Source organism: Aristolochia californica, unplaced genomic scaffold (genome assembly GCF_029961685.1).
Source record: "Aristolochia californica isolate CCGP_79_NKW_82.1479 unplaced genomic scaffold, dmAriCali1.0.hap1 SCAF_10, whole genome shotgun sequence".
Taxonomy (NCBI): Eukaryota; Viridiplantae; Streptophyta; class Magnoliopsida; order Piperales; family Aristolochiaceae; genus Aristolochia; species Aristolochia californica.
Genome location: NW_027181771.1, coordinates 27,259,366 through 27,331,454, shown reverse-complemented (window position 1 = coordinate 27,331,454; position 72,089 = coordinate 27,259,366). Strand labels below are relative to the sequence as shown.

Here is a 72,089-nt window from a genome sequence, read left to right as displayed (position 1 = left end):
GACTATAAACCGTAACCCTAAATCCCAAAATAATGCACAAATAACTCCCAATTATGCACTGAAAATAAATTTAAATCAAATAAAATACTAATTTAATGAAAAAATAGGGTTTAGGCATACCTTCTGAAATTTGGGGAAATCCGAAGCCAAAGGGTGAAATCGATGCTTAATCGAAGTAGATATTAAGCAATCGATGCCCAAATGTCCAAAATCGAAGAAAATCGAAATGGAAATGGGGAAATCGAACGAAATCGGAAGGTATTTTCGGGGAAAAGGAGACTACCCAGAGAGAAAAGGGAGTGGGAGGCCGAAAGGGAGAAGAGAGGGAGAAGACAGAGAAGAAAGGGAGGTCGGGAGGGAATAGAGAGAGAGAGAAGCGAGAGAGAGTCACGCAGACGAGAGAGGGGGTGCGAGAGAGAGGGCGAGGCCGAGAGAAGACTGAGAGATGAGGCCGGAGACGAGGGGGAATTGAGACGGTGGCCGGAGACGAAGGACGAGATCGATTTTGGCAGAAACGACGTCGGGAGCGTAGGGAGAAGAGAGAGGGAATGCAGGAGAGAGGAAGAAAAAATGAGAAATGACGACGCGCGATTGGGGGGGTGCGAGGAGAGAGAGGGGAAAAATCGAGCGTCGCCTGTCCTTCAATTCAAAGAAGATCAAACAAGGCCTTCTTCCACATGATCAAAATTAAACTGTGGAGATGAAGGACCCCTTCATCCCCTGCATCGAGATGAAGCTTCATCTGCGCTCCACTAATGACTTCAAGTGTTGAAGGGCGTTATGCGGTTGAAGATCATCTCGTCCTTCAAGTTGACTAACCCCCCACCCACCTCCCCTAGCGGTGAATACATGTCTAATGAGTTTCAAGACTTTCTTCAAAGCAAAGGGAACATCTTTCAGCGTTCTTGTCCTTCGACACCGTAACAAAATAATGTTGTTGAGAGGAAAAGTCATCACCTTCTTGATGTGGTCACAACTCTTTTACTTGAATCATCTATTCCTCCGCATTTTTTGTGTGAAGCGCTTTCTACTTTGGTTCATTTGATCAATCACATACCCTCTCCTACGTTACATCATGTTTCTCCTTGTTTTTTTAAAGTTATTTGGCCATTCTCCTTCATATTCTGATCTTTAGACATTTGGTTGTGTTTGTTTTGTGCATCTCCCTACTCATGAACGACATAAACTCACAACTCAATCTGTTAAGTGTACTTTTCTTGGTTATGCTATACCTCAAAAGGGTTATGTTTGTTATGATCCATATGCTCGTCGTATACGTGTTTCTAGGAATGTTGTTTTCTTTGAAAATAAATATTTATTTCCATCTCATGTTGAGCTGCCATCTGCATCATTATCTCTTCTGCCTAGCTTTGATCATTCCCCACAATTGTGGAAAGGTTCAAACCTGGTTTTGTGTATGAAAGACATAGTCAACATGAGTCTGGTTCCACTTCCTCTGTGCCCCCTCACAATCTTGACCTGGCGCCTACTCCTACTCCTACTCCTACTCCTGCTTCCACCACTCTTCGCCGGTCTACTCGCCTTTCTCGGTTCCCTCATTGGTATGGTTTCTCCTCCACTATCTTTCATGTGGCTACCTTATTCTCTATTTCCTTTTCCACTTGTTACAAATAGGCCATGGAACATAAGAGTTGACAGAATGCAATGCAAACAGAACTTCGAGCTCTTGAGGAGAATCACACTTGGGATATTGTTCCTTGCCCCCCTACAATTAAGCCTCTTGGGAGTAAATGGGTTTTCTCTGTAAAACTTCGCTTTGATGGCTCTTTGGGTCGGTACAAAGCGCACCTAGTAGCTCTGGGCAACAAACATAAATATGGGATAAATTATGAAGATACATTTGCTCTTGTTGCCAAAATGACCACAATTCAAACTATCTTAGCTATTGCTGCATCCTAGTCGTGACAACTGCATCAGATGGATGTGAAGAACGCCTTTCTTCATGGTGACCTTCAAGAAGAGATCGACATGAAGCTTCCCTATGGTATGACTACTTCTTCTCCTCATGAAGTTTGTAAGCTAAGGCAATCTCTTATGGACCCAAGCAAGCTCCCCGGGCTTGGTTTGAGAAGTTTCACAATACACTTCTTACCTTCAGGTTTACACAAAGTCAGTATGATTCTTCTCTCTTATTCCACAAGTCTGCATTGGGTATAGTCTTTCTCTTGGTTTATGTGGATGATATTATAATTACTGGCACTGACTGTGGTTTGATTACTAAGGTTCACCAGTTATTGCATGCCACTTTTCATATGAAAGATCTTGGCCAACTCACCTACTTCTTAGGACTGGAAGTACATCATCGGGCCAATGGTATTTTCTTAAACCAACATAAGTATATTCAATATATTATTACCTGGTTGGTTTGGAGGACACTTCTTCGGTTGATACTCCTATGGAGGTCAATGTCAAATACATGAAAGATGAAGGGAACCGTCTAGATGACCCTACTCTCTATCGGAGCTTGGTTGGGAGTTTCATCTACTTGACCACTACCTGCCTTGATATCTCATTGTAGTTCATCAGGTCAGTCAGTTTATGTCCTCTCATTGGCATCTCCATATTGCTGCAGTTCAACGCATCATCTGCTATCTTCGATGTTCTACTACTCATGGGTTATTCTTTCCTACCGTCTCATCCCTTCAACTTGTTGCTAATTGTGATACTGATTGGGCTGGGTGTCCAGATACAAGTCGATCTACTACGGTTTGGTGTAAGTTTTTAGGTGATGCTTTAATTTCTTGGAGATGTAAGAAACAAGATCGTGTTTCTAAATCCTCTATTGAGGCCGAGTATCATGCCATGTCTACTGCTTGTTCTGAAATTGTATAGCTGCATGGTCTTCTTGCGGAGCTTGAGTTTCTTCAGACTACTTCTACCCCTCTACATGTTGATAACACTAATGCTATTTAGATTGCCACCAATTCCGTTTTTCATGAACGCACCAAGCACATTGAGGTTGATTGTCATTGTATCCGAGATACCTTGGAGAGTCGGGTGATATCTCTTCCTTACATTTCTTCGGATCTCCAAGTGGCCGATCTCTTCACCAAAGCAATGACTCGACAACAACATTAATTTTTGGTTGGCAAATTGTTGTTGGTTGACTTACCAACATCCATTTGAGGGGGGATGTTATCGTATATATAAAATAGCTTAAGTGGAGGGTATTATTGTAATTTCTGATCTTTATATATTACGGGACTATATGAGAGAGGGAAAATCGGGAGGGCACTGTGGGGTGTAATATCATTGCTCGAAAGAATATTTTGACAGATAGTTTGTTATGGTCCCATATCAACACGGAGATTCACAGGGGAAGATGAAGAAGATAACGAAGAAGAAGAGAACGAAGAGGAAGAAGAATGGCGATGGATAACCCGGCTCTAAAGGAGATCGTAACTTACGGCTCTGAGGGAGTCCGCAACCTAGGTCGTTGGAGGAGAACCTTGACATGTTTTGTTTCAAATTCTGCTTCCTCATTTCATTCCATAACGTCCCTTAAATAGGACTCATGATCTAAGGTTCCAGAGAGAATTACAATTTTGCCCCTCTAGGCATTTTAACTTGAAAATAAACTAAATGGCTACATTGCTAACTCAGTCAGAGTAATTGACTCGGCCACGGTGTCTTAGCCTGACTAGGCTCACATTGGGTCTATAACATCACACCCCTCCTAGAGAACGAGCTTGTCCGCGAGCTCGAAGGTAGGGTAGGCTTGCCGACCTTGATCTACATCAACCCAAGTAGCACCCACCTGAACTGTGTCCATCATAAATTTTGTGGGGTGCGAAACGGTCCTGCTGGTTCCACCTGCAAAAGAAACATTTATTTTTTTTTTTTTGCAAAATTTCGGTATTGGAACAATTTATTTAAGCTCTAGGAAAGAGCAGTAGATCAGATCTCCGCAAGTGCAAAGGATTCATCAGAAGTCTAAACAAATCAATTCTGAGTATGTAAGCAGCTCACACACCTCCTACCTCCCTTCCATTTATGCAGCTTGTTTCACTGTGGCAGACTTTATGATATCCACAAATTCAGGCTTAAGAGAAGCTCCACCAACCAGGAACCCATCAACATCAGGCTGTCCTGCTAGTTCCTCACTGTTTGCGCCATTAACAGAACCTCCATAATTAATCCTGGTTGTTGCTGCTACATCTGAACTAACATTTTCATGAAGCCATTTCCTTAATTCATAATGCACTTCCTGAGCTTGAGCAGGAGATGCAACCTTGCCAGTTCCAATCGCCCAAACAGGCTCATAAGCTATAACAACATTCGTCCAGTCCTTCACACGATCTGCCATGGCCTTTGTTTGTGCAGCTACCACCTCCATGGTGCGTCCTGATTCTCGCTGCTCAAGTGTCTCACCAACACAAGCAATCACCTTTAAACCTTGAGAAAGGGCATAAACAATCTTGTCTCCAACAAATTCATGGGATTCATTCAGTAGACATCTTCTCTCTGAATGGCAAATAATAACCCATGGAATTCCCAAATTGACAAGCATCTCAGCACTAACTTCTCCTGTGAATGCACCCCCTTTCCTCACCCAACAGTTTTGTGCAGCAACATGAAAATCAGAACGCAGTAGACTTTTTACAAGGGTAAGGAACACAAACGGAGGGCGTACCACCACCTCCACAACATCTTTCGAAGGGACTTGAGCCTCATTCAGAGTAGTGACAATCTTCTGCACGGCCTCTGTAGTCCCATTGCATTTCCAGTTGCCGCCGACGGCAAATGTCCTGACAATTGTATCTCCAACATTGTCACCAACATTGTCCGCAATCACAGCAGGGTTTCTTGGGTCATCCTCGGGAATTTTTCTCTCAACTTTCCCAACAAGAACGGCACCAACATCTGCAGCTTTCGTGTAGATTCCTCCCCCAACTCTCCCAAATAGAGCCATGGATGACCCACCAAGGCCATAACCAGTAATTGGTTCAAAAAGGCCTTCTCAGTCATCTCCATAATACAGCTTGAAGAGGTTTATGGCAATGAAAAGCACCAAAAGACCATTAGCAACAAGCAGAAAGCCCATAATTGCCCCAGATCTGAATGCTGTCTTGAGCATGTAGCCTGCTTCTGATAACATGAGTTGGGAGAAAGCTTGTATATCTCGCGGTTTTGTGTACGATTTCAAGTCAATGGGGCTTCTGACATAAGTGACACCAACTGGTCGGAATGGCAGTACCAAATCAACAGGTAAGATGCTAGAGATACCTTCTGACAGGATTAGTAACTGAACATCTGCAGGCATCTCCATTTTATAGTAATCAAACTCAGTTTCAACCTGGTGACATTCCATAAGATTGTTGAGCAGTCTCACATTAGCAACTCCAACAGAGTTGAGGGTTCCTGAAATTATCCTTCGTCTCATCAAATGTGAAGTGGGACCCTCTCACCAGTTGCAAAGCTCCAGTTAGCAGCCTGTTATTGTGATAATCTGTGCGGGGTGTAAGGGTGGCTATGTGTAGGTGCTCCACAGTGAGGGGTATACTTTGTGAGAATGGCAGAATACTCGGGAGCACAAGATGAAGTTGGCTAACAAAAATTGCAACACTCTCAGCATTAAGAGCACATAGGTTCAATGACAACTTCCCCACTGCAACAGAATCAACTCTAGCATGGACCTTGGACAGAAGATGCAATACCATGCATTGAGCTGCTACACCATCATTGCTAAGAACAGAAGTAAGATGTCTAAGCAATGTTGCTCGAATCCCTCTTATCAAACTGGGTTTTGGCTCAGTGACAGGGGAGCCAATAAGGAATTCCAGAACAGCAAGCTTTCAATGTATTAAACAATGCAGCCTTGGAATCTTACTAGAAGGCAATTGAGCCAAAGCATCATCACAAATGCCATCCATGAGCTCATCTGAATCAGTCTTAGGAACAACAAGTGCTGGGTCACAAGTGAATACTCCAACGAACTCAACAACATCATTTTGGTTGAGATCACTTTCCAAAGAATCATAAGTACCTAGCCAATACTACCCAAAAGACCGGCCTGTTAGGAGCGGAAGACATAAGTATTTAACCCAGGACCATAACATCACACCCACCTTCACGAGTCGACTACCACGATGGCCACACTCTAGCGGCGGCCCACTCTAGTTTCTGCTAGGTCCCCCCCCTTCGCTCAGGACTCTCGCCGCGGGGAATCGAACTCGCGACTTAGCGCCTGTTCTGATACCAAATTGTTATGGTCCCAGATCAACACGGAGATTCACAGGGGAAGATGAAGAAGATAACGAAGAAGAAGAGAACGAAGAGGAGGAAGAACGACGATGGATAACCTGGCTCTAAGGGAGACCGTAACCTATGGCTCTGAGGGACTCCGCAACCTAGGTTCGTCGAAGGAAAACCTTGTCCTATTTTGTTTCAAATTCTACTTCCTCATTTCATTCCATAACGTCCCTTAAATAGGACTCATGATCTATGGTTCCAGAGAGAATTACAATTTTGCCCTTCTAGGCATTTAACATGAAAATAAACTAAATGGCTACATAGCTAACTCAGTTAGAGTAATTAACTCGGCCACGGTGTCTCAGCCTGACTTGGCTCACTATTGGGTCTATAACATAGTTCTTGCCCCAGGCATCTTGACAAGCTCATATAGTTGTACTTGAGCTGAGATTGAGCTCATATATAGCCTCAACCAGGAGCTCAAGCTTGGTGGTTACAATTTGAGGAAAGCTAACTTTCTAGAATTTGAGCTTGGCTCAACTAGTTGCCACCCCCGAAACCTTCAGTTCGTCAGTGAAGATTGTTCCATTTCTCATTATTTAGTATTACATTGACATTCAATTGGCCTTTAAACAAACATGTAAATTATGTTTTTTTAGATAAAGATTTATCTGAAACTGTGTTCAAGGAGCAACTGATGGGTCCTGTTAAATAAGATCGAGATCGTTATGTTTGTCATTTGAAGAAATCTATAAATGACTTGAAACAGGCATCTCAGTCTTGATTCCTTAAATTTCATAGAGCTTCAGCAGTTTGGTTTCTGATAAGTACCATTGTTTTGAGTTAGTTAATTGATACTTGGATTTTGACTGGATTGGTGATATTGAGACTCTGGTTTTTGAGCGGTCTATATGTAACTTGGTGTTAGTTTTATTTCTTGGAAGAGTCATAACTAAAAGATTGTTGCTCGTTCTACCACTGAGGCTGTGATCAGGTCTTAGTTACTGCTACTACTGTGATGATCTGGTTTCATCAATTGTTGAATTTTTTACTTAGTTGTTAGACTGTTCTATTATATTTCATAATAATCATAGTGCCTTGGCAAGCACTTTGATCCCATCCTACATGATTGCTCCTCATCTTCTCTTCCGTTCCTCCTCATGCCGATCGACTTGGCAAGTTTGCTTTCCAACATCTAGTACCAAAGTGAGGAGATCAAAGCACTCTGTTTCGTAAGTCAAATCCCACTAATGACTGATTTTCAGAAGAGATTTTCACTTTGGTACAGAAGAGATTTTCAGAGGTGACAGAAGGAAAATCGAAAACCTAATATGTGTTTAGAGGTTGATGACGAACACCTAGTCACCCGATTGTATATCAAGTGAACCCGATCATATTAGAAAGAAGAAGGGTTTTTGAAGGATCCAGTGGAGACAGCCTTTCTGTTTTTCGTCACCTTGATCATTTTTTTCAGGTCAACTAGAGACGGAAAAAATAATGAAAAACTCTTTTGTTTGTCTTCTTTTAAACGGTAATCTCATAAACTGCTAAAAAACAGTGTATGACTTGTTCTTAAATATCAGTGATTGGTTTTAAATTTCTCAAAATAAAGTAGTGATTTTCATAAAATAGGGATTTAAAACAACAATGATTTTGCAATAAAAAGCCATGTTTTTACAAAAAATAAGCACTGAAACAGAAGATTTACTTTGAGAAGTGATTTGCATTAGGAGAATCTATCATTTGACTAGAAAAATCGTTGTTTAGATATATGATTTCGACTCACTGGGATGCCTGGGTTAAGATGCTTTCCGCATCGACGATTATTCCAATGGTGGCGTCCAGGCGCACTTGGAGTTCGAAGGCAATACCGTACCAGAGACGGCAGTAACGCGAGCGTTTTCCCAGGTGATACAAGATGAAGGTTTTGAACTCATTAGTATCTGCTCTGAAGACGGAAGAAAAGAGATCACAGGGAAAGAAAACAGAAGTTGAAAAAGGAACTATAAAACTAGCTCAAATTTTCTAAGAAGTGCAACAGCACTCGAGAGTATACAATCTGTATTTGTGTAGCGAAGTATAAAATTTACAGTTTTCAACTGCGGAAACATGGCTCTGGGATTCATAACGAAAGATAGCGTTCAGCGGTGTCTGGTGCAGTGAAGTAGGAATCCCATTCATCGTCTTCCTCGATACCCATCAAGTCATTTTTCCACTTCCGTTGCTCTTCAGTAAAATCCTCGGTCGGTCCGCTTTTCCTCCTCCCCTTCCTCACCTTATTTACGTTTTCAATTACTCCTCTAACAGCTATATCAAACGCATCTTCAAGTTTCCCCAATCTAGATCTTGGGTCTGCATATATTAGCCTTGGAATTAAACCTATAACCGTCTCCCTCATCGTTCTCACTCTCTCTTCAGGAATCTCAAGCAGTGTCCTCTCTATGCTAGTCTTTCCTTGTCTCACCTCCCTCTCCGGTATAAACACGGAGTAATTAGAATGATTCTTCGGCAGATGCCACCTGTACTGAACATAAGCTGAGCCGGGATGGAAGAACACCGGTATACATCCCGCCAGCATCGAATCGAAGGTCGATCGGCGAGTATAGGAGTCCCCCGGAGGCTGTAAACAGAAAATGGACCTCTGAAACATCTTCATCACATTACTCGGTGTCCGGCACTCGTCTTTCCAGGTGTCGCAGTCAAGAAACCAGCACCTCCTGGAAGCCTGGCAGTGTCTGATAAGGTTATTGCGAATCGAGGCGGTCATGTTTGGCCGTGGAGCTCCGGCGAAGGAGAACAACCAAGGGCGATTCAGCTTTCTCATCCTACTCTGCCATGAGAATACCTCGCTGTCTTTGGATGGATGAAAATAAGTTGGGTATGGTATAGAGTAATCGTTGTTGCTCCAAGGGTTCGATTCTATAACTAATATAGTCATGTTCCTGGCTTCTGGCAGCAGCAAAAGCTTGCTGCCCCAATCCGATTCTTCGTCTGTTAATCTTCTAAAATCCCAAGCTATCCTCCCTGCTACGAGAAAATGGTCACGACCCCCCATCTTCTTCCACTCGGGCCTCGCCGCCAGCCAGTTCATGAGATCCAGAGCAGCAGAATCGCGCACTGAAACATTGTATCCCCACAGATAGCGAGCTACGTCTAAGCCAGCGAAAAATGGTACGAAGATCGCCGAAGCTTCAGAGGAATTGTCGGTCAAACACCGGTACTGTCTCATTCTCCTGTTGAAGATTACATCGAGGGAAAATTGGTCAGTCGCGTACCAGCCCTTTTTGGAGAAGACGCGGTCCTTGTCTCGAAGCATGGGACCAAGCCCGCCATTAGAGGTGAAGCGGCACATATCCGTCCATATGCTCAGTGTTTGACATTGCTTCAGCATGTCCATGTTGAACCGGTTCGGAAGGCGGTGAACATAGATGTATCGACCGGAGCAGGACTCCCTCCTCAGTTTCACGGACCGTTTTTCCGAAACGCGCAAGTCATCGACGGTTTGGTTTGTGACTGGGAGTTGATCGTGCGTTCTAACTCCCCCCGCGTCACCATTTGCACGAACCGGGTTTCTATCTTTTATGGGTTTTTTTGGACCGGAATTACTATTTTCAACCTCGTGGTCCTCTGCAGCTGATGCTCGGTTCATGGATTCCTGCAGGCAAACGTCGTTCTTCCCCAACTGAGCTGTCTGAGGCGTGCAAGATTCGGGACCTCCATTTGGAGCTGCTGACCGGAAGGATTTTTTCCCTGCGTCGTTTGGACTTCTGGCCAACGTCCGGGGCCCGATGGATTCCGGTGGCAGCGAGTCGACTCGGGAGGAAGCAATAACGTAACTGTAAGGGACGATGGATTGAATGCTTCTGGCCAAGGTTGAGGAATGGGAATAATAGAAGAAAAACCAGAAAAGGGAGACGGAGAGGACGACGAAACAGAAATGGCTTCGACACTTACCATTCAGTTTCTCCATCCTTTCTGGATGAATATTCCTCGTGGGGAGAAGGCGACGACTCATAGAATCCCGATCGGCTTAGCGGGATTTCATGCGGGAAGAGGTGTCATGTCTCCTGGTTTTGGAAATTGAGGCCTCCGAAAGGGTGAAAAGCTGGAGGTTTCCTTGTCAAAGGGATTTCAAAGCTGAAGACCGACGAGAGAAAGGGAACAAACTGAAATGAGAAAATACACCGTCGCTTCATTTACGGAGCGTAGAAGGAAGCTTTAAGGAAGAAGCGTGGACTTCGTCAAAGTCTTCGAATCTAACAAAGGAAACTACTATTAGGAGGGGACTCTGGGAGAATTGATGATCCTGTGAAACTTCTAATGAGGCAGCGAAGGCGAACACTATTTACAAAAATTAAAAATCCGCATGAGGAGCAACCAGAACCAGATAATGTTTTGCTAATTTCCAGCAAATACTCATTGTTATGATTAATAAACCCATTATTACTTTCGCAATATACAGCTTATGTTGGTAACGTATACAAGCACAGACTTAACCATGACTCGTTTTTAATGAGCCCAATCTATGTCATTAATAGCCTCAAAGTAAGGGTAACATCGAGCCGAGCCTGAACCTATCAATATTCGAGCAGAACTTGATTTAAATATTTCGAACTCGCGCTCGAGCTGAGCCCAACCTCGAGTGTAAAATTGTTATCGAGATCGAGCCCAATAATTTTAACTGAGTTCGATTCGAGTTCGAGCTTCAACATTCATTAAAACTTTTCAAAAAATACATGTCTGGAGTTCGAGCTCCAACATATATTTAAATTTTTTTCAAAAAATACATGTCAAATAAAATTTATATAAAATTATGCATACATTTTACATAAAATTGGGTATGACCTCTACATAAAATTGGGTATGACCTCTATTTAAAATTGGGCATAAGGGTGGCATCAAATCCAGCTGAGTCCGAACCTTCATATGTTCGAGCTGAACTTGATTTAAATATGTCGAACTCGAACTCGAGCCGACCCTAGCATCGAGCCTAAAATTGCAATCGAGATCGAGTCTAATAATTTTAACCGAGTTCGAGTTTAACCTATATTTAATACTCTACATAATATATATATATATATATATATATGTCAAATAAATTATATATAAAATTATGCATACATTTTAAAAAAATAATGATAGGGGAGGTTCGGGATTGAATCTCGATAATGGATTAGAATGCACAAATATTAATCTTTTTTACCCCAAATGTTGTCTAACTTATTTTGTAATTTTTAAATCTGGCCATAAATTTACTATGGCCTCCTTAGTGCCCCTAGTTGAAAATTTATATTCTAGGAAAAACTAGAAATGTTTTTCCTATGATACATATTTCCAAAAACACCTTTAAATAAAATCCTATTACTATTAGAGACTTACTAGAAAATTACAAGAAATATTTTAAAATTTTTTTAGGAAAATTAAATGGACCTCTTTTTGCCTCTTCTAGGGAAATAAATAAAAATTAATAATCAATCTAATATATTACTATACTTATCGATAAATTTTTATCAAATAAAATGTCAAACATAAAATTTCTATGAAAATTGCCTTATGCTAAAAATATTACAGCATCAACTGTCTAATACTTATTCAAAAAAATTCTATATGGTTTTCTAGTCCATCTTGGCAGGAAAATTTTACTTAGAAAATTATATGATTTTTTTAATAAGAATTTCCAATTAGAAAAATGTTTCCAAAAAACATGAGGAACTAATAGTCTCTAGAAACATATTTCTACTAAAAATGTCTATTCAATATTTCTTGAAAAAACCTCTAATAGTCCCTAGAAACGTATTTCTACTAAAATGTCTTTTCAATTTCTTTAAGAGCCATGAGGAAGGGATAGCCAGAGTTTAAGAAAGAGTATTTTTTTCACTTGCTTATGATTTCACACGTGCAAAATCGTCTTTGTGTGCCGGGGCTGCGGGGGGATGGAATTATTTTTGCCTCTAACTTAGGTCTCTATGGTTTTCTGCTGAGACTACACAAAGGGAAAGGGGGGGGGGGGGGGGGGGGGGGGGACGGGTCAACCGGTGCTGGGGATGACAGTTGCGATGGAGGCGGCGCCGATGACAGAAACAGAGTCGAAGATAGACGAGGGGAGGAAGAAATCGAACCAAGCAGTGGCGAAAGCGGTCAATGAGCAGCTATTGAAGGTGGCTGACGAGCAGTTGTCGACGGCGACAGAGGCGGCCACAACAGCGGATGGGAGGGGCTCGACGGTTATGAGGGGAGGAAGAATTTTCCCCCCTCGCTCTTGCTCCCCCGCTTCTGGTCCTGACTCTCGAGCTTGTTAATGAGCGGGCTTGCAAGCTTTCAAAGCTTGTTAACTCAAATGATCCAGATAATTGAATCGAACCGAATCGGAATCAATCTAAGCTCGAGCCGCTCGCGAATCGGCTCGGTTTGATGCCACCCCTACCTCGAAGATACTCCCTTTAGAACCTTCATCTAAACACTCCTACGACCTCTACTATCAAACAACAAAATCAGGGTCGACGAGCATGCAATTTGAGGGAGAACGAAGCTAGTGTGTGGGACATTACAAACATTGATCGATCGTACCTCATTGATTGATCAATTATGCTTTATAAAACTGCCTAAGCAGTGTTCTGTATGGTCGATCATGTTGGAGTGGGGCTTTATAAACTCTTCCTAGCATCATTATGCACAATTGATCAATCATATATTGATGATCAATCATGTTTTATAAGTTCATCCAGACTGCATTTCAGATGATCGATCAAGCATATACAGGTTGATTGATCATGTTTTATACTAGGATACCAATTTGAAATTTAAGCATGATATAGGCTAATCTAAAGGATTTTTTAAGAGATCCACGTGTGTAAGAGTGAGATGGCTAGTAAATAAGGAGAATTTTCATAGAGATGGTATAAAATTATAATTATGCAAGTTGTTGTATGTCCTCTTATGTCTTTTTTTTTTTAAGCATGTAGCCCTAAGTGCATTCTAGTCACTGTAAACACCTTTCGACAACTATAATTACAACCTCAGGGCATGGGGTAAAACATTCAAGCTCTCCCTCATTGGCTCAAATTCGTCCGAACACCTCTCTTTTCCTCTTCCTTCTCTCCTTTGGTTTTTTTCTCTCCTCTCTCCCAAGAGCTAGAGTTTCTATGTTCTCTCCTTCCCTTGAGATCTATTGGGTTTATGTGTAAGTCCTAGAAATCAACATGGTATCAGAGCGGGCAACAATTTGAGATGGAAAAGAGAAGAAGATGGAAAAGAAAGGGAGGAAGAAGAAGAAAAAAAAAGAAAAAAAAAGAGGAATTTCTCTTTTTTCCTTTGGTCTTCTTTCCCAATTCCTGTTTGTATTGGATGTTTTAATTTCCTACCATATTTTTCATATTAAAAATTATATACCATTGGAAATATCATTGAGTCTTGTTTCCAACTCAAAAAGAATGGTTGAAATCAGATTTTTCTAGAAAGAGAAATCGACACCTAAAGCAACATAGGTCAATCAACAAAAAAAATTCGTGTAGCAGCAGAAAACCTCAACTTTCTGAACGGTTTGTACCAACATAACTGAGAATTTATATTGAAAATTATATGTCAAAAGAAAAATATACAAGTACACTTTCTATCCTAATAAAGTGTTTCTCAATATGATCTTTACAAAGAGATATTCATATTGGAAGGATCAAAGGTCACATTGATAGAGAGTCACTAATGTTGGTAAAGTTTCCTATTTTCTTCAAAATGTAATCAAAATTTTACCAACTTGTGATTCTTTTCTTCATTAAAATTTTTTTTTTGTTATCTCGTCACATTAGTTTCCTTAAGAGAAGTTTTTCCCTACATGAGTTTAGTTTCCTTTTTAACAAATTCTAAAAATTTTGAATCAGAAAATCTTATTTCCTCATTCTAAATTCCTAATATTAGTGTCATACATCTCCCTTATTCCAAAATTTATCTCTTGATTATTTTCTTTCCATATTGGTCAAGTTATGCTAAAAAGTAATTGACTTATATGAGAAGTCTATGTTTAGAAAGTTTTCCTTATTATGTTCCATCTCGATACTTTCTCATTAGAATTTTTTTTAAAAGTTTCCTCAATCATCATGTTCATAGATGAATTAGTTTTTATCTCTCTCTTAGGTCATACTTGGTCAAATTTGTTAAGTTATTTCAATACTACCATTACAGTCTCTTTCTTATTATGGTGGTGGTTATTTCTCTTCTTTTAATCCCCCATTACCTTTTTACTTGGTTGCATTTCTCTTACCATTCTTTTTTGTCTCTCATTTACCTTCTTAGGCCAACCTCCTTGGTGTGTTGCTTTGGTTGGTCCTATTATATATCTATATATATATATATATGGGTGTTGTTAAGTCCATTGAGACTTGTTTATTGGTACCCTTTGGGTTTTTATCGCCATCTTTTAAGTGACATGCATTACCCTTGTTAGTGATTTTTTTCACTGTTTTGTTCGAAATCCTTTGACGTTGGTTTTGACTCTTGATTTTTCACCCTTGTTTTTAGTTTTTGAGAGTGTGTGTCCAATTGAGTGCTTATCCTTGGGACATCTTGATGGATGAGATAACTACAACTTTTTTTTTTTTTTTCAAGTTGGGATCATTGGCATTACCTCTCAATTTGAGGGGGATAATAGAAGGAGAAGTATGAGGATGAGATTAGAAGTTGACTACTACAGTGGTTGCACCTCCTTCCAAATTGAAATATGGATGTTTCTATCATTCAAGAAGAATAAGTATAATGTAGAACGAAGAATTCTACGTATTATGGTAATGAAATTTTATGTGACTAGAATATCCAAGTAAGGGGGAGACAAGATGAGGATTACAAGGAAGATGTGAACAAGAACAAGATGAGTCAAAACAATGTAAACAAAATTTCTTTTTCAAGCACACAAGTTTCTTGACCAAGATTATTTGCAAGTGAAGTTACAAGTACCAGCTTGAGGGAGAGTATTAAGAGACACCCACATGTGAATGGGAGACACGACTAGATAATAATGAGTACTTTCTTTCGTAGAGATGTCATAAAATTATAATCATACAAGCTGATGTATGTCCTCTTATATATTTTTCTTTTTGAAGCATGTAGGCTTAAAGGCATTGTAGTCATTGTAAACACCTTCCCACAACTATAAATACAACCTCAAAGCATGGGGTAGAGCATTTAAGCCCCTTCCTTTTGGCTCAAATTCATCCATACACTTCTTTTTTCCTCTTCTTTCTCTCCTCTCTCCCAAGAGCTAGAGTTCCTCTCTTCTCTCCTTCCTTCGAGGTCTCTTGGGTTTATGTGTTAGTCCTAAAAATCAATGGGAGTTAACAATTAAAAATAGCTTTTATGCATCGACAAAACATGACTTTGAAAGATTTTTTCATACCCTAAATCTCCAATACTCTTAAGTACCTTAGGATTGAAATTTGGTTGAGTGTCCTCTTGCATGGTAGTATTGAGATTTTTTTATGTAACTTGACTGTAAATCTTCAAGCTTCGTACAGGTTTCTTCAAGATGACTTAATACTTCATTTTTTGCATGAGGTCTTGTATTGAATTTGCTTATTCTTCTTCATAAACCTTGATTTTATGTCTCTTGAAGGAAATGCATATGAAATTATTGAATTTCAAATATTAGTTTATTTTGGTTTAGTTTTGTTATATCAAAATATGGATGAGGGTTAACCTAGGTCAACACCTTTAAGAAGATGGCCATAAAAGGTAATAACTTTTCATTTCTGCATCAAAACCATCTTTATTCCAGCCCCTGCAACATCAATCTCAACAACAAATAATTTGGAAAAAATCAGGTAGGGCAAGTAATGGATTCGAGATCATCTAGCGTTTCAACTCCTCAAAGGCTTGTTTTGCCCCTTTCATCCATGTAAATGAAAGTGATGAAAGTGGCTAAAATTGGTGGTGTATTTTTTAACAAAGTGCTGAGAGTAACCCATTAAGCCCAATAAACCCCTCAATTGCTTTGAAGTGGAAGGGTGGGCCAGGCTATGACACTTGGACGTTGCTACTTCTCCTTGTGACAAGATATGACCAAAATAATGCACAAGTGCAGTAGCAAAAACACATTTGGAATGCTTGATATTAAGGTGATGCTCATAGATTGTCTGAAATATAGCTTGCAAATGGTCCAAATGTTCTTCCAAATATTGATTAAGGGTATAAAAAAATTCGAACTTCCGTAAGTAGTAAAAAAAATGTCATTCATAATGCATTGAAAAACATAAAAAAACATAAAGGCGTTAGTCGAAAGGCATGACCAAAAACTCATAATGACCATCATGGCTTTGAAAGGCGATTTTTTCAATATCCTCAGCCACCCATATTTGATGGTACCCAAATCGATGATCCAACTTGAAAAAAATAACCGTACCATGTACTTCTTTCGCCAATTCATCGATATTGGGGATGGGGTACTTATCTTTTATGGTAGTAGCATTGAGAGCTTTGTCATCCACATAGAATTGCCAAGTGTCACCTTTTCATTTTTACAAAAAAAACTGGAGACGAGTATGGACTATTGCTAGGGCGAATGATACCTTCTTGCAACATCTATTGCACTGAATTTTCAATTTCCTCCTTGTGAATGTAGGGGTATCTATAAGGTCGAATGCTTGAAGGAGCTGCTCTTGACTGAACCGGAATTCAGTTATCTAGTGAGTGACATGGTGGCAGCCAGAGTATGGCTTGGAATTCACCGGCTGTCCTTGCATCCCACTTGACAATTTTTTATTCAAGTAAAAACTCAATGGTCATCTTGCTGAAATCCCATTTGACCACTCCACTGGTGTGCAACCATTGCATTCCTAGGACTATGTCGGCACCCTTGATGGTATAGAATAAGAATAATGAATAATTTCTCAACGCTTTTCATTCATCAATACAGGTATTTATAGGTTACAAAGAGATAAAATTTTACATGATAAACATTATCACTAAGAGAGTTTATATGACTTTAGAATTATAATTTGAGGCAATCTCAATTTCTCTCATCCTTATCTTCATCTCTATCAGACGTGTAGAACATAACAGTTAGTCACAACATTGGCCCCTTGAATTAAAATGGAGACATCCGCAACTTTAGAAGATCATGGTGTTTTAGTTTCTTCCCCCACCATAGCGGAAAAGACGATAATCTACAAAATAAGAAGTCCAAGATCTTTGGGACCTTGCTATAGATGAAATTATGGGTGTTGCCATTATCGATCAAAATTCATATCTAGTGCCCTTTTTTTCTCACCCTCCAACTGCATAGTTCGTGGTTGATAGACACCTAAGAGTGCATGGATAAATACTTCTGAACTCGAACCAAGGTCTTTGCTACCTTGCCACTTATGAAATTATGAGTGTTCAAAATTCGTATTTTGTGTCTTACTGTCTTACCCTCCAGCTGCATAGTTCATGGTTGATAGATACCTGAGAGTGCATGTAGAGATACTTCTGAACTTGAACCCACATCCTCAATAATCTCAAAGAGAGGCATGGCTCAGACTCATCATCTTCCTCCTCCATCAGGTTCATTTGAAACTGTTTGCACCAGTTACCCAGGATTTTTTATTTTTTTTTTGTCACAATTAAAACACAAGCCCTTCTATGTTTTCCATGTCCTCCAAGGTAAGCTTCTTAAGTGAGCGTAGAGAGATGGTTCCTTCCATCGGAGTGGATTTGGCCATAGTGGAATTAAAACTGTAGGCTAAGAAGTCAATGTGCTTCTAAACTGGGGTCAAAACAATGCGAGCTTCTCTTCTTGTACTAGAGCATGGTAAATGGCCTCCATTAGAGATTTTGGATGAAACACTTAAAACTCAGTGGCTAATTCAGGTTTGAGGCCCCTAATGAGACTCCCACCTGAATATGTTCGAGCCATTGAAAGTGACTTGTAATTCGTTCAAATTCTACCTGCTGCTTTTTTATGGGCAATGTGTGTTTCAACTTAGTAAAGAGTGAGTCAAAATCTTGATATTGTGTGGCTCCACAGACACAGAGGGCTAGAACAAAGCTCGACCAACAGAGGAAAGGATTGGTTTGGTTGTGCCATTGAAGTCATTTAGGGGCGTTGCCCTCCATATTAAAAGACACGAATATGACCTTCTGATGCTCCTCAGTTCCATGATAAGAGAGTAATTGCTTGGCCATATAGGAGCGTTCAACTGGGTCATCCTTATTTTTATATTGGGGAAGTCCAAGCAAGCTGTTTTTGAAAAGTTTTTCTACAAAAAAATTGTTGAGCCTACTCATTTGGACTTAGGTTTCTGTAGTACGGAGGCAATACGTTTTGAAGAAGCATTTGAACCCTACATGAACATCCTAGAGTGTCAAAAATCCTATTGACCCTTAAGATTATCAAACACCTTAAGATTTCCTCATACATGAAGAAGACGTTGATTACTCTATATTGTAGTGAATTCGATTCTTGTCACTTCATTCATGGCGCTCAAGAAATGCATGAAGGAGAGCTGGTCGCTAGATCTACCTAAAAAATTTCCTCAGAATATCTAATATGAAATTTCACTTCTGTTTGGCTAGACAGTCGGGAGTTACTATGAGATCAGGATCAAGGATCCCAGTATGGAACTGCGGTTTTTTATGGAATCATAACCCACATCCTCAATCCAAAGAAGGGCACCCTCTCCTCACTCACCACTGCTGACATTTTTTGGCTATGTAAAATGCATAGCTCAACTAGGGATACTTCATGGGTTGCCATTCGTGCGACAAATCACATCCATCCTTTACCACTTCGGAGTCGACCTCCTTGATGACGAATGTGTGGACCTCATGAAGAAAAGCATTGGAGACAAAAGTTGGTGAATTCAAATTTGCCAAATGGAGAGGACAGGGGTTCCCAAAGACATTTGGGAAACCCCCCACTGAGGTAGGCCTAGGAGGAGCCTAGCCTGGATCAGTCACAAAGCCATTCGTATGAGTTCTTGAAGAGGAAGCACAACAATGCCACCTCATCATCCACCGACCTAGTCCAGAGGGTTGAGGAAGTCATGGAAGAGTTGAAGACCAGACAAAGAGAGTTGAAGGAAGGACAGCTAGAACTCTGCTCCATCCTTTAGACAATCCTCAGCCATGTAACTCCACCTCCAACACCTGAGTGCTAGGCCTAGCTGACCCGACTAGCCTAGGTTGGCCGAAGTTGATCTCTTGTATGTGTGTCCATATTTGATGTAATCAACTCACTTTTGTGCTCCAATTGTAATTTAAGAAATGAAAGGCCTTAGAGCCACTTCTGTTTACAATTCACATTTTTTTTCGTTATGACAAAAATGGAGGAGAAAAAACAAATTAACCACAAACTCAAATTTGAAAATGGACCTTATTTCCAAAATGTGAATTCATTCAATTTTTTTATGCTCCTATAAAATGGGCTTATTACTTTTTATTTTCCATATTAGGTGTTGTTGTCATAAAAAAAAGGAGATTATTGACCAAGAGTTGACTCTCATTCATATTTTGATGATAACAAACTTAATTGAACTAACAATTGCAAATTTAGTATTCAGAGGCTTTTCCATCATGGGACACAAAACATAAGGTTTGTTCAAAAGAACCGACACATGCATCACAAGACTTCAAGCTTCATTAGTGTGTTAAGTCATTTTGAAGAAGCAACCACAAACAAAGAAACAAAGAATGGAAGAATAGAGACAATTTGTTTATAAAATCTCAAGAACTCTATCCATGTAAGTGAGTAGCACCAAATATTCAAAATTGAGGTACAAATAAAATTTTAGGAGCTATAAGATAATTTGCATTCATAATATGTTTTACCGATGCATACCCAACTTTCAATCATGTTAGAATTACTTATGATGAACTTTAATCATGTTTTGAAGCCTAGATTAGAAACATGGCTTTTGCATAAAGCATAATTGACCTATCCGTGTGGACTAATCGATCAATCTTGTCCAAGCATTAAAAAATTATAAAGCATGGTTAATGAGACCAATAGTATTGGTCGATCATACAAAAGTATGTCAATTGAGGGACACAATGAATGAGCGATCAGACACATTTCATTGATCAATCATACTAGTTTTGCACAACCAATAGGATTAATGCAGGATCAATCAACTTAAAATTAACTTAAAATTCTAATTTGCCAAACAGGCATTGATCGATCAATCAACCATACCTGCACATTGATTGTTCATCAAAAATATAGTCGTTACACACGATTGTTCGACCATACCTGCACATTGATAGATCATTGAGCTGTCAACTTTTTGCAGACAGCTAAATAACAGTTACTTTAGCTTGGGAAAACTATAGCTATCCCACCAAACATGCCTTAAAGAAGTTATTGAGCATTTATTGGCAAACCTACCCAAATCAAAGCATAATTACTTGATTTCTTTTCAAAGTCCTTTTTGAGAGAAAAATAGTCATTCACTTTGGAAAATCTTCATTCTTCTCAAATTTTCTCATTGCATTTTTTTGAAGAGAAGATATTGAAGAGTCTTACATGACTCTCATAGTAAGAAGTCTCATAGAGCGAGGATTAATATGGTGGAGTTTTACAGGAATCTCACAAGAGGAAGTCTCACAGAAGAGTCTCAATTAAATGTGTTTTAGTTATATTAGTCTTTTATTTATTTTTAGTTGTACAATTATTCTAGGACTTATCTTTAAGTATTTAACTTTGCGTGTAACTGGGACAAGGTTAGTTTATTGTAATTGGATTCTACTTGTTTCTTCTATTGTAAATAGAAACTCATTGTACTCAAATTACAACAAATTAGTGGTGTATTTCTCTTTTCCAACAATTCAGTATGGTATCAGAGCAGATTTTATGAGTTGACTCAGTCAACCCACAGTGATAATGTGATCATTTTCTAATATATGATCTTTAGTAGTTCAGGTTTGAATTCTATCTTTTTTCTTTCTCTCCAGTCCCAATACTTGTAATTTTCTTGGTGTTTTAACCTCCATATAGAGCTTTTAATATTTAAACTTATATATTTGTGGAAAGATTTTCGAGTCTACTTTCCAACAAGAATTAAGTTTTTGAAATTGGAGTTTTCTAAAAAAATAAATTGATATTTTAAGCAACAAAGATCAAACTGCAAAATTGGTTCCAGTAGAAGCAAAAAGCTTGAAAATTTGAGCCATTTTATACCATCAATAACGAGACTTTATAAGGAGAAATATATATCAAAATAAATGTATGTAAGTCTATTTTCTCACCGATTCTCAATATGAGTTTTCTAGAAGGAGAAATCAATCTCAGGAGAGTCAATGGTCGTGCTGGCCAAAGAAGAAAAAGTATTTTCTTCGGCCAGATTACGGAGTCTGAAATCCATTAATTCTTTTTCAGAAAATAAGAATATTTTAAAAAGAAAATTAGGTACTTATATGGAAGGTATTGAAGTCTAGGTTCATAAGGAGAAATATATATCAAAATAAATGTATGTAAGTCTATTTTCTCACCGATTCTCAATATGAGTTTTCTAGAAGGAGAAATCAATCTCAGGAGAGTCAATGGTCGTGCTGGCCAAAGAAGAAAAAGTATTTTCTTCGGCCAGATTACGGAGTCTGAAATCCATTAATTCTTTTTCAGAAAATAAGAATATTTTAAAAAGAAAATTAGGTACTTATATGGAAGGTATTGAAGTCTAGGTTCATAAGGAGAAAATTTCATGTTAACCTGATCTATATTTAGGGAGATATCCTCAATGGAGTCGTCAAGGGTAAAACTACAAAATGAAGAAAATAAATAGGTCATAAAACATCTAATAATGAAGATTTTTATGTCAAATTAGGTATCAATTAAAATCTCTTTGAGTCTAGTTTCTTTGGAAATAAACCATTTGTGATTCTGAGCTATATTTTAGGAAATATTGATATATGAAGTACTACAGGTCAGTTCTGTTGAAAATCTTTCATTTTTCCCTATTTCTCTCGTCTGTTTTGACATGAATTGAGTTTCCTTTTCTCCTAAAATTTGTATGTTTAGTCAAATTTCTCTTCTAATCAGAGATTTTTGGTCAAACTTAATCACTGAATGATGTATTCATTATAGGTATGCAATATCTTGCTTCTATGTTGCTTTCATGTTTTATACTTTTGTTACTTGGTTGTGTATCTTCTGCTTAGTTAACTCCAAAAAATTTTGGTCACCCCAAAAAAATTATACTTGGTTAAATTTATTAAGTTCTACCATTATAGTCTCCCCTATTTTTGAAAAAAAATGTCACTTTTGAAGTATTAGCTAGTCGCCTCCTTGCAATTAAAATTTTTTCCTCTAGTATTACTTCAGTTTATTATTTAGTGTTTTTATCACTTTAGAAAAATACATAGACCCGCTACCTATAAGTATAGAAGTGTGTCCAATATCCAGTTTGAGTTAAGTCTTTTGTTCTTCACCCAAGAGGTGATTTGTGTTTGAGTTACCCTTAAAAAGTGAGTAGTCTCTTTGTTAAGCCCTAAAATTGGACCATTTTTTTGCCTTTAAAATTAAGCAGAGTGTGTTTCAAACTATGACCATTTTGACTGGTGTATGGAGATTTGTCGTATGGCTAGGAATAATTTTCTTCTCCCATAATGTGTTTTGTCTAAGTTGGATCTCTATGTCATTTTTATCTCCAACTTGGAGGGGAGAAGTACAAGAAAGAGGTATTTTGATAATTGTATGTGACAAAAAATATTCAAGAAAGAGGGAACACAAAATATGAAGTTTTTGCATCTATGAAGAATTTTTTTCAACACAAGAAAATTGAAGATCAATAATCAATTTCATTGCAATATGAAGTTATAAACTCCAACTTGAAGGGAAGTGTTGAAGTGAAGATATGAAAGAGTCTTACATGAATCTCACAGTAAGAAGTGTAGCAGAGCCAAAAGAGTCGTACAGGAGTCTCAATTAAAGTTTTTTTAGTTATGTTAGTCTTCTATTTATGTTCAATTGTTCTAGGACTTATCTTTAAGTATTTAACTTTGGGTGTAACTGGGACAAAAGCAGTTTGATTGTAATTGAATTCTACTTGTTTCCTCTATTATAAATAGAGGTTTATTGCACTCAAATTATAATAAGTTAGTGAATTATTTTTCTTTTCCAGAAATTACACCCATTTAATTCAATCAAACACCAAATACATTTCCACCTGTGCTTCAAATTCAAAGACTTGGAGATTCCAAAGTCTCCACCAATTACAAAGGTGTAATTTTTTCTTCTTTTGTATTTTAGATTTTTATTGATAGGTTGATCTAAGACCTTTAATTCTAGATAGAAGAGCTTGATAGAGTTTGAATCTTTCCAAATCTCAAGGGAGATTATGTAATCATGTATTTGAGCATACTCGTGGCTTAAGAAGAGAGTTGAAATATCTTTTGTGTAAATTCCACCTAATAGAACTAATTAGTGGAATTTCCCAAGGGGCAGTGAATACCACTAGGAGAACATCAATAACAAAATATCTCTATGTTGATTGTGGTGTGGGTATATTACATTTTACAATTGCTTTAATTTTTAAATTAGCACTTATTTTAAATTATAAAATATCAATTCACCCCTATCTTGAAAAACCACCTGGGCCCAATAACAAGATGTTATATCACAGTATAATAACATAAGAGCAATGAAAGTATAAGACATAAGTCAATAACACTTCATTGGGAGAAGGGAGAGAGATAGACGCTTATGATGAAAGTTGGAATAATGCATTTTAGATGATTACATAATCTTACATGGGATGTTATATTGTGTACCATGTAACAATAAGATGTCATATCTTCATAAAAAAGTTATAAGAGTACAAGGGCCAAGATAGTGCCCAAGGAAAGAGAGATGAGAGAGAGAGAGATAGAGAGAGAGAGGGCATGGGTCATGGAGAGGCAGAACTAACACTTGCAATATAGCGAACAATGTTATATTGCTTTAAAGGGGTTAGCTATAGTGGTCCAATGTTAACAACAAATAATTTGCCAATTGATCGAGAATAGAGCAAATGAAAAAGGACAAAAGATCCATGACAAGTTGCGTATACTGCTATGAATGTCCATATTTGATTGTCAATAACTTGATACATAACGAATGCTTCACATTTTATAATATTTTTACACATGCTTGAAGTTTAATACTACCTCCCCCAGGTTCATCTACCCTCACGACTATTAAAATTTCAAGAATGTCTCCCTATTAACTTGTACTTTTGCCTCTCTATTTCTACATAAGCATACATGAAAACCGACAAATAGTTGTGTAATGGAGATGATTAAATGAGATATAATATAAAATATTGACAACTATCATTGATAATACATATAACACCAAGAACACTCAACAATTACCCATTATTTAACTATCGAACTAGGATAATCATGTAGTCACAATAGTATAACAATATTTATGCAAGTGAACAACTTGAATATGGGAGTTAACTTGTTAAAAAACTCAACCATGTTGGCCTAGGGGTTTCTCAAGAGGGGGGTGAATTGAATTATTACAATTTTAAAACTTAAGGTGTACAAGAATGATAGCAAATAAAATATAAATAAATATAAAAAATTCACACACTGCAATTGAATACCAAATGATTTATTATTTATGTTCCCCTTTTAGTATTCACTGTCCAAGAAGTCATGCTTGAAAAATTCCACTAATAATAGTTCTATTAACTTGGAATTACAAGAAAGAGATTTCAACTCTCCTGCAAGCCATGTGTATGCTCAAATACAGAATTAAAACTTAATCTCTCCAAAAGATTAGCTGGATTCTAGATCTAGTACTTACTATCTAGATTTAATAAGGTTCTAAATGAGCCTATCAGAAAATGAAAAATTATAAAGAAAGGTAAAACTTACACCCTTTGAGTTGTGGAGAGATAACCTTGAATGCAAGGACTTGGAATGATAAAGGAATGACATAGTTTATTAAAATAGGCTCTCTTTCTAAAAATAGAACTTATGAAAGAATTTCAAGTGATTGGGAGTAAAATGTAGTGGGTATGCCAATAAAATCTCTGTACTATCAGGTGATGATTGGAATCTTTTCCTACGATGAGTAGAAGATCCTCTAGACTCAAAATCTGATCATGCTTTGCCACTTCTCCAATCAACATTTGCAAACTTTGCACCACTAGGAAGTGGCTCAAAGATCTCCTTGATTACATCATCTTCATTTATCTTGTCAATCAAAGCCCCTTCCATTGTATAAGGAAGGTTTTCATCAAGTTTGAGACATTTTTGATTAGTTGTTTCCATGGCTATGGAATTTTCAACAATTAGAGTTGTGTACAACTTCAGTTGGACTTCTCTTTGAGGATTGAGAAATTGTTGCCGCTGTAGAGGAGATATTGATGATGGATTAGTCTCTAAGTAGGAGAATGTTAAGTTGTATGTTGGAAGATGGGATCCAGCCCACATGACCAAGGAAGGCCCACATATCTAAGAGTATTATAAGATGGACCACATGACCAGGGAAGGCCCACAAAATGGGCCCGGGCACATAAGAAGTAGGACCCACCATGATTACCACAAGCTGGTATCCTTATCACATAAGTTGGAAGATAAAAAAAAAGACTCACAAAGACATCTTTATTTTATGGCCATGTCCTAGAAGAGTTATGTTTGTCTTTTATCAATATTGAGTTATTTAATTATGTTAGGACTAATCTTTAAGTGTTAGAGTTTGGGTGTAATTAGGACAAATGTAGTTTTATTGTAATTGGACTCTACTACCTTCCTCTATTATAAAGAGGTTCATGTACTTTGATTATAATAAGTTTATGAAGTCAATGAAGTATTTATTTTTTCCATAAATTCAACATGGTATCAGAGTAGGTTCTGTGAGTTGACTTGGTTAACCCACAGAGATAATGAGATTCTTTTCTTTAAACCCTAAACCCTAAGTCTAGGTTCGTAGTTAAATTTTTTCAGTCCCTACACTATAGTTTTTTTTGCATTTTTCACATCTATACTAAGATTTTCATATTCAAAATTATATATTGGAGAAAAGATATTTGAGTCTACTTTCCAAAGAAAAATGATTTTTTTCCAATCGGAGTTATCTACAGAGAGATATCCATATTTGAATGAGTGAAGGTCAGATTGAAAAAAGGTTCGAGCAGTAGCAGAAAGCTTTAGATTATTTTTTGTTATCAAGAAAGAGAATTTATATGGAGAATCATATATCAAAAGAAATATATGTAAGTTTATTTTCTTACCTATTCAACCAACTATCGGTATGATTTGTTTATAAGGAGATATTGATCTTGGAAGAGTCAATGGTCATTCTGGAAAAAAGGAGAAACAATACTTAGTTCAACCATATGACAGAGATCGAAATCTATCAGATTATTTATCTTCTGATAATTATATTTTATGAAGATAAGTTATACTTAGATAAAAGGTATTTAATTCTAGTTTCATATTAAAAAAAATTTATGTCAATCGGATCTATATTTAAATATATATTTGCATTGGAAAAATCAAGGTCATGCTAGTATTATGTTGCATTGAAAAATCCAAATTTAAGCCCATAGTTTTGCGTCATTTTTTGAGTTGATATATCATGAAAATATCTCACTTCTCCCTGGTGTGAGGGCTTATCTATACATCTCTGTTATTTGGACTTATGGCTACATCTATGATATTTGGTTCAACCTGGGATCATTGCCATTACCTCCCAGCTTTAGGGGGAGAAGTAGAAGAAGTACAAGGAAGAGGTATTTTATTCCATATGCTGTGGATAAGATTTATGTGACCAAAATATTCAAGAAAGGGGGAGCACAAAAGATGAAGCTTATGCATCTAAGAAAAATATTTATATCGGATTATGATTATTTCATGGGTCCTTCTACAAGGTTTATTATTTTGGTTTGCGTTATAAGTGTCGGAAGATGATCGTGTTACATTACAACTACTGCTATTATGTCTATTTGGATGAGACATTATTATTGAATAACAGGTGGCCTCAGTACCTTTTCTCATACCATAATTTATTTGACTCTGAAAAATATCACGGTTGGGATACCATGAGAGTCGGTGCCCGAATTGGGACACCATGATAAATTTAACTCTAAAAAATATCACAGTTGGGATACCATGAGATTCGGTGTCCGGATTGGGACACCATGATAAATTTAACTCTAAAAAATATCATGGTTTTGATACCATGAGAGTCAGTGTCCAGATTGGGACACCATTATAAATAAACCCACTACATGGTGAACACTTAAGAGCAATGCCGATAGATGCACTACTTACAGAAGATGGAGTGTGCCCTACATACAAAATTAGGACTAGAGTATGGAGCAATGTTTTACTGGCTAGGAGTGAATTTTACTCTCACTTATAGTATGCCAGCACGGCATCATGGAAAGATGCAACAGCGTGAGGGGGAGTGTTGGAAGATGAAGGCATATTGGAAGATGTGCCATTTTACACAAAAATATTATATACATCATTTGCAGCAAGCTGGGAGTTCATGATGTTCTCTCACCCCAAGCTTGAGGGGGAGTGTTGGAAGATGGGATCCAACCCACACGACCAAGGAAGGCTCACATATCTAAGAGTATTATAAGATGGGTCACATGACCAAGGAAGGCCCACAAGATGGGCCCAAGCACATAAGAAGTAGGACCCACCATGATTACCACAGATGGCATCCTTATCACATAAGTTGGAAGATCAAGAAGAACTCACAAAGGCATATTTATCTTATGGTCACGTCCTAGAAGAGTTATGTTTGTCTTTTATCTTTATTTAGTTATTTAATTATGTTAGGACTTATCTTTACGTGTTAGAGTTTGGGTGTAATTGGGACAAAGGTAGTTTTATTGTAATTGGACTCTACTACCTTCCTCTATTATAAATAGAGGTTCATGTACTCTAATTATAATAAGTTTATGAAGTCAATGAAGTATTCATTTAACAAAGAATCTTGCTTATCATGCCAGAATAAAGCACATACAAGTGTGTTATCACTTCATCAGACCAGCTCTGGAGGATGGAGTCTTAGCACTTGATAAAATTCAAGGAAGTCAGAATCCAGCTGATATGTTGACAAAGACTGTTACGATTAAGAAACTAAAGTTGTGTGCAACTTCAGTTGGACTTCTCTCTGAGGATTGAGAAATTTTTGCCGCTGTAGAGGAGATATTGATGATGGATTAGTCTCGAAGTGGGAGAATATTAAGTTGTGGAGCCTAATCAATTCCCTACGCTGAGTCGGAACACGGATCGAACTTTTTGGTAAGGTCATTGTGGGGGTTGGAAGGGGGGGGTGGGGAGCCCCTGCCCGATCCACGTTATATTAACTGTTGTTTCATTAAGGGCAATTGGGAATTTTACTCTTGTGTCGAGTTACCCTAGTTTCCTCGTTATATTTGGGGCGCCACTATTAGGGTTTTATCATTTGAGGAGCAACAATTGCGGCCGAGAGAGGTTAGAGAAAAACAACACCTATAAGTATGTGCGAGCTCTCTTGTAAACTATTACATATTCATAGTGGATTACTATAGCAGTGGAAGACAGGACATAGTCTCACCTTGAGGCGAACTTGTATAAGTCTTGTTTGTTCTCGTGCTTGCTTTTATTTCTTCCACGATTATTATTATTGTTCTTGTTAGTTTGGAATTGGGGCGACTAATTCCTAATAGCAATGTCTCTATATTATGCTTCTGCACTGGATCTTGCAACTACATTTTGTTTTTTACACTTCCATGTAACAAGATTGCCTCCAACTAAAGTACAATATCCTGAAGTGGATTTTTCTATCATCTAAGGATCCTGCCGAATCTACATTAGCAATCTTTCAATATTCAAATGACCATTACACTTAAATAGAAGCCCTTGTTTTGGTGCCTTGTTCAAGTACCTGAGAATTCTCTCCAATGCTTGCCAATGAGAAGTCTGAGGTTTATTGACTGACAACACTAACTAAAAGAAATATCCAGTCTAGTCACAATTAAATAAATAAGCTTTCCAACTAGCCTCTGGTACTTAAGAGTATTGTAAGATGGTCTCAAGCCCACATGACCAAGGAAGACCCACATATCTAAGAGTATAGTAAGATGGGCACACGACCAAGGAAGGCCTACATATCTAAGAGTATTGTAAGATGGGTGATACAACCAAGGAATACCTACATATCTAAGAGTATTGTAAGATAGGCAACATGACCAAGGAAGGCCCACATATCTTAGAGTATCGTAAGATGAGACACGAGACCAAGGAAGGCCCACATATACGAGTTTTGTAAGATGGCCCCAAGCCCATAAGAAGTAGGACCCACCATGATTACCATGAGTTGGCATCCTTATCACTTAAGTTGGAAGATCAAGTAGGACTCACAAAGATAACCACAAGCTGGTTGGAAGATCAAGGACTCACAAAGATAACCACGAGCTGGTTAGAAGATCAAGTGGGACCACAAAGATAACCATGAGCTAACATCTTTATCTAATGGTCAAGTCCTTATAGAAGAGTTCTAGTTTGAGTTATGTTGTCTTCTATTTAAATTGAGTTATTTAATTATGCTATGACTTATTTTCAAGTGTTAGAGTTTGGGTATAATTGGAACAAAGGTAGTGTTATTGTAATTGGATTCTACTACCTTCCTCTATTATAAATAGAAGTTCATGTACTCTGATTATAATAAGTCAAAGAAGTATTTTTATTTTCCATAAATTCAACAGGGTATCAGAGTACAAAGATAATGTGATCCTTTTCTGATCTATTATTTCAAGCAATTTAGGTTTCCTATTTATCTTTTTTTCTGTCCCTACACCCATTAGTTGTTTTATGTTTTTCACCTCTATAATAATATTTTAATATCGTAAATTATATATTGACGGAAAGATATTTGAGTCTACTTTCTAAGGAAAAAACTTTTTTTTTCCAATCAGTGTTATCTACGAAGATAAATCGATATTTGAAGTAGCAAACGTCAGATTGCAAAAAAGGTTTGAGCAGTAGTAGAACTTAAATTCCGTGGTATTTTATGCTATAAAAACTAGAATTTATATGGATAATTGTATATCAAAAGAAATATTTGTAAGTCTATTTTCTTAGTTATTCAACCAATTATCTATCTGAGTTATCTACAAAGAGAAATCGATATTTGAAGCATCAAATGTTAGATTGCAAAAGAGGTTCGAGCAGCAATAGAAAGCTTCCACTTCCGAGGTACATTATGTTATCAAGAAAAAAACTTTATATGGAGAAATAGATATCAAAAGAAAAATATGTAAGTATATTTTCTTACCTATTCAACAAATTCTTGATCTAAGTTTTTTTATAAGGAGATATTAATCTTGGAAGAGTCAATGGTCATGCTAGGAAAATGAGGAAAAAAAGTACATAGTTCGGCCAGATTATAGTGACTGAAATCTATCAGATTATTTATCTAAAAAAAGTATAATTTATGAAGAGAAGTTATACTTGGATGAAAGGTATTTAATCCTAGTTTCATAAAGAAATTTTTTTATTTCAATATGATCTATATTTAAAGATATATTCACATTGGAAGAATCAAAGGTCATGCTAGTATCCTGTTATATTGAAAAATCCGAATTTAATCCAATTGTTTTGCATCATTTTTTTGAGTTGCTATATTAAGAAAATATCTCACTGATCCCTGATTTGAGGGCTTATTACTACATCTATGATATTTGGTTCAAGTTGGGATCACTGCTATTACCTCCCAGCTTGAGGGGGAGAAATAGAAGAAGTACAAGAAAGAGGTATTTTATTCCATATATTGTAGATAAGTTTTATGTGACAAAAATATTCAAGAAAGGGGGAGCACAAAAGATGAAGCTTTTGCATCTAAGAAGAAATTTTTGCATCAGATTATTTCATGGATCCTTTTACAAGGTTTATTATTTTGGTAAATAAGCAGCAAATTGTAATAAGGATCAATACATGTCTCAAAGAGAATAAATATTGCTAAACTTCTAGAGAGTAGATACATGTCTCTAGGCACAAGTGTAACTGCCATAAGAAGATAAAATATCTTTTGTGATGAGTTCAACCAAGTATCTTACATGGGTTTAATGTGAAGATCGAAAATAAGCAACAACTAAGTGTCGCTGAACCGAGAGAAGATACATTAACTTCTAACCAAAAACTGAATTGATTGCTGAGTGCTGGACCTGAGGGCTGCTACAAGGATTTCTCTAAAACAAAAAAGGTGAATTAAACAGTAATAAATGATTCTTCCATGCTTATTCCATCAATGATTAATTCACATTAAACCAATGGATCAGTAGCCAAAGACAAATGTTTCCTATTTCTGAATATAATCCACGCTTCAAAATGTAATTATAGAATGAAATTGATGCCAAGACTAGATGCAAAAAGCAAGAGAAGCATGTTAGATACTTTTCTCATATTGAGCAGCGGTAAAGGAAACTTTCCAGACATCCTAGCAAAGGAAAGTGCATACCAATGAGTCTGGTTTTGGTAAGTGCATATCTTAGAAGTAGGAAGTATCTATAGCTTTATCAGGATATTAGTTTACCATAGGAAAGTTTTTGGAAATAGAAGTCTCAAAATATTTTATCTAGGGTACTTTCCAAATTTTGTTGATACCAAAAACTTTCTAATGATAGATCTTGCCTTAATTAACATCACCTTTGAATATGGAATTGCTTCCAAAGAGGAGATATCATATCAAGATGCCAAATTCAAAGAACCTTCATAAACAAAAAATCAATTAGTTGGAGCTCGTCAAGATTTCTGAAGCACAAAAAAGACATTCACTTACTAATTCTTCATGTAGTCCACACTTAAAGATGTACTTATAGAATGAAACCGATGTTAAGGCAAGAAGCAAAAAGCAAGAGAAGCAATTTAGATACTTTCCTCATATCGAGTAGCGGCAAAGGAAAGTGCATACCAATCTTGTTTTGGTAAGTGCATATCTTAGAAGTAAAGTATCTTTAGCTTGATCAAGGTATCAATTTATCTTAGGAAAGTTTCTGGAAATAGAAGTCTCAAAATATTTTATCTAAGGTACTTTCTAGATTTTGTTGATACCATAAACTCTCTAATGATAAATCTTGCCTTAATTAGCAGTACCTTTGAATATGGAATTGATTCCAAAGAGAAGAGATATCATATCAAGATGAAAATTTCAAAGAAGCTTCAGAAACAAAAACTCAATTGGTTGGAGTTCGTCCAGATTTCTGAAGCATAAAAAATAAATTTTTGCAAGCAACGAAGGTCAAGAAGAAACAGAATTCCAGCAATCATTTTGTATTCCAGCACTTCAAGCAGGTATATGAATAAACTTCATCCAATAGTATTAGATTAAATTACTGGTTTGTCAATCTTCATCTCATCAACAAGCCATGCGTTAGCAAGGTTTTCTTGAAGAGAAGCCAACAAAATCACAACAACAATATGAACCAGATTCCAGAGTATGTTGCATCAATAATAGAAACCAAGTGAGCATTCACTACCATGGCTGGATCGTAAAGAATTAACAAACAATATGGATTCTATGCATGGTATTAGCAAAGAATCTCATCTTCTAGAGATTAATGTGTCAATAACCAGAAACATAAAAAGACTTATCTGACTTTCTTAGTCAGTTGGTCTATCAAGACCACCATACCAAATTGTTGACACCTAGTACGCAATCGAGAAATAGCAAGCCTGGAATCTTGAAATCACAACTTTGATACCATGTTGATATTCAAGATTTCATAGTCTTTAAGGTCTTCAACTTTAAGGTAAGAAGTGGAGAGAAGGAGAGAGGGTAACGACCAAGAGGAGGGACAGAAGAGTAGATCACGCTGAGAAAAAGAAGAAGGTTTTTTTTATAGATACCAAACATACAAAAATTAGAAGTGTACCGTTCACCCTTGAAGGAGTGAATAAAGGACAAAGACATAAGATAATTACATCAATGACACCCAAATTTGCCAATGTCTTCTAACAAGAAATATGAAATTTCAAAACTTAAACCACCCTAATCTAAATGAGACCCTCAATTTCAACAATCCAAACTCAATACCCAACTAACCATGCATAAACCAAAAAGAAGAATTTGTGGGGGGGGGGGGGGGAGAGTGAGAATTTAGGGTTTAGGGTTCAAGTTAGGTTTTGGGTTAGGGTTTAGGGTTTAAGGGTTATGGTTAGGGTTAGGGTTAGGGTTTAGGGTTTAATTGTTATAGTTAGGGAATAGGGTTTAGAGGGTATCACATCAAATAAACAAAAACTAAAAAATTCAAATTGAAATAAAATTAAATCTGAGAAGAAATCATCAATTAATAGAAATTCAATAAATTGTCAATACAAAAATTAAATCATCACAAAAATTCAATAATTAATTCAATTTCACTTAAATTAAATCAATACAAAACTTCAGCCATCAACCCAATTTCAATTAAGCACATAATTTAATTAACATAAAGTTAATTCAATTCAGTTAAACTAAATGTTCAATATCAATCATTCATGCAAAAATAAAAAAATAGAATATCAGATAATTAATCGGAAAGCCGAAGAAAATTTAAAAATTTGGGCTAGAGTAGAATACCTTTGGTGAGATGCGAGAGATTTTTGAAATCTGGCTAAGAGAAATTTTAGGGTTTAGGGTCTGAGAGAGGGGGGCAGTGAGAGGGGATGAGAGAAACTTTAGGATTTTGGGTCAGAGAGGGGTGGCGAGAGAAAGAGAGGGACGACAGACAATGACTAGTAATAGAGAGGAAATAGAGGGCATTGAGAGGAAGAAGAGGAGAGGTGAGCGACATCGAGCAAATCGTAGGGCGAGATATCAACGACATGCAGAGTGATGATGATCGATGGTCGAAGAAAGCGAGAGTGAGAGGGTGAGCGTCTAAGAGAAAGTGGAGGGTAGTAGCATGAGAGAGGGAGCAAATGGATGAGTGAAGGTGAATTTACTCGGGGAGGGATTTCACTTTCACTATTTTTTCACTTGAACAAGCAAAAATGAAATCCTTAGGTAATTCACTTTCACTAGCTACTTACCGTAGGCACTAACATGTTTTAGGGTCATTTTCACTAGTAACAGTGCTTTCACTTTCACATTTAAAGGGCACTAATAGGACCAATATAAGGAATCATGGTTGGGGTTGGGGGACGGGGAGAGGGAGAGGAAAGGACAAAGGCTAGGGAGAGGAGGGGTGAGGGGAAGGTGGGACTCTCCCCTCTCGATTTTAAAATTCAATTAGTTAAATTTAAGATACTAATTAGTTAATATAAACTACAAAATTAGGATAAAATCATCTAACTATTATGTAAAATTAATTAAAGGGGTGAGAGTAACTATGCTTAAAGCCAAGAGAAAGCCATATGCTTCATGCTTTGAATTTTTTGGTAAATAAAATGTTGAACGGTTTATGCTGCTTATATACCTATATGTTTAGTTTATGCATTGAAGTACCACACATTGTATTGATAGTTATCTAAGTTTGATGTTTGAATTGTTTATGTGCATAACATGGGCTTTGTGTTTGCAATCTTTATCAAGTTCAGCAACCATGATGACATTCTTCCTTTCAACCATGATCAACTTCAAAATCTAATTAAATTAGGGTCATTTCCATTCAAATAAGAAAAAAATTGGAGATTCATATTATGTGTCTATTGTTCTATTCTTTTCTTGTGCATTTATATTATCAATGCACCCACAAAAATATAAATTGTATTGATTTTAGTATAAAAATACTAATTGGCCATGTGTAATCATTAATCAGACCTGACTATTTTACTTTCTTTTGGTAATTCGTTTTGTTACATTAAATATGAAAGTTTTCCATCTTTGTTGGTTCATCCATGCTGGAGTAGCTCAGTTGGTTAGAGCGTGTGGCTGTTAACCACAAGGTCGAAGGTTCAACCCCTTCCTCTAGCGTATCATTTTCATATTTTAATCTTTTTAATTCCTTTATTTCCTCTCTTCTATTGATTTCTTTTTCCTTCAATAATACCTCTCTTCTGTTCTCTTTCTCTCTCTCTCTCTCTTCCCGTCATCAACCCTGACTAATTCTCGGACTGAGCGAGTCGAGTTGAAGAGTCAGACTTCCCAGGAAACCAAAGGGTGTTAACAGAGGTTAGATTAGATTAAATTAAATGAAGATGGGATCTTGAGTTGTTAGATTGTCAATCGGATGAATACCTCAACAACCAACCAAACAATCAGATGATGTAAACGCAGAAACCAGATCACGAACATTAGCTTATTACTAAATTAATTTAACGCCAAACTGAGGAACACAGATTCACAGATATTCGAAAAAGAAAAAAATATATAGAGAGAGGACGTACGAAGAAAACAAGGGATGTAGACCCAGTAACAACCCGACGGATCCTTCAAATTCCTCCGTCACGGCCTCATCCTCTTTGTGTAGTCTGTACTTTTTTCCTCCATTCCTGTCTTACTGCTTTCACCAAATCCATCTTAATATTGTTTTGTTTAAGCAGACAAGTTGTGGCTGAGGGGTGGAAGGCACGTAGAAGAAGTTAGCGAATTGGTGACCCACTGGGCTCGCTTCTCTCAACGACGGAAAGACCAAATTCCTCCCATCGGTTGCCTTCTCGCTGATTTGACTTCCTCTCCCCTCGACCAATATCAAATCAATTAACCAAACCCGCCAACTGTTTTTCAATAATAGTCTCAAAATCCAAAGCTATTCGGTACTGACTCCTGTTGTCTCCTCTGAAACTTTGGTTTTAGTTTATTTCTTCCGTTTTGAAGGAATTCTTCATTTCTGTACTAAGTTTGCTTTCTTCTTACTCTGTTGGCTTCCGGGTTAGTTATTATTTCAGCGTCTTCCGCTTTTTGATACTCGTTGATAAATTGAGCGAGAAGTCCTTTTTTTTTTTTCTCTCTCTCTCAATTTTACAAACTTTTTTTTTTTCCGGTGATTATTGGAATTGCTTTGTATGGCATCACAGGGGAACGTTTGATTTTTTCTTTGTCTTTGTCACTGATCCAATGGGGAGGGACTCCCCTTCCGATGTCGAGAATAAGCTCCAGCAGAGAACAGGGAACGGAAATGCCGTTCATCCATTGGGGTCCGGCTCATCTGCTCATCAAGTTTATGAAGGCTACCATCCTTTCAGAAGATGGTTCCCCTGGCTTGTTCCCTCGTTCGTCCTTGCTAATGTAGCCGTGTTCATGGTTACAATGTCTCTTAACAATTGTCCCAAGAACTCGTCTTCTTGTTTAGCCAAGTTTCTCGGAAGGTTCTCCTTCCAGCCTTTCAAGGAAAATCCGCTCCTGGGGCCTTCCTCCTCCACGTAAGTTTTTTATTTCTTGATTCAGATGTAATTTCTCTCTCTTTTGATACCTAGCGTAGAATTGGGTTTTCCTGGCTCATTTCTCTCTCTCTCTCTCTCCAAAAAAAAACAAAAAAAAAAGATCTGATGGGTGAAGATAATGAATTTTATGTAGATAATTTGCCCGTTCTCTTTGTTGGTTTCGGACAGATCTATTGCAGAGGAAGACTGAAAGCAAGAACTTCTGAAAGCCCTTTTTACGGAGATTAGCTATGGTTGGATGTTAAATAGATACTAAATTTTGTTAGTACTTTTTCCTTGTGGAATTTGATCTTATGAACCCAGCATGAGAGTGAAGCGTTTACTTAGTTGAAGACCCTTTGGCAATCAAGCACAGGCTTCTACTTTCTTATAGCTAAGCCACTCTGTCGATTTGCCTTTTTGACCTTGGAGTCTTCTTTAAATAAAGTTTAGTTATCTTGCTAACTTTTATATGATTAAATGAACCGTGAGGTGAATTGTTTGGTGTGAGCTTGTGAATGTGTTTTTAATTTCTGAATGATGCATCACCAAAAATCTTCATAACCATTTACCCTCATCAGAAGTACCTGAAACCTCTCATGGATCTGATGTATTTCCATATTTTTATGTGTGCTTCATTGTCTTCCACTCTAGTGGAACCAAATAATTGAGGAGTTTTTATTGCAACGATCTTGTCAATGACATCATGTTTTGAATTTGTTTTTTAGTAGTTAATTGTATTATAAAATTTACAGAAACTGTGAACATTAGCTCCTGTTGTCTAGGTATGCCAAGTGCTTGATTGAAATGCATAATAAACTGTTTGGTTATATTCTTGTAACTGTATAAGGCTTATATAGGACCTTGTGGAAGCACTTTACGACTGTTTGTTGGAAAGATATTAACATATCTTCTGTATTAGAAAGGCTCAAAACAAAGGCCGCATGTCTATTTGCTTTACATTCTCAACTATTTCGGAACCTTGATCTGTATTTATCTATTCATCATGTTGCTGTAAAGTGCATGTTCTTCCTAAAGGTTAACCAAGTGAAATTTCTTTATGATGCAAGAAGCTATGTTAAGGTTATTGAGTATCGTTCCCTTGAGAACATTTCTTTGCTGTGTGTGTGTGTGTGTGTATCAAATGACGTTTCTTTACTAATATTGACCAATTTATAGTCATTATTAGAAAGCGAGCAAACTTGAACATACAGGTGGTAGTGTTTATAGCAACAAGCAAGGTATTTCATTTCTATGTAACCATTTTCTATTTTTTATTCTTCAGGCTGGTGAAGATAGGAGCTCTAGATGTGAGTAAAGTAGTTCATCAACACCAAGGTTGGCGCCTTATCACTTGCATTTGGCTACATGCCGGAGTTTTCCATATACTTGCCAATATGTTGAGCCTTCTTTTTATCGGGATTCGGCTTGAGCAAGAGTTTGGATTTGGTATGTTTTTAAGGTTAAGGATCTATTCCTATCTTTCCATTTGTTAAGCTGAAAATATATTCAGGTTGTAAAGAATAAAAGCTCTTATGACTAAAATGAGCTTTCAGCTTGATGATCTGTTATACAACTATTTTGCCAGTGTTGAAAAACTTCAGAAATGAACTTATAAGAAAACGTGTTATCAGCTAGGAAATCAATACATGAGCTATAGGTAGAAAAGGAATTGATAACGTTCATGCTTAAACCTCTGTTATAAAATCTATTTTTTTAGAGTTTGAATGCTTCAGAAAAGGAACTCATGAGAAAATGTGTTGTCAGCTAGTAAGTCAATAGATGAGCCACAGGTAGAAAAGATATTGATGACATTCATAACTGCACCATCTCTCTCCATATCTTTTTATCTATTTATGATCTATCCAGAGTATTTCGTAGAAATTCTTGGAGATCTGTTCTGAGTTTCTATGTCCTCCTTGGTCTCTTCCCAGTGCGAATCGGCATGATATATTTTATATCTGGGGTTGGTGGGAGTTTGTTGTCAGCTCTTTTTATCCAATCTAGTATATCAGTCGGTGCTTCTGGTGCACTTTTTGGACTATTAGGGGGCATGCTTTCTGAACTCATTACAAATTGGACAATTTATGCAAATAAGGTAATGGGAGTTGTGATTCTTGCTTTAGATATTTTACTTTAGTTTCACCCATTAATAGCCATTTTATCTAACAATAACTTCCATTTTTTTCTAGACTGCAGCATTATTGACTCTGTTGGTAATAATTGTAATCAATTTGGCTGTGGGAGTCCTGCCTCATGTAGACAACTTTGCTCATATTGGAGGTTTTATCTCAGGCTTTCTTCTAGGGTTTGTATTTCTAATCCGCCCACAGTTTGGATGGGTTAGTCAAAAGCTTGATCAAACTAGAATTGGAGTAGGCCAACCTAAACCAAAACACAAGATGTATCAGTACGTATTGTGGGTTCTCTCCTTGATTCTTCTAATTGTTGGGTAAGTGACAGATATTCTAGATCTGACCTTACTTCAGTCTCATTTTTTTGTCAGTCCTTTCTTCTGCAATCTTCAGTAAAAAAAATATTGTTTGGCATGGATTCACCCATAACTTAAGTCCAGTTAAACCACTCCAAATTTTAAGACCACAATCTGAGGAAGTGCTCTATGTTACAGATTTACAGTAGGCTTTATCATGCTCATGCGAGGAGTTAACGGAAACGACCACTGCTCCTGGTGCCATTATCTGAGCTGTGTCCCCATCAATAATAGAAGCTGCAACACTGCATCTGTTGATTGCATGGTAAGTTCACCAAATTATTGCTTGTTTACATTCCAATGGTTGTGATGTACATGGTGGGTTGGTGGACCTGGCCTGCACAAAAAATAAAGTCATTTCCAAATGACAGCATCAGGTTTATGCAATCCATGTGTGTCCATATTGTTGTATTAATATTCAGCATGAAGTCCTAAATATTTCTTACTGGTATATACTTCTAAAAGGATTTTCTCTCTCTTTTTTTTTTTTTCAAACAAAGGCCTCAAAGTGTCAATGAAGTAAAAAGAAGGAATGCAGATGACCCATTTCTTGAAGAACAAAATGAGTTACTACATTACAACTCACAGCCAAGAATAAAAACATTTTTAAAAATAAATTTTTTTACTTGACTAGACAAAAGTTTTAAATAAGTTAACAGTTTTTGGTTTCATTTCATATACGTTCTAACATTCTTTTAAAACTCAGTTTGGTCAATCTATGAAAAGCTTCACTATTTGTATAAGAAACTTAAAATTTCAGTCTTCTTGGGAATTGGTTGTATTTGTATCACTTTCAGAACTTTTAATAACCAAAAAAAGGATTCATTTGGAGGGAACCAAGAACTTAATTGATGATCCTGAAATTTCTTACATAACCGACATTCTTCTTTATTGCAGACAACCCAAACTGGGAACAGTCTGAACTTGACATGCCAAGGCTCTGGTAGATACCATGTGTACCAAATATCGAATCCATCAGACGATGAGATTAAAGAGTTATGCCTACAGCTTTGTACTTGATGTATATATATAAATACATATAGCAATATTTGCACCTATGACTGTGGCATAAACACTTCCACTCATTATTGTTTCTATTAGTGCAAAAGATATCTGTATAAACTCCACGCCTCGTCTGTAAACTAAATGCAGGTTTTGTCAGGGAAGAATTGGCTAGGTAGATAAGTCTTCTGCAAATAGATGGATATATAGATGAATAGATAATGAAATACATATGTGGATTCTCAAATGGGGGAAGAAAATACTCTTGCCCGAACAGGTGATACTGTGTAGTATCTGTTGTTGTTGGTGGTGTTGTAAGAATTCATGAGTATGTTCAAAGCTTAGGTTTGTTTGCTCAGAAAATTGGAGAAGAAGGAAAAAGAAAATGCAGATGATTAAGGGTTTGTTTGGAACCTCTAGAAAAGAAAAAGAAAATGAGAATGAGATAATGATCAAATTCTCCTTTTCACTAACTATTCTTTAGAATAATAATGGTCAAATTTATTTATTTATTTATAATCTTCTTACTTACTATTTCACAAGGACTCTAAATCCAAGAGAGGGGAAGACATTTTGAGTGGTAAAGTCACCATGTGTAGAATCTTACACTTCCCTAAGATACTGATCTCTTGATAAGATACTGATCTCTCTATAGTGTCTTTTACAAGAAATGACATGATATATTTTTAAAATTTATAGGGAAATATTTAATTTTTTTATTTATTTTTTACATCTGAACATGTAAGAAATTGGTAAAAAAATAAGAATTTTTTTTTTAAAATTAGTAAAAAATAGTTTACCTGCCAACCAAAGCATGTTAAGAATCTCTTCCTTTTGTTTGGTGAGGAATTTGCTTTAACAATCTCTACATATGAAAGTAGTGTGGTGAATGTTAAAAATGGAAAAAAAAAATGTTTCGATTTGGTTCCATTAAGTTGTTTAGTCACGTTAAATTTAATTTTAGCATTATTTTTTTTATTTTTAATAACTATTCTTTATTTGGCTTTGGACTAAACATATTACTCTTTCACAAGTTTTCTTTAAGAAAAAAAAAAGATTTTTGCCTATGATGCTGAGAGTGAGCAAGCTTGCTCCAACAAGTGCAAGTGAAGGGGCACTTCCCCTAATGGATCTGTAGGTGAGGCCATCCATATTTATATTCCTTTAGGATAAGTTAGTTTTTTCTATTAGTTGAGATAAACTTGTCTTTTTTATTTGACATCATAAACAAAATTTATTTTGATCATTTTTTTTTAACATTAGGTTATGTAACCTTTTGCTTAGGGTCAAATTTCTTTTAAAAACCTTTTCTCATACAATGCACTCTGAACTTCCTTAAGCTCCTGTTTGGAACCCACAGAAAAAAAAGGGAGAGAAATACTTTTTTTTTATTTGGCAGTAGAGAATTATTGAGAGAAAAAAAATACGAAAGAAAATCACTTTTCTCTCTTAGTTAATAAACTTTCTCTCACAAAATGTTGGTATTTGGGGAGAAAATAAAAGAAATAGAAACTTAAGACAAAATTTTAATCATCAAAATTTTAAAATAGTACTAAGTTTATTTTCTTTTTCATTTTTCACGTGTATCTCAACAAGAGAAATTATATCTCTCTTCCATTTTCTCTCTAATTTTTCATGGCATCCAAACAAGAGAAGAACAACTTTTTTTTCTCTTTCTCTTTCTTTTTTTTTCTTTTTTTTTCTTTTTTTTTCTTTTTTTTTTCTCTCTCTCTCTTTCTTTTCTCTGTACTTCTTGTGTTCCAAACATAGCCTAAGAGTTTAAATTCATCTATTTATTCAATGCCAATAAAACATAGCCTAAGAGTTTAAATTCAAAATATATAATATTGTTAAATAAAACATGATAATGTTATTTCAATTCTTCCCCACAATTACTCTATCAAATTAATGAAGTAAAATAAATTATACTTAGAAGCTAATCTATTATTTTTTGAGTTTTTACTTGATATCTTACTTCAATTAAAAAATAAAAAATAAAATACCTTCTATCAATATTATATAAGTAATCATCACCACGAGCAATCATATTTCCTTGATATTATTTAGTTAAAAAAATATGTGAATTAAATCAATTCCGTTGAATGACATTTTTATCAATTGTCGACACCAACATAATATAAAAGGATTTAGACTATAAATATGGAAAAATACAAATTTTCTATTCAACTCAAAATTAGACGTTTATGAAGGCTTGTAAACCTGCAAACATGATAATTTCATAAATGAATTAGAGGAAAACATTTGATAGCCCATAGCCCATACCTTCAAATACTTCATTCATATTCAAAGTAAAAAGAAAAAAAAAGACCTAAGTAATTATATCTTTTAACAAAAATTGAAGAGTCTGATTATATGTGAAACCATTATAAATAACAAAACTCATTAAAACAAAATCACAACTATTACTAATCCATAGATAGAAAGGTCAAAATTACTTGACTATCATTTGTGTCAAGATGTTTTTTTTATTTGTCACTACTTTCCATATATAATGATGAAAACACTTTTTTTTCCTTACCCTAATAGCAACTAACCTTGATAAGCTAATTATGCAATATCACAAATTTTAAAGTGAAATTCACCAAATCAATTGAACAAAATTTACACATTAACTGCATGATTTTATCAAGTAAATACAAGTTACCCGATCAAGTGAACTTTTATATATTCATAGACCTTGTCTTTCTTCGGTAACTTTACCTAAAGAAAAAGAGAATTTATAAACAAAACTCAATTAGGTTTAAATTCCTTGTGATTATACTTGTTCAATAAACTCCAGTCAGTGGAGAAGGTCTCATATATGCATAGACATTTCAAATTTTTGAGATAGGAACAAGTCATTTGAACAATCAAGCCCTATTTATAATAGAGGAAACAAGTAGAATCCTATTACAATTTAACTATTTTTGTCCCAATTACCCCCAAAGTCTAACACTTAGAGATAAGTCTAAGAATAATTAAACAATTGAACATAAATAAAAGACTTAAATAACTCCATTCAACTATAACACTTCTATGAGACATCCTCCCATGAAACTCATGTAAGATTCTACCATATTAATTACTGTTGTGTGAGACTTCTTTCTTCGAGAGTTATATAAAACTCTCTCATACTTGCTCTTCAACACCTCCCCCCCCCTTCCCTGCTCACTTTTTAAGGACAACTCAAACACAAATTGCCTCTTGGGTGAAGAATAAAAGACTTGACTCAAACTGGATATTACATGTACTCCTATACTTTTTAGGTAGTGGGTCAAGGCATTGCTCTGAATTGATGAAAACAAAAGATCATAAATTGAAGAAGTATCAAAAAATAAATTTTAATGAGAATGAGACGACTATGCAACACTCATACTTCCAAAAGAATCTACAATGTGAAATTTGTTTTAGAAAAATAGTGGAGACTAAGATGGTAGATCTATAAAAATAACTTAACAAATAAGTTTGACCAAATATAACCACAAAGAAATTTTTTGAGGGTTAGTATAATTTTTGGAGATGATGATGCCTAAGATATACAACCAAGTAACACAAAGGTAAAAAATAAAAAAACAACATCCAAGCAAGATATCACATACCTTGACCAAACACATCATGGAGTGATTAGATTTGACCCAAATTCTTTGATTACAAGAGAAATTTTTATAAAAGATTAGGACTTTAGGAAAAAGGAAAGTCAATTCATGTTAATTCATAGAGAGGTAATAGGAGAGAAAATAGAAAAAGAAGAGATTTTAGCAGAATTGACCCTTGGTACTCCTGATATCGATATCTTCCAAAATATAGCTCAAAATCATAAAAAATTTGTTGCTAAAGAAACTAAACTCAATTTTGAATCTGGTACCCAATTTAACATAAAAATCTTTGTTCTTAAATCCGTTATCACCACTTTATTTTCTTCATTGTGTAACTTGACCCTTGCTAACTCCAATGAGAATATCTCTTTATACATAGATTAGATTGACATGAAAGTTGCTCCTTCTGAAACTAAAATTAGATATTTTTCATTCAATTATACATTGTTTCATGAAACATACTTATTTCAAGAGAACGAATCTGATAGATTTTTAACTTTGTAATCTATCCAAACTAAGTACTATTTCTTCTTTGGCCAGCATGAGTTTGATTCTTCTGATATTGATATCTCCCTCCAAAAAACTCATCTGGAGCATTCTTTTCATAGGTTCGAAGATAAACTTATAGATGTTTCTTTTAACATATAAAGCTCCATATAAAGTATTTTTTATGACATAAAATGACTCTAAAATTGAAGCTTTCTATTGTTGTTCAAACTTCTCTTGTTGTTTGACTTTTGCTGTTTCAAATATTGATTTCTCTATTAAGAAAACTCTAATTGTTAACATTATTTTTGCATTATAAAATAGACTCAAATATATTTCCTTAGATATATAATTTGAAATATGAAAAGTTGAATATGAACATCTGAACTCCAAGGAAACAACGAGTTATGAGCAAGGAAAGAAAGAAAAAGGTAGAATAAGAACCTAAACTAGTAGAGGTGATAAATCAGAAAATGATCACATTACCTCTATCAATTAACCGAGTCATCTCACAAAAACTGCTATGATTCCATGTTGAATTTCTTAAAAAAAAAAAAAGAGAAATACTTCACTAACTTGTTATAATTTGGGTACTATCAGCCTCTATTTATAATAGAGGAAATAAGTAGAGTCCAATTATAATTTAATTGGCCTTATTTTAGTTACATCAAAAGTCTAATACTTAATGACAAGTCCTATAATAATTGAACAACTGAACATAAATAGAAGACTGAAATAACTAAAACACCTTTTAACTATAACACTTCTGTGAGACATCCATCAATAAGATTCTATTGTATTAATTAATGCTTTGTGAGACTTCTTTATGTGAGAGTCATGTAAGACTCTCCTATACCTTCTCTTCAACAACGTAGAAATAAATTAGTATGACAAATCCAAGAGCATGAGTATTGATCTTATTAAGCTAGAAACAAAAACAATAAAACAAATCAAACAACAGGAGTATGGATCAAAACTAAAGATAGTGTCACAAGAAAAAGACTCACCAATAAAGCAAAAGGTTTGCAAGCTTAAGATACAAAGCAAATTAGAAATTGAATAAGAAATTAATAAAGAATAAAATAAAGTAGAAAGACAAAATTGCCAACCCATACCTAAAGGAAGCAAGACGAATAGAAAGATGGACTTACACTTCTAATCATGGTAGAAAAAAAACCTTGTAACATATCTCAACGGTAAATAAAGTAAGGTAAACATACATGAAGGAAGTATGAAGAAAATTTAGTCTTAGACATACAACAATACCCTATTGATAAGTAAAAATATGAAAATAAAAAAATGGAATGGAACAAAATGATGTTAAATTTACATTCCTTTTTTTATTTAGTTTGGAATTTCATAAACACATAAAGTAAAACTCAATGTTAAAAAAATAGCATCTTCAGTAAAATGGAAAATATACTTTACATGCTCGTCTTCGCCATAGAAATGTATTGGATAGAGAAGTAGAAATAGAGGGGGAGATGAAGATTTAATTCTCTTCTCCTATCTCTCTTCTAGTGAGAGAGTTAGAGCGTTGATAATAAGAAAATAGTAAAAACAACAATTCAGTAGCATATTAAAGCAATCTAATTGATCAAATAGAGAGGAATAAGAAAACAAAAAATAGATACTAATAGAATGAGAGTGAAAATAAACTCACCTTAGTAATTGGGTTGTGAAGATCGAGACCAAACTCTTAGTAGGGAGACCAAAACCGATCTAAAAGACCAAATAGTGAGTAATGGACAGTTGAAAACAAAAATGGAAAAACTAGAGGAAATAAAAAAATAACAAAAAAGAGAAAGTGGCAAACAAAATAGATCATGAAAAGAGAAAGAATTCATAGAAGCAAGAACCAAAAATGAAATAACAAACCTTCAACAAAACCTAACTGATGTTTGTTACACATACTAGAGAAGGATAACATAAAACTTGTGGAAACAGAAGAAAACACAAAATTTCCCTCAACTCTTCACTCTTTTTCCCACTCCATTTCCAGAATCCCGAGCTTTTTACCTTTTCCTCAACTCTTCTTATCAGTATCATGAGATTTTCTCTATGAACAGCATTTTTGGAGACCTCCTTTCAGCTCTCTCTCCCTGTTTTTTCTCCTCTATCTTATTTCTTAGTTGAGGAGTGGCTTTTTCTCTACCATTGTTTCCGCCTTATTTGTTTGCCTAAGAGCAAGAGAAATGATGCCTTATAAGCAAATAACTCCTATTTTTTGGAATCTTGTTTGCACAGTGGATGTAGGAGGAGTTGCCATTTTCAAAAACCTCTCAAACCCTGTTGGTTTACTATATATATGGGTTTTACCTCCATTAGCTTGCAAAAGTATACATTATTGGTTAGTATTATTATTTTATAAAAATATTAATTAATAGTATTTCATAAGTTATTTGAATCTAAAACCATTTTTATACGTTGTCATTATTTTACTTATTAAATTAATCAACTCAATAAATAAATAAGCTTTTTAGGAAAGAATATTATTTTAAACATATATTTTTCATCATTTATATTTCTTAAATAGGTACACTCAATATGGAAAAAATGTTATTGCCAAACTATTCCTTTTGATATGGAAATCAAGGAATTGTTTCCTTATGATAAAGTAGTCTCTTAGATGATATGTGATTATACATTAAGCTAGAGAGACCACACTCATATAAAACATGCAAATGGTGGTTTTTATTAAGGGTGTCACCTTTTTGCTCTTATGCTCACAAAAAGAAGTGATAAAGAAAGTAAATTCATGAAACTTCAAATTTTGGAGTGTTTAATATTTGACATGATAGGTTATAGCAATTTCTTGAGAAATTGGTTGAGGTCGTAAGGGGCTAAAAGTGATGCAATTCCCACCCCCTTCTCAAAATTTGAAAATCGCGTAAGTTTGGGAAGATACTTTAGTTTTTCAATAAGGTTACATACTTGAGCATGGCATTATGGTATTTTGGTTTATTTTTAGTAGCTATAGTACAAGTGTAAATGACACTAGATAATATTTTTCACAAAAAACCAAAAAAGGGAAAGCTACAAAGCAAATTTTAGCAACATATCTATTGTTTTTTTGTTGATTCAAATAATGTCTTATTTCCTTGAAATTGAGATTAGAACGATTATATAGACAAAAGTTTTGGTTTTTAGTTGTGTATTGTTAAAACATATGAGAACTTTAAAAGGATTGTAATGTGTAGGAGTAGTTGTTTTCCAACAGGTGATAGAACATTGTTAGATGTTTTTTCATTACATGACATTAGCCCTCCTCAAGTGCCTAGGAGATTCAGTGATGCCATGATGATGGTTTGATCTTTAGACATGTACCTTTGTTGTGCAACATACTATTTCCAGCCAAATTCTATGTGTACATTTAATTCATGTCTATCTAAATCATTTTTGACTAGGATTCATTGGTTTTGTATATCTAGAATGTTCTAAAAGAATTTAGTATTTTTACAGTGAGATAAAATTCAGAACAAACCGGCCTTAAACCCAACGCCTTGTCTTGGTGGCATCTATTAAAGACCTGAAATTTGGATCAAAACCCGATTGATCGGGTTGGGTTGGCCTCGACACTAGGTTGCATGTGTAGGGAGAAAGTTCTCCCTCCTTTAGGGGGGTGTGGGTTGGGGGGAATAGGTTTATCAAATTCTATGGCTAATTTACGAGTGATTTACACAAGTAACCTTCAAAACACAATTATAAGTCAATCAACCACAACACCAAGGATTTTAAAAGTGGTTCACAATCAATATTTTAGGTTGCTACTCCACTCCTAGGGAGCCCTTGCCTTATAGTTAATAATTCCACTAAGATCAACCAAATAACATCTACAACTTAGAGTATCAAGAGTCTCAAAAACAACACCATCCCAAACACCTAGGGACTTTAGGTCAACAAGTCTAAGGTACAAGTACCTAAGTCCAAATTAAGGGATTTTACAACCCCAATTAGATTATACAGAATTTTCAAGGGTAATTTGCTTAACTATTCAAAGTACACAAACACCTCTAGAAAGACAAATTTGACAATTAGGAATCAAATTGGTTACACCAATCTAATGGTGAATCTACAAGTATTTTTTGGTAGCACTAATCATATGAGTTTCAAAGATCAAGGCTTTTGAATGTTTTAAAAAAGCTGGCCATATGGAAGGATTTTTTAAATCTAGTCATATTATATAAAAGTAAAACCCAAAATGGTTTAAGCATAAACAAACCACCTTCCAAAATTTATAAAGCAAGTATTCAAAACAGATCTAAAAATCAGTGAACATGAATACTTAGCTTTTGTTGATTTCTAGGGCCTTCTTCACATAATAATAACAAGAGATTAAGAGAAGAAAGAAGAGGAAAGAATGGATGAGGAGAGAAAAAGAACCTTAGCTCCTGGAGAGGCTAGGAGGAGAAACCAAGGGCGAGAAAGGAGAGAAAGAAAGGGGAGAGAAGAGGGGGCAAGAATTTGTACCTAAGAGAATTGAACTTAATATTCTGCCCCATGCCTTTGGTTTTGAGAGGATGTTTACAAAGACTACAATACCCTTAGGGTTACATCCTTCAAAAGTACAAAGACGTAAGAGTACATACACAAGATTGTATTATTACAACTCTATGCCATCTTTGTAGAAGTTTTCTTTATTTACTATTCATGCCACCACATGCCTTATTTACTATCCATGTCACTCCTACTTATGGGTGACCCTTTTAACACTCCCCTCAAGTATTTGTAACTTTAGCTTGCAACAAACTTGGTCAAGAAACGTGTGTGCTTCAAAAAACATAATTTAATCTAGCGTGACTTGAAAAAGAAACTCTAACTGCCTTGCTTTGATTCATCTTATTCTTGTTCACATCTTGCTTGTAATCTTCATCTATTTTTCATCTTTTCTCCCCCTTACTTGGATATCTAGTCTCATAAAATTTGATTTATTGTTGGTTACCTCTTTCTTGTACTTCTTCTTCTACTTCTCTCCCTTAAGTTGGGGATCTCTTTGTTATTTACTAAGAGACCCAACTTGCACATAATAATGGTGAGAAAAGAAAAATCAACCTAGCGCAATGACAAAACTCCAACTCCAGTATGAAATTACTACTCAGATTTAAAGGTGGTCTAGCCCAATTAGGGCAAAGAAAAAAGTCTACTCACTTTTTTAGGGTAGCTCAAAATACCACTTGGATATACCAGTTGGGTAAAAAAAGTTGATTTTAGCTGGATATTGGGTGCACTGCTGATCTTTGTGTTAAAAGACACCCACGTGTGTAGGGGTGGCACGACTAGTAAATAAAAAAAACTTTCATAGAGATAGAATAGAATTCTAATTATTCAAGTTGGTTTATGTCCTTTTATGTCTTTTTCCTTTTGAAACATGTAGCCCTAAGGGCATTGTAGTAATTGTAAACACCTTCACACGACTATAAATATAGCCTTAAGGCATCGGGAAGAGTATTCAAGCCTCTTCCTCTTGTCTCAAATTTTTCCTTACACCTCTTCCTCTTTCCTCTTCTTTCTCTCCCTTGATTTCTTTTCTCCTCTCCCCCAAGAGCTAGAGTTTCTCTCTTCTCTGCTTCCCTTGAGATCTTTTGTGTTTATGTGTTGGCCCTAGAAATCAACATGGTATCAGAGTAGACAAAGATCTGAGATGGAAAAGGGGAAGAGGATGAAGAAGAAAGGGAGGAAGAAGAAGAAGAAAGAAAAGAAAAAGAAAAAAAAGGAGTTTCTCGTTTTCCATTTAGTCTTCTTTTCCAATTCCTATTTTTCATTGGATGTTTCACTCTCTTATCGTATGTTTCCTATAGAAAAATATATACCATTGGAAAAATATTTGATTCTAGTTGCAACCTAAACAATAATTGTTTAAATCATATTTTTCTAGAAAGAGAAATTGATATCTGAAATAGCAAAGGTTAAGCAGCAGAAAAGTTGCATGTAGCAATTGAAAGCTTCAACTTCCTAAATAGTTTGTACCAATATTACTGAGGATTTATTTTTAAAATTATATCTCAAAAGAAATCTATGTGAGTCTACTTTCTATCCCAATAAACCATTTCTCAATCTGATCATTCTATATAGAGATATCCACATTGGAAGAATCAAGGGTCATGTTGGTATCTTGTTGCATGCGAAGATCCGTATTTAAGTTGAATGTTTTTGCTGCACTTTTTGAATTGCTAATGTTGGTTGAGTTTCATTTTTTTTCTTCAAAATCTAGTCAAGATTTTACCAACTTGAGTACCTTTCCTTCCTTAAAATTTTCTTTTGTTTGATCTCACATTACATTAGTTTCCTTTAGATAAGTCTTTCATATTATGAGTATAGTTTCCTTTTTGACAAAGTTTGGAATTTTTTATTTAGAAAGTTTTGTTTCCTAATTCTAAATTCCAAATATTAGTGTCCTAAATCTCCCTTATTCTAGAAAATTTCCCTTTAATATTTTCTTTGCAAATTGGTCAAGTTGTGTTAAAAAGTAATTGCTTTATAAGAGAAGTCTATATTTTTAGAAAATTTCCATTATTATGTTCCCTCTCAAAACTTTCTTATTGGGGTTTTTTTAAGTTTCCTTAATCATCATGTTCATAGATGAATTATTTTTTTACCTCCCTCTTAACAAAAAGTTGGTCCCTTTTTATCCATTTATTGGTTTAAAATTGCCTCCTTCTTACTTGGAAGTATGAAGATCTGCATTGTGCGCCTCCTTCCTTTTGAAGTATGAGAGTTGTTATCTTTTTATTCACACCCTTAATTCCTCAAATTACTTTCTTCAATTTGTTCTTGTTAAAATCACTGAAGAGCAATGCTTATAGACCCACTACCTAAAGAGTATAAGAGTGTGCCCAACATCCAACTTGAGTCAAGTCTTTTTATTCTTCACCCAAGAAGTTTTTTTGTTAGAGCTACCCTTAGAAAGTGAATAGTTTCTTTGTTGTACCCTAAAGTCTGGTTATTTTTTTGCTATTGAAATTGAGCAGAGTGTGTTTCAAACTATGATCGTTTTAATCGATGTATGGAGCTTTATGATACTGCTATGAATGATTTTCCTTCTCTCACCATTATGTTGTGCAAGTTAGGTCTCTTGGTAAAGAACAAAGAGATACCCACCTAGAAGGGGAGAATAGGAGCAGTATGAAAGATGAGATTGGAAGTTCAGTGCTGGAATGGGTGTGCCTCCTTCCGAATTCAAATATGGATGTTGCTATCATTTGAGAAGAAGTATAATCGACAATGAATAATTCCACATGTTGTGATAACCAAATTTGATGTGACTAGAATATCTAAGTGAGGATGAGAATAAGATGAGAAAAAAATGAAGATTACAAGCATTATGTGAACACGAACAAGATGAGTCAAAGCAAGGCAATCAAAATTTATTTTTCAAGCACACAAGTTTCTTGACCAAGATTATTTGCAAGATAAGTTACAAACACCTGCTTGAGGGGGAGGGTCAAAAGACATCAACGTTTGTAGGGGTGGCATGGTGGTTGGGCTACATATACTTCTTCCTCTAAGGCTGATTTCACATTCATTTGGTAGATTCTAAAATTTTTATAGCAAGAGAAGGCTAAAAGGATCCTAATGGCTTCAAGCCTAGACATAGGATCAAAAGTCTCATCATAATCAACTCCTTGAGACTATCCTTGTGTAATTAGTCTAGTTTTGTTTCTTACTACCTTTCCTGGCTCATCTACTTTGTCCCTAAATACCCATTCAATCCCTATGATATTTTGATAATTTGGTAATGGGACCAAGTCCCATATTTGACTTCTAGAGAATTGAATCAACTCTTCTTGTATGGCTTCAATCCAATGGAGATCATTGAGTGCTTCTCTAAAATCCTTTGGATTTATTTGAGAAGTGAGGGCTTGATTTAATTTTTTTTCTAACTTGCTTCTAGTGAATATAGGATCACTCGGTTCACCTATTATGTGTTCTTTAGGATGGTCAAATTTATATTTCCAAGCTATGGGTAGCTCATGTATTTCTTCTTCTCATATGTTTGGTTGACAGGAATTGTTGGAGATATGTATCCAAATTCTTGGCCTTGGTAGTTCTAAACTAGATTCTTCATTCAGATGTGGCAAATTTTAAGGTTGCACTAGGTTTTTGCCCATATCAACTTCCTGAAGTTTTTCTTGAATCTCACTTGTTTCTTCTTCATCTTCTTCATTATTCTCTTGAATAGGGGTAGTTTTTCTAGAGCTACTTTCATCAATTTTACATGAATTGACTCTTCTAAAACCATAGTTCTTTTGCTGAATACTCTATAGGCTTTGCTCTGGATTGAGTATCCTAGAAAGATTTTCTTGTCAAATTTTGAGTCTATTTTCTCTAGATGATCCTTATTCCTTAATGTTTAGAATGTAACATCGACATCCAAACACTTTGAAATACCCAATGTTGAGTGTTTTACCATTCCAAAGCTCATAAGGAGTTTTTGCTCAGTTGGGTCTCAGGTATACTCTATTTATAGTATAACAACTTGTACTAACAACTTCAAGCTATAGGTAATTGGATAAACTAAACTCATTTAGCATAGTTCTATACATGTCTTGAAGTGTCCTATTTTTCCTTTCGGCTACCCCATTTTTTTGAGGTATTCTAGGAGTTGAATATTAATGTTTATAACTCTTCTCTTCACAAAATTTATCAAAGCCTCCCATAAATTCACCTCCTCTATCACTTCTAATTCTAATAATCTCCCTATTTTTTTTCTCATTGTCAACCATAGTGGACCATTTCACAAATTTTCTAAATGCATCACTTTTATGAAAGAAAATATTTTCCATGTATAATGAGAAAAATCATCAACTATCACAAATACAAAATATTTTACACCAAGACTATCTACTCAAATATCCTCATATAAATTTGTATGAAGAAATTGTGAAGGCATTGTGGTGGAAATTAATTTTTGGAGATTGAATGAAATTTTCAAATCTTTTCCTTTCATATATTCATCACATATGAAGTGATTTTTAAAAATTAAGTTCTTGAACAATTTTTTTTAGAGTTTTTTTTAAAGATTTCATGGCAACAAGACCTAATATTTTATGCCACAAGGAATTGTTCTCATTACTAGCTATAAGACATGCAACATTTTCTTTAAGTAAACAATCCATTTTAAGAACATACATGTTTTATTTTCTTTAATTTTCAAATATCAAAGAAGATTTTGAAAATACTTTACATTCATTTGGCCCAAGCTCACATTTGAATCCTTTGTCACATAATTGACTTATGTTCAAATGATTGCAGTTGAATCCTTCTAGATAAAGAATATCATGTATAGTAGGGAGGGGCAACATACCTATAGTCCTGTGTGTCTTGAACATCCACTGTCTAGGAACCCTGTTCTTCTTGTCCCGTGGCCTTTCAAACATATTTCTTCCCCCTTATTCTGAAAAAAATTGGGTTGGCATGGTACATTTTGAGTGGGCCCATAAGAGTTAGCACTTCTTTTTTTTGTCACGAGTGTTGGTTTTGCCCAAATTTTTTTTGATGCAAACAAAATGTCCTCTTTTTTCACAATAAAAACATGTAATCGATTTGCTATATGATTTTTTCAACCTTTGACTGAACTCCAGGGCCTTGGGGGTTTGTTTTAGAAGTCTTAGAGGAATTTGTCAGCTCCTTTAGAACATTTAGGACCAATTTTCTTGCCTTTTGAATTTTTTGTTGACTGGTCGAGGTGCAAGGCTCCTCATTTCAATAGTGCTAGATTTTACAAAATAATTGCTCAACTTTCCAAGACTATAATTTTCATTATAACCTAAGCCTGTTTTGGTATGAGCAACTTTTTGTGATTGGATCAAAGTATCCAATATCTTATGGCTCAAAGAGAATTTCTCAAAATCTCCTTTAAGATAGTCTCTTTCATTTTCTAGAAAGATACACATAGCCTTCAAGGCTTCTTGTTCATCTAAACTTACACATGCATTGAGTTCATTAAGACATTCATTTTACTTAACACATTCATTGTGTAGTTTGACCAAGGTCTCATGCTCTTCACTTAAGGCATTTAATTTGGAAACAGTCTCAATGTGAATTGCATTAAAAATTGTTTTTCCAATTTTTCTAGACCGAAAAGTTTGAGACTTCGTCGGCAGCTTTCAACTTGAGTCATCTTGTTTAGTAGCAATGAATAGGATAAATTTGGATGCAAGGCTATAGATGGTATATAAACAAATATAATACCTTATGTTTTTAGACAATTTTATTTTTGCACAACCTATTCCATATGCCATTTTACCTTATTATTTAACACTTATTTAACCTATTCCCCTAATTATCAAAAGTTAAAATGAGCAATTTAGTAAATAAATAAAATAATACAAAAAATATAAAAAAATCAAAAAAATGATAAAATACATAATTATATAAAAATAAACACGATGTCACTATATTATATAATAAAATCACAAAAATAATAAAAATACTTAAATAAAGTATCTACATCATGCGAACTCAAATTGAATAAAACATTAAAAAGCTAACGAGAAATAAAATTAAATTAAAAACCTATTTTGCTAAAAGACAAGTTTGTAGAGCAAGGCATGCATATCTAGCCTAAAAGATGGGAAGCAAATATTAGAATTGTATCCATTTGGAAAAAATGTTTTCCCATTAGAGGACTTGTGTCATCTCTCATGTATAATAACCATAAAAGAAAAGGATAAGAAAAAATAAAGATATCTCCCCCAATCTTGAATATCCAATTAGAATAAGTGGGTTGGGCCACCCCTCCCCTTTTTTCTTATTGACCCAAGTCTTCAAATCATATTAGGCTTTCATAATATTGATTATAGCAAAATACACAACTTAAAGTGTGTTATTAGTGGTTTTATTTGTGTGATTAAATATAATCCTTTCAGCAAAGAATTTGGTGGTGTATGGCAACAATTAAGTAAAAAAGTTGAAGATTCACTAAGCCAATTCAAGACCTCATATCAAAGTTAGTAGAATTTTCATTGTAAATAAGCCTAGTTTGACCGAAGGACCTTCAAGTTTTTTAAAGAGTCAAAGGAAAGGTAAAAAATTTAATAAACCCTATTTTGATTACTTCTGCCAAGTGGCATGGACATTTGTGTGGAGGGCATAGGTGACCAACAAAATTAAACTTAGAGCATAGAATGACACAAGCAAGTTATGGTTTTTGATAATTAACCATCAATTTTAGACTCAATTACGTTAAGCTTTATCCTTTGCACTTTCAAATTCACTGGGTTGATTAGATGATGTTTTGGTAACCTTTTGGAATGCATCAAGTCGAGTTGATTGGAATCAAGTCAATTGGATGAAATTCTAGTCAACTTTGGGTTAAAATCAGGTCGACTTGATATGCGTCAAGTCAACTGAATTTATCAGGGTGTTTTTAGCTTGATTGAGTCTACTTGATAATTTGTTAGGTTGACCCAATTCCCCAACAGCCCAAATATAGCTAAATGTAGGGGGAAAACATATAAATACCCCTTTGGTTTGATTTTTTTCCGACTAACCATCTTGAAATGAAATAGAAACCTCCTACAATCCCAAAAATTGTAAATCTTTATGCCACAACTTGTTACTAGTAAATCCAAAGCTCCAAGCCTCCAAAATGTTGCAGACTTTGTCCATATTCAAGGAGGAATCAAGGTAATAGTATTTTACTTTGTGAAACCAATGAGTCATCAACTAGCTTGTGATTTTTATTGTTTTCTTATTTTATGGCTTGATTATATTAGCTTAGTGGGGTGTTGTATTGATTTTTGGCATGAATTTAGGGTGATTGAAGTAAGCAATTGCTTGTGGGTTTGTTAAAAAAAGTTGTTTGCTCTTGTTGAACATAGAGAGGGAGCTTTGTTAATTTTCACGTCTTCACTAGTTGATCTCAAGAAGGTTGTTTAGGCATAGATTAGGCCAAGGTCGGTTGAACTATGTAAAAATTCTTGTTTGATTAGTTTGCATATATTAATTTTGGTGAAAGCATATCTTTGACCCCCTTTTTAACTAGAAACTCTATAGGACATGGGGGTAAGAAACTTGGGGGATAGGGACTTTCCCTCGAGCAAATAGGAGAATTGATCATAGGGAGAATATCGAAGAAGGAAGAGGTAAGGAACATGAAAGGAAAAGAGCAAATGGAGTTTTTGGAGATTGGAGAATGGAGGTGAAAGAGAATTGTTGGGTTGAGAGTTTCATTTGGAGGCAAGGAGGGTTGAGAGGAAACTGATTTGTCATCTATTTATACCTTAAAATAAGACAACTAAATTACCTATACTTATTACCAAATAATAAATATATAAAAGAAATTATTTTAATATGTATTAACTGAAATTCCTTATATGTAATGGATATGTAGGTTGTAAAAAAATATTATAGGGTGTTGCATTTAATTTTGAAAATTAAAAAATTAACTTAAGAGAAAGGAGATAGAGAATGAATCTTAGCTTTTTCTTTCTTGGAAAAGTTACACTATTTAAAAAAATGTTATTTATCTTATTATTTTTAAAATTAATTTATTTTATCATTAAAATAATAAAATAAAAAAATCTAAAATAAACATAAATCAGAAACCCATGGATGTAAAATAAATATAGGATAAAAATTATCCTTTTAAAAAATTGAATCTAAATGTGATGATTAACTTAAAAATTAGATGAAGCATATACTTAAGTCGATTTTTTTTCCTTTTATGTTCCTAGTTTTAAGAGGCAAGCGTAATTAGTAACCGGGTCTTAGGCTAATGGGTCAAGGCGCGAATTCCTTTCACAGGATAAGGCTATATCTGTACATTTACGAACTAATCTCCTCGTGGAGGCTTGGAATCATCGTCGAGCGATGGGGGAACACCATTTCCCTCTCTTTTCTACTGACTGAAAGCTTCAAGAGCCAAAATCTCACATTTTCTGAGAAAATCCTTCTTCGATTTATCCCTTTTTCATTTTCTCCATGATAGCTGAAACTTGTTTGTCTCTTATCTTGTAAAAACTCGGGATGATGGCGGTTCGCGTGGTAAACAGCTGCTCAATCTTCCGTTCAGCGTATATAACTCCGTCTACTCACCGATGCTGTTCCTTCCATTTCCGGTCCTCATACTTCCGTGTCCCGAAAACGGTAATTGAATTCAGGAGACTCAGTTTCAATAGTAGTGTTTTGGCGAGCAGCAACCGGTTTGTGCAGAGCCTCGTGGACAGCATCATGGAGGAGTTTGAAGAATTGCGTTCAAAGAAAAGGTTCCGAGCGAGTAAAAAGTAATCTTATTTTGCTCTTTCATTGTTAGTATGTATTTAGTTCACATGTTAGTTGATGTTGTTTATTCCTCTGTTTAGTCCTAGAACCGATTTTCCCTTTTTTTCCACGTTTTCTGCTTTTCCTGGTGTCTGTCTAATGACCGGAAAACTAAGCTCTTCTTGCGAACTTCTCAACCATGGTCGTTGCGCTTGGTGATAGTGAATGTTAGCTGTAAAATTGATGCTAGAAGTCCTAGTGACTCAAGTTCATTAGAGAGAGTGTTTATCTATAAACCTAACTTTCCTGACCAGAAGCAGATTGCAACAAACTGCTTCCAAACCTCTTCTCCTGTTTTTATCCAGTTGAGGGCTTTATGGCGTCATCATTGTTCTTATGAAAGGTGATGATCAAAGGGAGGTTGTTGACCATGTGGGCAACTATGAATGATCCGTCTTATACATCAGTGGTTAAGGGGTCTCCTGAGTAGACCACAAGGTACCTAGCAATGTTAAGAGCTTTCCAAATGAACCACAAAGTACCACGAGATCTGATCTAGTTGACATTAGTTGGTCAGTTGTCAACTATACCATTCTATGAAAGAAGTTGTCCATGTGTTATCCTACCTGTCTTATTTGATAGCAATTACCAAATGGTGTATGAACTCTATTTCACTTGAACTGCTACTAGTTCCATTCCTATGTTCTCATTCTGATATAGGTGTTTTGTATGCTAATTATTGCAGAATGGCACTAATCGGTAGTCAGGAATTGGTTGAAGATAAACTTGAAAAATGGGTACTTCGAAAAGGGTTGCTTCTGGAATTTCAGAAAGATTCTGAGAGGGTACTACTTGCTGTTGCTCAGAAACCTGATGGAAAGAAAAATTGGATGGTGTTTGATCAGGTTCTTATAGAAACAACCAATGCAGCCTTTTGAATATTTGCTCGGTGTTGAAACTCTTGGTTTTGTCAGTTTTTCCCATTCAATTTGTATAGCAGACTATATGCAACAACTTTAATTTTTGATTTTTTCTCTTGATCTTTTAAGACAGAATGGGACAACCTCCTCAATAAAGCCCCAACAAATTACTTACATTGTTCCTGGTGTTGAAGATTTTGACCACACGGACATCTCCAATTTCATTCATAAATCCCAAATTCTCTTGGTGGGTGGATTTTAGCTTTATATATTTTCCTATATTTGTTGAGCTCATAATTTTGGTTGCTGCATTATAACTGGTGTCATAATGCAGGATGCAACACTACTAGAGTATGCATGGGCAGAACTTCTTGAGAAAAATAAGTCAATAACAGCAGAAGAACTTGCAGAGGTAAGAACCCCTATGCAAATTTTCACTCTGTTGCTTTGGCTCAATGCTTCGATAGTAAAGTTGTTTCAAATTCTTGCAGATCATATATGGTAATAGGGAGCCTCTGGAATCCTACTGTGCACATTTTCTGCTATCAAAAGATGAAATATACTTTAGTGCCATTGAGAGAAAAGGAACCTTTACTGTTTACGAGCCTCGCACCACAGGACAGGTATATTTCATAATTCTTGTGTTGTGTGTGTGTGTGTGTGTGTGTGTGTGTGTTTTCTCATGTATAAGGAATCCTAGGGATCCTTTACTGACTTTGAGGAGAGACAAAAAAAAAAAAGTTTTCTCAAATTTGTGCCTACATTCTTCAGTTACCCCCCAGACCTCAACCATCTTTTCCCGAACCTTTCTTCCTGCTGGTTTGACCTTAATAATAGTAAATTTTAGGAAAAAAAAACTTAATAATAAGTTAAACAACAATTCTTCAATCTCATGCCTTATACCTTGTTGCTCCAGTAATGTTGTTTCAGGCAATTGGCTGATCTTAATCTACCTATTGCATTAATTTTTTTTTCTTTTAATAAGTGTTGTAGTGGTTTGCTTTATTTGCATTCTTTTCAGCACCTTACATGTCTATATGTAAAAGTATAACAGTGTGAAATTTAGGGTTTTGGAGAGTGAGAGTTGTTGGAAGATGGGCTCAAGCCCACAAGCTCAAGGCTAGAAGCCCACACGTCAAAGGAGTGGCAAAGTGGTTATTTATGGTATGTTCTATAAGGATGGCATGAAGATGTAAATACATTGTCTTAGTATGTCTTTTGATCTATTGAGTTGTAACCCTAAGGGCATTATAACACTATAAATAAGAGCATTGGCTAAGAGGTAAGGCATTCAAGCCTTTTCCTCTCTTTGGAAAAACGTCCAACCACCCTCTCTTCTCCCTTGATGCATTCCCTTAATCCAAACTCTCCTCTCTAACGTCCTTCTCCTTTCTCCCTCTTCTCTCTCTTCTTTCTTTCTTCTTCCACGTTAACCTAGAGTCATTCTCATGGAGTCCTAATTTCTACATGGTATCAGAGCTTGGAGGTTAGGATCCCTATTCAAGTAGTTATGTCATCCATTCAAGAAGTTGTGTATAGAAGGAGTTCTGCCATGAAGAGATAGGTAAAATCTAGTTTTTTTTTTTTTTTTTTTGCATGTTCTCTCTTTACGGTTTCAATTTTTTTTCTCTTCTTGAATTCTTGATTCATGTTAAGGTAAGATAATCTTCATAAACATTGTGAAGATCTATCTTGTATGACTAAAATGATATTGTAGTCTTGATCATCTTGTAGGAAAATTACATGATTGATCAACGGTTGCTTTTTGCGGTTTGTTATTTGGTTTCAGTTACCTTTATGTAACGGGAATCACACATTGTTGATATGCGATTCCAGCATATGTTGCTGTCAATTCTATAATCTAACGTTATTCATGGGAGCGTGTTATGTTGTTGGATGCTCGTTATATGTTTGATGAAATTCCAGAACTCACTTATCCCTATTATTTTTTTTGCGTTTGAACTTCAGCAATTGAATCTTTTTTTGTGTTGAAGTATTCCCATGGGTTGAAATTTATTTTGCCTAGAAAGGCCTTGTCGAAAGTTGCTCTCGGTTTTGTGGTTGAGTTTTGATTAAGGATAAGAGTTTTATCTATTCTCTTCTCTATATTTTTGATAAATATAAGAGAAGTTGAGTAGTGGTTGGTTCTTGTTATCACTTCACAAAAGCACCAATTTTTTTATGATTTGGTGCTTATACTCGTGAAAATATTCTCTACTTAGTTTTGGTGGCTAATTTGGTCTACGGGTGCTTCAAATTACGTTGTGTAATTGTTATTTGAGCCCCTTTGACAATTGACCTTACTAGTTGATTTGTGTCGAATTACTACAATTCTACTAAGAGGTCTTTCCAATTACCTCAGCTGGTCACAATCAGTATAGAGGGTTCTCATTACTCGTGACCTTCTCAGTCATGTTATCAAAATCCCTCATTCGATTCATGAAGAAGATGAAGTTTACCGTAAATGGGTAAAAAATGATAACATGGTTATCAGTTGGCTTATTAATAGCATGGAAGAGCATGTCGCTAACAATGTGGTCCACTTGGAAATTTCCAAGGATATTTGGGATTCATGTGCTAAGCTCTATTCTAGTACCGCCTCCTTGCAATGAGTATATAATGTTTTTCAAAGCATGTTGGCTACCAAACAAGGAGATAATATTCATGAGTTTCTGGCCCGGTTTTGTGGCCTTCTCCAAGAATGGAAAATTGCTCAACCATACTCTATCGACATTGTTGTCGAAGAAAAACAGCGCGAGGCCCTGGCAACGGCTATTTGCCTTACCAATATTAAGCCGTATACAACTTCTTAGTTGCTCTGCCCTTCCCTCTTTTAATGACATCAGTGCTACGTTGTTACGGATTCCTAATCCATCTCCTCCTTCTCCGATTGATGCTCCATCAACTATGTTCTTTGGTAATCGGGGTACATCATCCCCATTTCGAGGATGCTACAGAAATACAAGAGGAGGCCGCAATAGAGGTGGTCGAACGGGTCCGACCCATTCCCGCATTGAGCCTCGATTGTGCACTTACTGTGGTGGTCAGAACCACCTTGTGGATTCATGTTGGAAACTCCATGGTAAGCCTAATTAGGCGACAACCAATCCAGCATCAGTTAATGTTGAGAAAAAGGAGGATAGGACTGATTCTCATTCCGGGAATGTGACTATTTTTGCGGATGACTATGCTATAATTCAGAAGCTGAAATTCTTATTGGATTAGTCCTGTACTCCACCGGGCCCTACTACTGCCACTATCATTGCCTCAGGTATGCTTTCTTCCGCTTCAACCCCTTCCTCTTGGATCATTGACTCTGGGGCTTCCGAACACTTGTCAGGTAATAAACACATGCTTCATTCATTGTCTCCATGTCTTCCTCATAAATTGGTCACTATTGCTAATGGTTCCCAAACCAAGGTGCTTAGCAAGGGTTTCTCCTCTATTCCCGCGTCTATTCCTCTCCAAGATGTGTTATTTGTTCCTCAATTTCCATTAAATTTGCTCCCCGTTAGTCAATTAACCAAACACTTGAATTGTTTTGTCACCTTCTCACCATCTTCGTGTGTATTTCAAGATCTAACTACGAAATAGGTGATTGGTGGCGGCCATGGAAAAGGGGGTTTATACTATTTTACTCTTCCAATAGTAGTTGCTATTTCATCCACTACATCCGAGGCTCAACTGTGGCACAACCGGCTTAGTCATCCATCTACCTCGTCACTTCGTTCTTTAGTTCCATCTCTTAAATCTTTGTCTAATTTTAATTGTTAGGCATGTCAAATAAGTAAGCATGTTAGGAGTACATATTCTCCTCGTCTTACAACTACTAGTACTGCTCCGTTTGCATTAATACATTTTGATGTATAGGGCCCTTTAAAGGTCTCTAATATTTCTCAGGTTCAATATTTTGTTACTTTTGTGGATGATTTTACCCGAGTGACTTGGTTGTTTTTGTTTAAAAAACGATAAAAAATTCTTTCTATTTTTAAAAACTTTCATGCAATAATCCTAAAGCAATTTGGAAAAAAAATTCAAATCCTTAGATCCGATAATGCTAAGGAATATTTGTTTAACGAGTTTAAATCGTTTTGTGAGGGTAATGGGCTTCTTTATCAAACATCATGTGCCTATACCCCTCAACAAAATGGTATTGCTGAAAGAAAGAATTGTCACCTCCTTGAAGTTGCTCGGGGCCTCCTCTACTCCGTGAAGGTACCCTACTTTTATTGGCCTCATGCTATTCTTACACCATGCTTTCTCATCAATAGGTTACCTTCATCAGTACTTAGAAATCAAACTCCGTATTCTGTTTTATTTCATGGTGAAGATCCATTTTCTCTTCCTCTTAAAGTATTTGGTTGCACATGTTTTGTTCATGATACTTCAAAACATAAAAGTAAACTTGATCCTCGGTCTCTGAGGTGTATATTTTTGGAGTATTCTCGAACTCAGAAAGGATATATTTGTTATAATCCTACACTTTGGAGGTTGATGGTATCTCGAGATGTGACTTTCTTTGAAGACACTTCCTTCTACTCCTCACATGAAACTCCTCCAGGGTTTACATTTCCTCTTACCACTCCATGCCCGCTTGTGCCGTTTCATGAAGATATTACTCAACCCCCTGAAGCACCGACCGTCCCCTCACCTGTGGAGTTGTCCGATCCACCTGAGGTAAGTCTTTCTCCTCCTATGTTTGAGCCTGAATTTGATACTCGACCTATCGCATTATGAAAGGAAACCCGTTCTTGCACTACGTCTCATCCAATTGCAAATTTTATGTCTTCTCATCACTTATCTTTTGAGTGTGTTCAGTTTCTTGCTTCTCTTTTGTCTGTTTCCATACCACAATCCTATCAGGAGGCCCTGAAGTATCCAGGATGGAAGGCGGCTATGAATGAAAAAATGCATGCATTATATGAAAATCAAACATGGACATTGGCATCGCTCCCAAAAAGGAAAAGACGTGTTGGTTGCAGATAGGTTTTTTCAGTGAAACACAACCCAGATGGGTCGGTTGCTCGCCTTAAAGCACACCTGGTTGCAAAAAGTTATAATCAGTGCTATGGGATAGATTATGAAGACTTTCTCTCCAGTTGCAAAACTGAACTCGGTACGTATCATCCTCTCTATTGCTGCCAACTCATCTTGGCCAGTATATCAGCTTGATGTAAAAAATGCATTTTTAAATGGTGATCTACGCGAAGAAATTTATATGGTCCAACCACCAGGATATGTGGTTGAGGGGGAGTCCGTATGTCGGTTAAAGAAATCTTTATATGGCCTTAAACAGTCTCCTCGGGCTTGGTTTGATAAATTCAGTCAAGCGCTTCTACGATTTGGCTTTCATAGGTGCTCGGTTGATCACTCAGTATATGTTAAAGATACTATCAAAGGGAAGACATTATTGGCCGTGTATGTTGATGATATTATCTTGATTGGAAATGATGCTCATAGTATACAAGAAGTGAAGAATATGATATGTAAAGAGTTCAAGACTAAAGATTTGGGTAAGCTCAAATATTTTCTGGGTATAAAAGTCCTTTAGTCAAATCATGGAATAGTATTGTCTCAAATAAAATATGTCTTAGATCTTCTTGATGAAACAGGAATGAAGGGCTGTAGACCAGTTGATACACCTATGGATGCGAATAAAAAATTGTGTGCCACAACTAGACAAGATGTTGACACTAGCAAATATCAAAGACTCGTGGGAAAATTGATCAATCTCACAGTGACCAGGCTAGATATATCATATGCTGTGAGTGTGGTAAGCCAATTCATGCACAAACCACAAATTACTCATTGGCAAGCGTTGGAGAGAATACTACGATACTTAAAAGGTGCTCCAGGAATAGGATTGCTATATAAACAACATGATCACTTCAATATAGAAGGCTTCTCAGATGTAGATTGGGCTGGATCACCTGATGATTGAAAATCTACGTCTGGGTATTGTACCCTTGTTGGGGGGAACTTGGTCACATGGAAAAGCAAAAAGCAAAATGTGGTTGCAAGATCTAGTGCTAAAGCAGAATCCGAGCTATGAACCACACTGTAAGTGAACTTTTATGGATAAAGACTCTTTTTACCAAATTGGGATTTTATAAAGGAGGCTCTATGGGCCTACATTGTGATAATCAAGAAGCTATTCACATTACGTCAAATCTAGTCTTCCATGAAAAAACTAAATATATTGAAGTGGATTGTCATTTTATACGGGAAAAGTTTCAAGAAGGAATAATTTCTCTTAAGTATGTTTCATCTCAAGAGCAATTAGGGGGGGTTAGTCCACAATGAAGTGGAAATGAAGTGAAAAATTGAATTGAAGTGAGATGAATTGCTTCCACTTCAATTCATGTTTGGGTGTTAGTATAGATGAGTTCAAGTGGCTGAAAAACAGATTCCAGTGTTAGTGCCCCTAAATGAAAAATATGATATAAAAACGAGAATAAGTAATATTTTATAATATACTTAAATAAAACATATACCTAAACATATAATTAACAAAAATAAACGTGGTTACTACACTTATAAGTGATTTAACGTGTAGTATTAGAATATATTAATATCCTAATTAATGAAAAATTATATTATATTACTTAATGATTATAATTTATTATAAATTAAAACAATAATTATGGTTTAATTAATTATAACAATTGGATAATTAAACCAATTAATGATTACAGTTTATTATAAATTAATATACTAATTACGTGTGACTAGAATAAATTATTTAAAATAAATAAAAAAGTTAAAAATAACATAAGTGAATATAATAAATAAATAAATTATTCTGTAATAACATAAGATATAGTTTAACATTAAAACTCATTATTTTAATAAAAATAAATAAATAAATATATTAATTTATCAATAACATAATATACATTTTAAATATTATTATTTAATAATATATTAACAAAAAATAAAAACTAATGGTTTAATTAATTGGATAATTAAACCGATGATGTTTAATTTTTCCTAACTTAGGAAAAATTAAATATCGTCTTCGTCTTCCTCTGCGGCGATCTTGGCAACGGCGACGGCAGCGGGCAACGGCGACGCTCCGACGGTGCGCCGAGAGGGAGAAAATAGGGAGGCCGAGAGAGAAGAGAAGCCAGGAGGCCGAGGGGCTCTGGCCTCCCGTGCTCTGCGACGGACGTCGAGAGAGGGAGGAAGGAAGGCCGACAGGGGCAGGGGGGGGGGCGGAAAGAGAGGGAGGCTGAGGGGCTCTGCGACAGAGCCTCTCGTGCTCTGCGACAGAGGTGGGGGCAGAGGGAGGACGGCTGACGGGGGTGGGGGCAGAGGGAGGAAAAAAAATCGCGGAGGGGGGGGGGGGGGGGGGGGAAGAGAGGGAGGCCGAGGGGGCTCTGCGTCTGGAGAGGCTGACGAGAAGGGGGAGGGGAAGAAGCAACGCGCGTCGCGCGTGGAAAGCAGATGATTTGCAAAATAGGTAGGAAACAGCTTTCCCCCGTTTTTGCCTGAGCGAATGAAATGGTGTTATCCCACTTCAATTCAAGTCATTCTAGACTAATGCCATAAATGGGATGAACTAAGTAATGCGGGGGTAATTCATTCCATTTCATTGTGGACTAACCCCCCCTTAGCTGATATCCTCACCAAACCGGTAACATCCAAAATTTTATCTTATATAGGTGGCAAGCTGGGTATTTATGATGTATTTTCTCTTCCAGCTTGAGGAGGAGTGTTGGAAGATGGGCTCAAGCCCACAAGCTCAAGGCTAGAAGCCCACACGTCAAAGGAGTGGCAAAGTGGTTATTTATGGTATGTTCCATAAGGATGACATGAAGATGTAAATACATTGTCTCAGTATGTCTTTTAATCTATTAAGTTGTAACCCTAAGGACTTTGTAACACTATAAATAAGAGCATTGGCTAAGAGGTAAGGCATTTAAGCCTTTTCCTCTCTTTGGAAAAATGTCCAGCCACCCTCTCTTCTCCCTTGACGCATTCTCTCCTTCCCTTAATCCAAACTCTCCTCTCTAACGTCCTTCTCCTTTCTCTCTCTTCTCTCTCTTTTCTCCTTCTTCTTCCACGTAAACCTAGAGTCATTCCCATGGGGTCCTAACTTCTACAAGAGTGAAAGAAATGAAAGAGGAGAGAAATTAGAGCACTGGAAAGGCTCTTCTTTGGGGGTTGAGCTTGACCACCAATCCTTTTATAATAATTCTGAGAATAAATTACAGAAATGCCCCTTTTCTCTTTAAAACACTTTACCCTTATATCTCCCTACATACTTGTTCAAATTACATGAAAATAGGACTAGAGATAAAACTAAACACATAGAATAAGATAATATAGCTTCTGGACTTTATAGTGAGTGAAAAATAGCATATTGCCCTTCAATAGATTTTCTAAAACTCCCCCTCAAGTTGGAGCATATATATCCATAAGGCCCAACTTGTTGCAGAATATCCCAAATTTACATTTGCCCAATGCTTTAGCAAAACTATCTTCAATTTGGTCACCAGACCACACATAGGGAGTTACAACCTCATTTTTTATCACAACATCTCGAATAAAGTGACTATCTACCTCAATATGTTTAGTTTTTTCATTGAATATTGGTTTTCTCGCAATGAATATAACAACCTAATTATCGCAGTACATTGTCATAGGTCCATCCTATTGTAAGCTCAATTCTCTTACCACAGATCTAACCCACATGAGTTCATTGATTGTATGAGTCATTGCTCTATACTCACCTTCGGCAATGGAATGAGTTACAATATTTTGTTTCTTGCTCTACCAACTTATCAGATTACCTCCCAAAAAGACACAATAACCTATGGTAGACTTCCGGTCAAGCGTAGATCCGACATAATCAGCATTCGAGAAGGCTTCTATCTTCATGTGATTATGAGGATAAAAAGTCTTTTTCTGTGTGCCCCTTTTTTGATATCTCAAGATCTGCTAGCCAGCTTTCAGGTGAACGTTGTGAGGGCACTCCATGAACTGATTAACAACATTGACAACAAAGGATATGTCAGGCTGAGTGATAGTAGTATATATGAGTTTTCCAACTAACTGATGATATATCACAGAGTTCATCACTCTGTCCATCATGAAGGTCATGCCCAACTTCCGTAGGAGTCTCAACAAGCTTTGCACCCAACAACCCATACTCATACTCATGTAGCATGTCTATGACATATTTCTTCTAAGTTAGTACCAAACCTGCCTTCTAGCTACTTCAATACCCCAAGAGTATTTTAGTGACGTCAAGTCTTAAGTCTGAAATTGATTTTCTAAATGTGTTTTTATCTCCTCAATGCCTATCATATCATTACTAAATTATATAGTATCGTGTACATATACTAGTAGTACTAAAATACTATATGATCTCCTCATGACAAAAAGTGAGTTGTTATAGTAACTCCTAACAAATCCAATAGACATGATCACTTGACTAAATTTCTCAAACCATGCTCGAAGACTTTGTTTGAGATCGTATATTGCCTTTTTGAGTCGGCACACTTTGTTAGTCTCCCTCTGACTAACATACCCAAAATGTTGTTCCATATAAACTTTCTCAGCCAAGTCGCCATACAAAAATGCATTTTTAATATCAAGTTGACACAACCTGGTTGACTGCGATAGACATCAAAATCCGAACTGATGATAGATGGGCAATAGGAGAAAAGGTCTCAAATGCATCAATCCTATATGTCTGTGTGTAGCCCTTGGGTACCAAGCTAGCCTTGTAGCATTTAACAGAACCGTCTAGCTTATACTTCACAATATATACCATCTACAACCAACAATAGCACCAACAAGCAGGTTACACAACTGCCAGGTGCCCCTATCTCGTAGTGCCTCCATCTCAACATCCATTATTTTCTTCACTAAGGAGAACAAAGTGCAGCCTGCACAGGCAAAGGATAGCGCAAGAGGACTAGGATTTACCAAATTGTTTGTACCAGTCAAAAAGGGAATCAAACGATACAAAGTAAGACAAAGGATATGAGTATCTTTTCTAACGCCTTTCCAAAGAGCGATGGGCAGGTGTAGATCACTTACCTCAAGATCAGTAGACAAAGAGGGTTCTTGGTTCTGTGTCAGAGAGAGAACAACTTTATCTTGAGTCACTTTTCGTCTATGATATACCTATAGTGGCTTTTCTATAGTAGCTTCAAGAATCGGACTAGGAATCTCTTCCATAGGAATAGGGGCAGCAACCCCAGGAATAGAAAAGGGTGGAGACACATGTATAGAAGACGCATAAAACAAAGGAGTATCCTAAAAAAATGTCACATTTGTAGAGATAAATGTTTTCTTAGTAGACGGATTGAAGCACTTATATCCTTTTCCTTACGTGTGAGTATCTCAAGAAAATACATTTGACAGCTCGAGGGGACAATTTGTCCTTGGAGGTACCAAAGACATGTGCAAAATATAAGCACCCAAAAACACGAGGAGACAACGGAAATAAGATGATTGATGGTATTAACACCTGTATAGGAATTTTACTATCGATAACTAAGGAAGACATTCGGTTAATGAGGAAACAACAGTGAGGATAGCATCACCCCAATACGATTTTGATAAGATTAATATTAAAAAGCATGGTACGAGGCACCTCTAAAAGATGATGATATTTAGGTTCAATAACACCATTTTGCCCATGACCTTGACAAAATAAGTCGAACTTTTGATTCGTAAACTCTAAGGCATTATGAGTGCGAAATACACGAATAAAAGTATCAAACTGATTCTTTATTTTATTATAAATTTTTTTGAATGCATCAAATACTTCTGATCTCTTTCCTAAGAGATACGCCTAAGTACATCAACTGAATTCAGCAATAAATGAAAGAAAATAATTATAACCAAAAATACTAGGCATTGGTCAAGGCCCTAACATTAGAATGAATAAATATCAAATGAGCGACTGCTTCAGGATTGACTTGAAGGCTCAACTGACACAAGTCACACTGAAAGGATAGACTTGAAGGAAATGCAGGAAAGAGCTGAATTAACTTTGTAGGAGAAGGATGATTTAGCAATAAATGCCACCGTACACGTGAAACCACAGAGTGAAATGCTAGTGAAGTATCTGGAGAGTTGCTTTCCAAAGTATAATCTGCCTCTCTCACGCACGAAACCAACGTCTTTCTCGTCGTAAGATCCTGAAAAACACAGTGAAAAGAATAAAAAGTTACGAAGCAATTCATTGATTTGGTCAGTTGACATATTGACAACAAATTGAGAGGGAATTTAGGAACAAATAGGACAGATTGAGGTGACATAAAGGTAGATGGAACAAATGTACCCATTTTTTGTTTGGAACAAATGTACCCATTCCTTGAACTAGAAAAATGGATTCATCGGCCAATATGACTTGTTCAATAGTAGTTGACTCTTTTAAATTAGAAAACAAATTGGACATACTGGACATGTGGGTAGTAGCTCCTAAGCCAATAATCTAGGTGGAGGATGGACGCACATGTAGGGCAGACGTACCTATATTAGCAAATGTGGCTGTAGAGTGGAAAACTAAATCATAGATGTTAAGAGGAGGCAGCATTCAGTTGTGCCATGTGCTGAATCAACTATTGCATTGTATCGGATGGGCTAGGTACTATGTTCAAAATATGCTCAAGAGACACATTAGTGCTTTAATGAACAATGGAATTGGCCCAAGTGGGTTTACCAAAATTTTCCTAACACTTGTCAGAAAAATGATCTGTATGGCTACAATGAGCATATTTTTTGTTTGGCCTAGTATCACATTTGCCTTTTCCTCTCCCTAGATTATCTCTCCTCTTACTCTAGTACTTCCAGCTCTGCCCCTCGATGACTCTGAGGAACCTTGAGTATTTAGTGTTGATACAGAAACACTAGTCACATATTTATTTCCCTGGGCTACAATAGCATTCTCTACACGTATACTCAGCAATAAGCTGTGGATAATGTTGAGCATCTTCTAAGGCCTATAGTTGTGCCCTAACAACATCAAATTCTAGCCCTAAACCATCTAGAAATTTTGCAATGTGCACTTATCTATTTTGTTTCTTTGTTTCTCTTTCATCCATAGTAAAGGGATGGAAAACACTTTTTCTGCAATATACTAACCAGCTCACTATAGTATTCAATGACAGATCTCTTATATCTCCTGAGGCTAAACATCTTGGCATATAGTTCAAAAACTCGTGACAAGTTGCTCTCTTGAGTATTAAACAAATTCTAAGGATTTTCACATCTCTTTTGTTGTGTCACAGTTCATAACTTGATTCCTTAACTTGGAATCTATGTTGTTAATTAGCCAAGTCATAACCTGATTGTCCTCAGCTTCCTAGTCATCATTCAAAGGGATAGGAGGGTCATCCCCAATGAATTTTGACTTCTTCTTAGCCTTCAAATACAATTTGACCGATTGTGACCAACACAGATAGTTTGGCCATTCAGTCTCTTAGAAGTAATCATTATTGAATTTTTGGGAAAAACAAATAATTCACTAACTTGTTTTAATTTGAGTACAATGAGCATCTATTTATAATAGAAGAAACAAGTAGAATCCAATTACAATTAAACCACCCTTGTCCCAATTACGCCCAAAGTTAAACACTAAAAATTAAGTCCTAGAATAATTGAATAACTGGATATAAATAGAAGACTAACATAATTAAAACACCTTTAGCTAAGATTCTTCTGTGAGAACTCCTCCTGCAAGACTCCTGTAGGATTCTACCATATTAATTATGGCTTTGTGAGACTTTTTATTTTGAAAGTCATGTAAGACTCTTCTATATTTGCTCTTCAACAATCATAATAGTATGCTTTCCCTCTTGTTGAAGAGCAAATATGGAAGAGTCTTACATAACTCTCACAATAAGAAGTCTTACAGAGCCACAATTATTATCGAAGAAGGTCTCACAGAAGAGTTTCAATTGAAAGGTATTTTAGTTATGCTAGTCTTCTATTTATGCTAGTTCCACCAAAGACTGAACTTCATGTAGCTGCCTCACCGAATCCATTGCCTCAAGATGCTGACGAGAATTTCAGGAAAATGAAAGAAATGGGGCTGCAGTGCTAGATGGCCTATGCAAGGACGGTTTGATTCAAGAAGCTATGAAGCTATTTGGGTTAATGCGTAAAAAGGGTACAATCCCTGAAATTGTAATCAATATGGATGTGGTGGAAGGCTTTTGCAAGGCACTAAAGTTTGAAGATGAAAAAGGGGTTTTCAGGAAAATGCAGAACAATGGTATATCTTCCAATGCTTTCAGCTTTACAGTTTTTGTTCAAGGATTGTGTAAAGGGAAGCAGCTAGAAGATGTGATTGGGTTTTGCATTGAGATGTTAGAGGCTGGGCATTCACCAATTGTTGCTACTTATATTGGGTTGGTTGAAAAGAGATCAAAAGAAGCTCAATGTGTTATTCAGAGGTTGAGAGAGCAAGGGCAGAGGGCAGGGGCTCAAGTAGATAGATTGGTTGGATTTTTAGTCTGGACTTTAGTTGCTGCTGCTGTAGCAATGCAGAAATGGACTCAACAGAAAAAAATAAAACCAGTTAGAAGTGATGAAGATGAGCAGCACCTAGAATATGTAGAAAATGAAAAGGAATCACAGGGTGCATCTATAGCTCATGAGAATCAAGGACATGCTGCAGTGATTACTGCTGTTCAGATCTGTGAACACAAATTGGAGAACAGAACACTGATAGGTCCATCTTTAGGCCAGCAGCATAGCAGTGTTTATTGGAAGAATGGAAGTTTCACCTATTGTTCCAGCTCACTCCAATGCATTGCTGGATTGTACGGCGCTGTTTTGACACTGCAGAACAAAGTGCTGCCAACAGTGCCACTGCTGAACACAGTGCTGATAATTCTGTGAGTAGTAGCAGCAATGACTTATGTTACACAATTATCTGTTGTTGTGGGCACAACAGATACTCCTCTGCAGGATGGAGCTAGT

At 36.0% G+C, this 72,089-nt stretch overlaps 4 protein-coding genes and 1 non-coding gene across 9 annotated transcripts in view; 3 read left to right on the top strand and 2 right to left on the bottom strand.

Moving 5' to 3' along the window:
- Window positions 1-3,967: 3,967 nt before the first annotated feature.
- LOC137943022 (triosephosphate isomerase, cytosolic-like) lies at window positions 3,968-4,933 on the bottom strand. The gene has a single exon (XM_068788722.1). The coding sequence runs from the start codon at window positions 4,931-4,933 to the stop codon at window positions 4,013-4,015; it is 921 nt and encodes a 306-aa protein (XP_068644823.1). The 3' UTR covers window positions 3,968-4,012.
- Window positions 4,934-8,335: 3,402 nt separating this feature from the next.
- Window positions 8,336-10,183, bottom strand: LOC137943021 (xyloglucan galactosyltransferase KATAMARI1 homolog). The gene has a single exon (XM_068788721.1). The coding sequence runs from the start codon at window positions 10,181-10,183 to the stop codon at window positions 8,336-8,338; it is 1,848 nt and encodes a 615-aa protein (XP_068644822.1).
- A 24,799-nt stretch (window positions 10,184-34,982) lies between these two features.
- Window positions 34,983-35,056, top strand: TRNAN-GUU (transfer RNA asparagine (anticodon GUU)). The gene has a single exon. It is a non-coding gene; the product is annotated as a tRNA-Asn (tRNA).
- A 471-nt stretch (window positions 35,057-35,527) lies between these two features.
- Window positions 35,528-40,221, top strand: LOC137941711 (RHOMBOID-like protein 2). Of its 2 annotated transcripts, none has more exons than XM_068787246.1 (7): window positions 35,528-35,838; window positions 36,100-36,444; window positions 37,730-37,893; window positions 38,379-38,542; window positions 38,637-38,896; window positions 39,074-39,200; window positions 39,833-40,221. In XM_068787246.1, exons 2-7 carry the CDS (start codon window positions 36,140-36,142, stop codon window positions 39,953-39,955), a joined length of 1,143 nt encoding a protein of 380 aa, XP_068643347.1. In that variant the 5' UTR covers window positions 35,528-35,838; window positions 36,100-36,139; the 3' UTR covers window positions 39,956-40,221. The 2 variants fall into 2 exon arrangements, with proteins under 2 accessions (XP_068643347.1, XP_068643355.1); XM_068787254.1 differs by lacking the exon at window positions 35,528-35,838 and adding an exon at window positions 35,852-35,953.
- A 16,638-nt stretch (window positions 40,222-56,859) lies between these two features.
- The window catches only part of LOC137941696 (ribonuclease II, chloroplastic/mitochondrial), a 22,070-nt gene continuing 6,840 nt past the window's right edge, over window positions 56,860-72,089 (top strand). For 2 of the 4 annotated variants that reach the window (XR_011110431.1, XM_068787225.1), the window contains exons 1-5: window positions 56,860-57,245; window positions 57,968-58,127; window positions 58,276-58,389; window positions 58,477-58,554; window positions 58,634-58,765. Coding sequence is in view for 1 of the 4 variants with exons in the window: in XM_068787225.1 (XP_068643326.1) it covers window positions 56,989-57,245; window positions 57,968-58,127; window positions 58,276-58,389; window positions 58,477-58,554; window positions 58,634-58,765 (741 nt within the window). In the remaining 3 variants the exon portion in view is untranslated. The remainder of the gene's footprint in view (window positions 57,246-57,967; window positions 58,128-58,275; window positions 58,390-58,476; window positions 58,555-58,633; window positions 58,766-72,089) is intronic. The other 2 variants (XR_011110433.1, XR_011110434.1) reach the window with 2 other exon arrangements.

Coding starts and splice junctions, on each gene's coding strand:
- LOC137943022 (XM_068788722.1), bottom strand. CDS start 4,933: ATGGCTCTATTTGGGAGAGTTGGGGGAGGAATCTACACGAAAGCTGCA.
- LOC137943021 (XM_068788721.1), bottom strand. CDS start 10,183: ATGGAGAAACTGAATGGTAAGTGTCGAAGCCATTTCTGTTTCGTCGTC.
- LOC137941711 (XM_068787246.1), top strand. CDS start 36,140: ATGGGGAGGGACTCCCCTTCCGATGTCGAGAATAAGCTCCAGCAGAGA. Junction 36,445..37,729: donor CTGGGGCCTTCCTCCTCCAC/GTAAGTTTTTTA, acceptor TTTATTCTTCAG/GCTGGTGAAGATAGGAGCTC. Junction 37,894..38,378: donor TGAGCAAGAGTTTGGATTTG/GTATGTTTTTAA, acceptor GTCTCTTCCCAG/TGCGAATCGGCATGATATAT.